The sequence below is a fragment of the Papaver somniferum genome, chromosome 6 (genome assembly GCF_003573695.1).
Source record: "Papaver somniferum cultivar HN1 chromosome 6, ASM357369v1, whole genome shotgun sequence".
Taxonomy (NCBI): Eukaryota; Viridiplantae; Streptophyta; class Magnoliopsida; order Ranunculales; family Papaveraceae; genus Papaver; species Papaver somniferum.
In genome coordinates this window covers 69,024,453-69,096,541 of record NC_039363.1, presented here as the reverse complement: position 1 = coordinate 69,096,541, position 72,089 = coordinate 69,024,453, and the positions used below count along the sequence as shown (strand labels likewise).

General features: G+C 37.7%; 1 protein-coding gene, 2 long non-coding RNA genes and 2 other non-coding genes across 14 annotated transcripts in view; 4 read left to right on the top strand and 1 right to left on the bottom strand.

Annotated features, from left to right (window-relative positions):
• Positions 1-23,027: 23,027 nt before the first annotated feature.
• Positions 23,028-23,131, top strand: LOC113292216. Its single transcript, XR_003331719.1, has one exon. It is a non-coding gene; the product is annotated as a small nucleolar RNA R71 (small nucleolar RNA).
• A 6,282-nt stretch (positions 23,132-29,413) lies between these two features.
• On the top strand, positions 29,414-29,517 carry LOC113292215. The gene has a single exon (XR_003331718.1). It is a non-coding gene; the product is annotated as a small nucleolar RNA R71 (small nucleolar RNA).
• Positions 29,518-45,405: 15,888 nt separating this feature from the next.
• LOC113285751 lies at positions 45,406-49,852 on the top strand. 4 transcript variants are annotated; one of them, XR_003328911.1, is made up of 5 exons: positions 45,406-45,564; positions 45,843-45,963; positions 47,174-48,319; positions 49,535-49,684; positions 49,827-49,849. XR_003328911.1 is itself a non-coding variant. In XM_026534526.1 (4 exons), exons 3-4 carry the CDS (start codon positions 47,354-47,356, stop codon positions 49,562-49,564), a joined length of 996 nt encoding a protein of 331 aa, XP_026390311.1. In that variant the 5' UTR covers positions 45,406-45,564; positions 45,843-45,963; positions 47,174-47,353; the 3' UTR covers positions 49,565-49,852. The 4 variants fall into 4 exon arrangements, 3 of the variants coding, with proteins under 3 accessions (XP_026390311.1, XP_026390310.1, XP_026390309.1); XM_026534526.1 differs by having other exon boundaries at positions 49,535-49,852; XM_026534525.1 differs by lacking the exons at positions 49,535-49,684; positions 49,827-49,849 and having other exon boundaries at positions 47,250-48,470.
• A 916-nt stretch (positions 49,853-50,768) lies between these two features.
• Positions 50,769-55,136, bottom strand: LOC113287885. Of its 7 annotated transcripts, none has more exons than XR_003330380.1 (11): positions 54,321-55,136; positions 53,992-54,111; positions 53,731-53,768; positions 53,396-53,446; positions 53,059-53,298; positions 52,883-52,967; positions 52,516-52,704; positions 51,941-52,017; positions 51,758-51,845; positions 51,150-51,291; positions 50,769-51,013 (listed from the first exon to the last, which is right to left on the bottom strand). It is a non-coding gene; the product is annotated as an uncharacterized LOC113287885 (long non-coding RNA). The 7 variants fall into 7 exon arrangements; XR_003330377.1 differs by lacking the exon at positions 53,731-53,768 and having other exon boundaries at positions 53,059-53,107; positions 53,184-53,298; XR_003330382.1 differs by lacking the exon at positions 53,731-53,768 and having other exon boundaries at positions 53,059-53,062; positions 53,184-53,298.
• A 14,215-nt stretch (positions 55,137-69,351) lies between these two features.
• LOC113287884 overlaps positions 69,352-72,089 on the top strand; it is a 3,067-nt gene continuing 329 nt past the window's right edge. Inside the window, exons 1-2 of the long non-coding RNA XR_003330375.1 lie at positions 69,352-69,485; positions 70,578-72,089. The exon at positions 70,578-72,089 is cut by the window's right edge and continues 329 nt beyond it. This is a non-coding gene — a long non-coding RNA (uncharacterized LOC113287884). The remainder of the gene's footprint in view (positions 69,486-70,577) is intronic.

The window sequence follows — 72,089 nt, the reverse complement described above, 5'->3', positions numbered from 1 at the left end:
GAACTTCCACAACAAACGGTTCCCATGATACAATAATCTTCTTAGTGTTTTTGCAGAGGATTTAGTACCAAAACCAAGAATCAAGACTCTTTTATTTATACTGTAATTCTATTGCAGAAAACACGGCAAACTTGGATTACTGGAGGATTAAGCGTAGTTAAGGTCTTCTGACTAAGCAAGTCTCTGTCATAGATAAAGAATGTAGAAAAGCAACAACTTGGGACTAAACAAGTCTTCCACTGATTGCAACTTAGCAACTACTAACAAGGGTATGGAAGCGTCCAATAAGCTGCTGGGACCAAATTTGAAATTCGCAACTAACAATGGCTCAAAAGCTGAAACTCGGTCATAAATGATAGGAATGTGTGACTAGTTTTTTTTGAAAAACATGTTTCCTGCTCAAAAGCTGAAACTCGGTTATGAAGGTTATGAAGATGACTATCGGATATCGGATATTAACCTAACGGAAAGGCCCATTCCAATATCGTTATCGTTAAGAGAAAATATCCGATAAAATATCCGATTCCGATATCCGATATGTCGGATAAAATCCTATAGGATGTCGGATTTCGGAAATGGATATCGGATATCGGTTATCCGTTGCCAGCCCTAGTGTTGCACCTTTTACTAGGATCGGTTACCCTTTAACCAGAGTCGGTCATACACAAATCACAAACTTGATCATACCATCTCAGGTGATTACTTAAGATCGGTTTCACTAATAAAAGTTATACCAATACATAAGTCAGGCCTTTGTGAATAGTTTTACCAAGAACATAAACAAGTCATGAGCGGTTATACTAAATCACACATATTGGTTATTCACAAGATATTCAATGAATAACAATACCAACGCCTGGCGATTTCCTTTTCGATTTATAAACAACTTTATGAACTTACTTCCTTAAAACACATGTTGAACATTGTTTCCTAGGATGAAATCCTCACCTCATACCCATACATAATCACAATATCATTTAAACGATTATGTCGATGTCTTATCTACAAAGTTTAATGGTTAAGCAATAAACCTCGTATTGTATTCCTTAATACTATGTCCATCTAGAGTGTTCATGCTTCACAGTTTTGTTTTCAATATGCACGACTTGAAATATACGTTAGGGAATGAAACAGTTTAAGTCAAATATCACTAACCTCAGGTGGAAGGATGATGTTGTCGTTGTAGCTTCTTACTTCTTCACTTCGTCAAGTATTCACAATACTTGTAATGTCTCATATCCTAATACTTTCAAGCTAACCTATACGAAGTTGACTCTAGTACATAATCAAGTGACTCTTAAAATTAGTTTTAATTCACTAAAGTATGACAATCAAACTTGACATACTAACGCTTGGTGGGTTCAACCGAGCAATGCTCTAACAATCTCCCCCTTTGTGAATTTTAGTGAAAAAACTCTTACAATCATATGGATAAACAAATTACAAGAATTCATTACACATACACTTGATTCCTGAATTCAACAACACAATAACCTGTATACATTCAATCCTTAAATGCCGATGTTGACATTATAATAACAAATCTAATACTCCCCCTAAAGGTAAGATAGGTAGATTTTATCAATCCGCACGTCTTTGTTATTCCCCTGGTAATGATATGTTACTCCCCCTAGTCTATGCTTCCACTCTTTCGTTAGATAAACGATTAAGCATCAGTGTCCTTTTCCTTTAGTGATACCAATCAATATAAAATCAATGCCAGTATCACTTGTTTACTCCATATATTTCTCCCCATTTTTGTCACAAAATGAGAAAGAAACGAAAAAATAAAGGACAAACCGAAAAGATTCTTACAAATCTCAAAATAGACTTGCAACCTATAAAGTTAAGCACGAGGGTTCCACACACCATTTCTGATAACCAATATCAAAACCGAAACTACAAAGTATTTTGTTTTGATATGTTATCAAGGAAACAATTTCCCGAACCAATTTTACCTAATAGTTTATCAAAGCAAAATTCAACTAAGCACCTTAGTTCCTTTGCTAAACCGATTGTACAAATACAACCGCTTCGTTCGGTAAGACCAAAATAAAGATAACTCTATTTTTCTCATCAAGCTATAATTATCCATATTACTTAGACCTTTTACTTTTAAACAAGACAAATACTAGGTTAGTTAACTAGTATTTCTTATTAAGGTATTCGATTAGACTTGAATAACCGAAACATCCACTTTGATAAGTCTAACTAAGATAAACTTAGTTTCTCTTATCCGGAATCGAATTGGACTAAACAATCCATCCCGTAAAAAATTTCTTTCGTCAAGACATAAACAATTCATACAAACCAAACAAATCAACTTGCAAAATTATTCACCTCAACCGGAAGCAATTGAAACAACATAGACATTATAGCACCGCAAGTGCACCAAAATTTTGTAAGCCTAAACAATTGATACCACACAATAAAGCAAGATAACAATAGTTTTTCTTAATCGAAACCAATTGAATCACACAAACATCCATACACACATCATGAAATAAAACATCAATTGTACCGAAATTTTGTTAAGCAAAAGAAATAAATATATGAAATAAAAATCAGGCTTTTCTTAAACAGAAAAACAATTAACTAACAAGATTGTTACCTCAAATTTCGCATTCACTTCTCCAATATGTTTGTATCTTCGTCCAGGGAGAATTGATATTGAAATATCATTATGTTGTCATCCTTATGCAAAACAAAAGAATAACAACAACCAACCTTTACCAGAGAAAGGTTGAAAACTGGTTTTTAACTATTGCAAGCAAAAGTTGAAAACCACCGAAACACATATGCTTTTATGCTAAACCAAAACCGATTCAACATATTATGACTTATTCACATATTTTTTCTATCAGAACCCCTCCTTATATTTTGATAAAGCCTACCAACATGGGCTAGAACTTAATCCTGCTAAATCAGAAAGTCATCCAAACCATAAGGTTTCACAACATTATGAGATCGAATATCAAGGTAATAAAACCGAAATCAAACATCCCATAAACATCCATAACAATAATAAAGCATTCAAGCACAGGCTATGTAAATCAAAAACCATCACAAGAAAAATTATAAATCAAATAATTTTATTCATAATAGACTAATACAATCATTGAAAGAAATCAAAAATTGATGTATATTTTTCCTAGATTAAGTATTACAGCATATATATTAATCTCTAGTGGTGCTCTCATTGTTTACTGAGGCTTTTTCAGTGTTCAAACTTTTGAAGCATGTCTCAAGAGATCTGTCAGCAACCACTTCTTGTTTCTCAAGCTTTTCAACTTGAATCTTCACATCAACAATATCAGCTTTTATTTCCTCAGTCTTATCTTTGAGCCAATCTTGATTTCGAACCGTTATTATGAGATTGGTTCTTAGTTCCTCAAAACCTTGGATATAATCAATCATACTATCAAAACGAATCCACTTGGTTTTGGTTGGATCTTGTAGGTTATAAGCCAACAGACATGACTCATCTTGTGATTCAACTGAATTATCAGAATCATAATCAGATATGATATTTGATATGTTTTTCTTCTTCCTCTATGTATTGATTCCTTGAAAATCTTTAACCTTTTAAGCTTCCTCCTTATTAGTATTTGAGATACTGCGAGTTATTTGGAGGCATGCTCGGTTATATATAAAAGGATTGATCAGGGTATCAAAATACAGGCAAGAGATAATTTCCCTTTAAAGAGACAGCCTTCGGACCGAAAGATATCAGGGGGAAACCGAAAATGTTAACAAATATATTTCGTTTCCTTTGTACGAACTTCTCAAGTTGGAAGGTTTATTAAAATTCTAAAATTCTAAATAAAATCTATTTTTGGAAGATCATGATAAACATGAACATTTTTAGTCAACTATGGATTCGCAGCTATCCATAAAGTTTCACAACTTTTCTGATAAACAACTACACAAACAAATGTGCTCCAGATTTATTGTGCCTTTCCCATCCATGAATAAGAGCACAAAAGAGGATGAGAGTGCACAATTTTGATACAACTAGGTTGCATCGGAGTAAGATTTTTCTAGCTTACAGTGAATATCAGAAACATAGTTCATGTTTCTCTTAGGAAATTTCTTCCCAAAATATTTTCTCCCAAGACAATGATCTTTTTTAACTCTAGAGATATGATCATGTGGAGAAACAGTGCTGGCGTAAAATTTTCGGAGATAGATAAATCTCTCTTAATTCTTTCAATGATATTTTCATAGGATTTTCTCATTCTAAGGACTTCCTTATGATTCATATCAGTGTGATTATCTGAAACAATTATCGGAAACTCCTGATTGTTCTTTTGGAAGAGATTCTCTCTTTCCCTTTCTTCTGGAGTCGTTCTTCATCAAAACTAGAATTGTTTCGATATGGATGAGGAGGAACCATTTCCCAGAAGCGATTATCAACTCTTTCCTCTGACTCTTTTGAGTTGATCTTATCGGGTAGTGGTATTATCTGTCTTTCTACCGAGGAATGATCTTTCAGTTTTTTAAGACAAGAAACTTCCTTCAAAAATTTTACCACTGTATGTTGAAGAAGTATAAGTTTCCTGTCAAGTGACTAAAAATTATATTCTTTAAGATTACCATCACGGAATCGGTTCAAAGTTTCCTTTGGACAAGATTTCATTTGATAATCAGTAGATCTAGAAGATGGTTTCTCATCGTCTTCTAACTTGATGTAGTTAGGAAAACTACCATCATCTTGATCTGTTTCAGATGTGAGTAAACCGGTTTTATCACAGTCTGTAAAAGTCAAGCAAGGACTTTTAGTTTCCTCATTATCAAAAGAAATCACAACAACATCATTAGTCAGAATCATAGGACGTGTCTCTTTATCTAAAGTAAGAGATTTACCAAGAGCTTCTAGTTTGACAGTGAGATCCATATTCTCTTTGGATAAGCAATTCAGTTGAATGTATTTATCTCTGATCTCTTGTTTAAGAAGATTTGTCTCTGTCTTTAATAACACCACTTTAGAAGACATATATTTTATAGACTTTAGGAGTTTTACCAACTCTTTATCAGCATCTTCTTTTCCATCAGAGATGAACACATATGTTTTCGCAACTCCTGGATCAAGAGTCAACGAAGTAGTAACATCTTCAACCTTTGAGTAGTCATACTCTTACATAATGTTAATTAAATCAGACATAGATTCAATTTCTTATAGGTTGGATCGCACCAAACATAGATTGTTAGATCTTTTCGTGTTTGCCTGCTCTGGTACCAATTGAAAAGGCGAGGGTACCCAAATATACCTCAATCTAAAACTTTTCCTGCCTATAAGTCCTTTCTCCTAAAGTGATTGTCTATGGACTGAGTCGAGACAATGCAACTAATAGGTTCACACTTAGTGTGATCGTCTATGGATACGAGATCGAGACAATACAACTGTAGATGGGTAAAGAAAATTTGATGGTTAATTGAGGAGACGAACGTACGGAGGAGACTCCTTGAACCGAGCAAATACTCAACCTCACACAGATGCATTGCAAGAAGGGAGTGCTTTAAGTTCGAGAGATCAATCTGTAAGAATCCTGCCTAAACTAAGACAATGGACGTTCCAGAGTCAATTCAGTCACAAGAAAGGATGGGTCGATCTATAGGAGGGAAGCTGAGAAATGTGTGAGATCAATGGTGATAAAAGATTGTAGGTGTGTTGGGTATTCTGCGTGAAGAAATAAAATAAGTTCTGATTGATTGAATTTGCTTTGTTGAGAGTAATTGCTTAGACGTTGAGTTGTTAATCTCGTGTTGTCTGCTTGACGAGAGATTGTCTTGTCCTTTCAATCATGATTCAGAGACTTATTTATATTGCCAGAATTGTAAACACCTTGATCCCATGAAGTGTGACAGTTGCTGGAGTCAAAGAGTGGGGAAGTGGGAAATCGTGTCAAAACCAGTTGCTCATCGTGCAAAGACTTGGTTAATTTTTCACCCACTACTTCGCTAACTCCTCCAAATGATTGCACGACTTTCTCACATTCTCATCGTGTGTATGAACACACGTGTCGTAGACCACCAGACCAAAACCCTAGTTAATATCCCCCATGTGATACGATTGACATCTCGTGATTGTGGAGTCAGTTGCCGACTTTATGAGACGATGAGTCCTTGTGTTGTTGAGTCGAACGTGATTTGCAAATGTTCAAATGTCTGCTGAGACAAAATTATATTGTCGAATAAATATTGATAACTTAAGGTGAGAAAATGTTGCTGAATTGTTGAACATTGATAGTTGAACCAATATTCCTTAGTCTGAGCAAATATTGCTCGTTTGAGCAAGTGTTGCTCGTCTGATGAATTGTTGATGTCAGGACCAGATAAAATAAAATATTAATTTAATATACTGGCAGCTAGGCAGAGCATAATAATAAAAGTGTTGATCTCGGGATCATCATCAAATTATTAGTATTTGAATCTGCTCAGAATTATGTTTTGCAGAGCTCTGGATTCGAAACCCTAATTTTTGATCAATTGATGATTTATTGAAAATCAATTGAATGAGGAACCGGCTACATCGGATGATGAATCGACCATGTATCTCCCAGATGCTCAGATGAGCAAAATACCAAAGTCTCCTGAAGACTAGTTGGTAGAAGGATGATTAAATGCTGGTTTAATCATTTAGAATCGACCATGTAACGCCCAGATGCTCAGATGAGCAAAATACCAAAGTCTCCTAAAGACCAGTTGGTAGAAGGATGATTAAATGCTGGTTTAATCATTTATTAAAATAATGCTCGTGTGAGCGTTTGGTAGTAAAACCTGATTATGGAGAGATGAGGGACCGATCAAGGGGTCATGGGACCGGCTCTTGGTGGTCGTGGGACCAGCTGATGGTCTTTTGAGAAAACTCCCATTTGTTTGAGAAGAGTTTGGACCCAATATGAGCAATTGAGCAAATTAGGTCAAAATTATTAAAACATGCGGGACCGGCTATTTGCAAGCCTTAGATCCAGCCTTGGTCAGACAAAGAGACATTCCCGTGTCACCATAATGTCTGTGTCTCAGTCCTGAGAGTTTCGATATTTTTTGATGCGCGTTTAAGCAACATTTTGAGAAAATATGAAGGATTCAGGGTTTTGCTGAAATTGGGGAATCTTCATGAGATGATGAAAAATAATTAATAAAACAGGGAATTTCAAGGTATGGGACCGGCCACGGCTAGGGCATGGACGAACAACTAGCAAGCTTGGTCGCGCAACACTTTTCCCAATTTTATGTATTTTCCCTGATGTGAAGGAAATACCATGAAACTGTGGAATTTCATGAAGTTAAGGAATTTCCATGAGATTACGTAAATAATAATAATAAAATAGGGAGTCATGAAGTGTGGGACCGGCTATGGCCAAGGCATGGCCGGCCGGCCAATGGGCACGGTCCCATGTCACTTTTCCTAATTTTATAATATTTTCATGATTTGAGGGAAATATCATGAAATCAAGGAGTTTGTTGAAACTAAGAATTTTCCTTGAAGTGAGGGAGTTTCCATGAGATGAGGGAAAAAAATAACATTAAAATAATGAGACAAGGGCGTGTGGGACCGACCACGGTTAGGGCATGGCCGTCCGGCCAATGAGCCCATCCCGGGAGCTTTTTCCTAATTTTATATTATTTTTCATGATTTGAAGAAAATATCATGAAATCATGGAATTTTCATGGGATGAGGGAAATAATAAAATAATAAGGAATCATAAGGTGTGAGTCCAGCCATGGATAGGGCATGGCCGTCCGGCTAGTGGGCCCGGTCACGCGACACCTTTCCTAAATTTTATTATTTCTTTAGTACGAGGAAACACCATGAGACTGGGGAGTTTCCTCGAGACGAAGGAGATTTGTTCAAATGAAGGGATTTTCATGAGATTAGGGAAAAATAATAAAATATGATAAAATATAAAATTGGGCGTGGGACTGGCCACGACCTGACTGGCCGGCCGGTGGGCCCAGTCCCCTAATGCCTTTGCTAATATTTTTTTATTATTATTTTTCTTCCTATTTTGCATAGGTTCACCATTCCTTCGTGTTTTGGAATGGTTGTTCGTGCATTCAGGTGCTCGTTTGCGCATTATTGCCGAGTACACTTGCACCATTTTGGTCGGGGCTTATTCGATAGCGGCTCAGATGCCCGCATGTTGAATATTTATCACTAACCCATGGAATCCTGCTGGGAAGAACCACAAATTGAAGTGACGAAATATTACGAAGAATCATAGAATATTGGTGAATATTCAGTTAACGATTAGAGATAATTAATTGATGGCTCTATACTAGCAGGCATGCTGTCTAGGGGCATTAATTATCTGAGAATTGAGAGATATGAGCTTGTTGAAACGTCATATCTCTTTTATATAGTCAGGGAAAACCTTGTTGCATCCTGAAGACGTTATTGCTCTATACTAGCAGGCAAGCTGTCTAGGAGCCGTCCAATCATTAAGATTCTATACACATGTCTTTTATATAGTCATGGAAAACATTGTTACATCCTGAAGACGTTATCGCTCTATACTAGCAGGCAAGCTGTCTAGGAGCCGTCCAATCGTTCAATTCTATATAAAAGTGATTACTGAAATTGCTCAGTATTCATGAAATATGTTATTGCCTCAGTTGAGAGACTACATATTCATGTATGTTCTGAGAGAAGTATACTCAGTCAGAGACTCTTGTGGCATGAGATTTCATGCTTCGATAATAAACATGAGCCTCAATATTCATTTGATTGCTGGATCAAGAATATGTAAAATTATGGTCTACGATTTTAGCCTTTGTCGAAAATCCACCATCTACAATAAGTCCCATGCTTAGTGAGGGACAGTCATGTTCCTCAGTCAGCACTGGATGGTGATTTTATAGTTACAGACGAAATAAGTAATTGAACTTAGTCGTAAGATAGAATGTTACCGGATTTTCGATTGCGCGAACGAACCATGGCTTGAATGAAGATCCCAGTAACATGATAGAGCATCGAGCGCAAATTGGTGTAGCACTGATGATTTGGTGATCGAACCTTGGTTGATTTATGATTCATAGGTCCGAGCCCAAGAAAATAAATCCTTGTTTTAGGAACAGACGCTCGTTCGTTTGTTAGTTTAAGGAACAAACGAAATAGACCTCAGTCTGATGATATAAAATTTTGTCTATGAGCTTTCACGAAAACCAAAATTATATTTTTTAAATATGTGAGATTTCACAAAGTGGAATAAACTCTCGTTTCAAAGATGAATGCTCGTACGAGAGAAAAGTTTTTTTTTAATAGACGTGCGTCTGTTAGTAATAAAAATTTTTTTATGAGCTTTCATGAAATTTTTTTATCTTCGAGCTTTCAGAAATCTTTGAAAATGTACCCTCGCTTCAAAGACAGATACTCGTGCAAGGGAGCAAAAAATATATAGATGTATTTTTCAAATTTACATGAGTTTCACGTTAAATATTTATATATTTTGTAAAATCATGTTTTGATTTTGAAAAACTGTTGAAAGCAGACCATTATACATGGTGAAATAATGTCTGTATGTGAGTTTTCATAATTGTAGAATGGACGTCTGTCTAGATTTTGAAAAACCATTGGATGTTAAAATTCACGTGGGTTGTTCACGGTTTTCTGAAAATCAAGTCATGATTTTGAATAATGAATTTTGCTCGTCTTTGCAGGTTTGAGGGAACGAGCAAGTTTTCGAAATTCTGACGTTAAAATCACTACATCTAGTGAAATTGTACATAGGTAAGAGTTGGAATGTTACCATTTTTTTACGCGTTTGTTATTGGTATATCCATGACTCCATCTCTTTCGCCTAAGATAGTGGTGACTTCTGGTTACAACTACTCTTCTGGCCCTTCCGGGGAACGCTCCAGAAATATCAAGTCAAAGATGAAGACTTCTGCAGATGTTCATGCCGAGGTGAGTTAACCTTTCAGAGACGCTGGAAAGCTGATGCATTGTATGTCTCTCTATCATCTGGGAGTCGTCCGTGGTGGAAACAACGCTTTCTTATCCTAAGCGGATGCAGAAGAGAAGCAGGGACGAGATGAGTTATTATTGAAAAGGAAAGTTGAAGATGAAAGGCTTGCAATTTATCAGCAAAGCGTCGCCGGCTTCAGCAAATGAGACTAACGGCTGAAGATGAAGTCGGATCTTGCACGGGAGGCATAGATTCTGATTCAGATGTAGATGAATGAATAATTTCGTCATAATTCGTCATCAGAAAATTCAGAAGTCGGGTCTTCATTGAAAATGCTGTAGAATCTTCGTCCGATGTCGGATTTTCGTAATCTACCCATGTTTCTTCATCCTCAGAAAATTTCCAAGATTTAGCAAAGAAGATTTTTGGCTTTTGAGCAAGTTTAAGGGCCGAAATTAAAGAAATAGTAAACTTCCAGGAGACTTCCTGTGACGTCCCGGAAAATTACGCCTTTGGCGCGTTGCCCCGCAGGCCGTAACTCCCCCGGCGCCATGATGAAGTTACGGTCCGGGCCTTAAAGATAGGAAAATGCACGTCCATCTGCCCTTGCAAGCATGCTCGTGGAGCATGATGTAGCTAATTTAGCTTCCACACCGTTCCAACTCACCCTTGATCCATAAACGGTTTATTAAGAAAATAAAAACTTTCTTAAAACGGGAAAAACTCCCTTTTGACTCCCTAAACAATGGAATTTGGCTATATTCTGGTGACCATGTGGATCTATAGATCCACATATCTTGATCTTTGGGCCGTTTCCCATCAAAATAGACTCCTCTTGAGCTAAATTACGACACTCGGGTTTTTAGCCTCCAAATAGGTTATAGCCTGCTCTTCGTAGTTTGGTAGGAAGTATGGGCATCCACTTGCTGGCATGCAACTAAGCCTCATCAAGCTTGACCACAATCATCTCTTGCATCGAGCTACCGAACTTATATGGTATGAGGGGCCAATCTGCCGCAATCATCTCATAATTAGATGATATGAGCGACAACGTGCTGGACCGGCAATGCTGCAACTCGTTGCGGGTGCCTAAGTACCCTTACCTACTCTAAAGGGGTCAAGCACAAACTGTAGTTCATCCACGAAGGTACAACAACTCAAATCAACTCATTTGCAAGGTCGTGGCCTAGCAAAAATGGTAATGACCTAGTCCGCATAGGCCATTCCGTCATGATGCACAATGATTATGCATCATCGGGTCCGCGACATGTCATAGTGATGCCTAAGCATTAAATGACCTATTCGCAAGGTTACACAACTATAAATGAGCCTTAGGCATCATTTTTACTCTTTCGGCTAAGCTGTGAAGCTTACTTGGTACATAGTCCGCATATGCACCTTCAACTCACCACCCCTCCCTATATATGTCTTATTGACATTTCTACAAATATGGAAAGGGGAGGAGATTGACATTCCTGCTTCACTATTCTTCGCAATTATTGCGTTACTTCGCAATGATTGTGTTCATTCGCAATGATTGTGTTACTTCGCAATGATTGCGCACAATGATTGAGCAACACTCCTTCTGCCAGCCCTCTCTGGCTGATGCACAATGATTGTGCACTTCTCGTTCTTCCATCCCTCTATGTCCTGATGCACAATGATTGTGCACTAGTCGTTCTGCCAGCCCACTATGTCCTGATGCACAATGATTGCGCTGCAACGCTCAAAGCCACCTACCCAAATGGCCTAATGCATCATGATGATGCAACATTGGACTTTTGCCAATATGCCTACGCAATGTGCCTTCCTTGGCACCAAATATGTCCCCGGGCCAAACGCATCTCACTACACAAAGGAATCTTTGGATGAAGCTTCAATCTCGGGCCATGGCGCATATTTTGCTTGCGCCATGCTAAAAACACGGGGTGTTACACTTCCAGAAAATTTTCAGCTGGTATGTAGTCCAATCTTTTGGCCGCATCTTTTTGCTAGTTTCTCCAATTGTTATGAATTTTGGATATGTTGTAGAGGACATCCATACGAAGAGAATGGTATATGACCCATTCCTAGATTCTTCACCAATTTCTCCCAGATCGCTGCTTCGTGAGTGACAGTGTAAAATCATCTCAGGCGAGCTTGTTGTAGAACACTCATGTTGTGTCTTTAGACCATTCGCTTGTGTCTGGAACGGTTGGTGAAGGATTTTAATGTCATTGATTCATTTGATATCAGGACCCCTTGATTTATACATGAGCATGGTGCTTGAAGTGCCATCTTGTTTCTGTCAGTCGTAGAAACATCACTTCTGAAACCCTGGTCACGGGACCATAACTGAGGTTGCTCTCAAGAGGGGGTGATGTAATGACCATGGTTGCATGTCCTGGTGGTATCATTCTTTTTATGATGAATGATTAGCACATGAGAGTTTGGTGTCACGGGTCTCGGACTGTGAAACTGATCATCATGATAAGTGGACTGTCAATCCCCAGTATATTGTTAAACCTCTCCTTTTCGTTTTATCTTCTTCTGGCAAGACTTGGGTAGAGGACCCAGGTAGAAAAATTGATGTAAAGACCTAGGTGGTCTAAGTTGAAGGTACCTTGATGAAGAACTTAGTGGAAAGACCTGGTGGACACCGATCGACTGTGGGAGTTATGAATCTCGTCTAAGAATTGCTGCTTGCATATTGTATGCTCTGGAAGCTGCAGGAACCTCATACGACGTCGGAATTTGATGCTTGACCCTAAATTTTGAATCTAAGAGACTGAGTTATCTCATGAGACAAGAATCACTCAATTTGGAGTTGTAGAGGTCAGCCAACAAAGCGTGCACATTTGTAATTTGTAATCCCGTATAAATTTCTCAGATCGTAGATCTGACGGTAAAAGCCATATCTTTCAGCTCGTATATCCAATTGATGCTCCCTTTTGGTATGTTGTAGAAGAGATATACACGAACATCTTTCGTTGAGGAAGAATTGTCCTATTCCTCACTCATTAGTACGTTTTTGTAAACCCATGGGCTGAAGTATGTTGTATCTCATTTGTAGAGGTGATGAGAACTTCTTGTAGAAGACTTGGGATTGTGCTCGCTTGTTGTGCAAGCTTCGTAAAGACTTTCATGTGAACATATTTCATGTCTACACACCTTGATTTGAATCATTAGTGCTTGGAGAAGTCCGATCTATCGAGTAACACTTCAGAGAACGGATGGTTGATGAAGCTGGTCATGAGGATGTTGCCCCTGAGACTGTCGTTGATGCTGGATCACGATAGAATTTTCTCCAAAAATGCTTGTTGATGCCGATACTATGGTCAGAGTTGCTCCAGAGACCGAAAAGGCTAGATCCATGATTATCGACATAGTCTTTACTCCTTCATCCAGTGAGCCGTTACATTCACGAACTAATTGATGAGTTGAGCGTCCCTAAGATGAGGGTGTAGGGTTAACCCAAATTCTCCCGAACCTTTATTGTGAAGTGCCTTATCAGGGAATCGATGTTGTTGCGGTAGATAGCAGCGGCAGTTTCCATTCTGGATATGATCGGTGAAGAGAGGAAGTTACTCAGTCGTGCAAGAGTCTGCAATGTAGAGAGACCCGTTGATGAAGTTTCATGGAATCACGTCAGGTCGCAATAACTTGTTATGTGGATAACATTTATTGAAATAGAATTGATTTCTCCAATAAGATCAAGTCCCCTGTGTATGTTGAAGGAGTTTGTGCCATCGATGGATGAATGATGTTGCATCTGCTTCAGAAGTTTTATCATGTGATAATGAAGACTTATCGATTGTAGTTCAGTTGCACTTCGATCGTGCTATTGTTGAATCAGTGTGTCATCGTCGAGATATTTGTGCTCAAGCCAGATGCGCCATTATTGAAGGTATACTCTTTGATCGGGAGTACAATTTCAAGGCTTCTTAGACACTTGAGCGTTGAAGCGTACATTCCTTAAGCATCGAATGTCTTAGGGGTTTGATCATTTTGGCCTTGGAATATCTTCTGTTGATTCAGCATCCCTTTCGTTGCGGTAGTGGGATTCGACACTTGTGCAGACATCAGAGCTTTCTGATTTTGTGGAACACATGGACCTGCAGGAGAAACGCCCAAAGTGTTCTTTGTCATGTTTGGACATCATCTCAGTAATTTTTCAGTTCTTGATACAGAGAAACGTCAGATTCAACCACTTGGTAAAATATTAATGCGTGAATCTACCATTCATACATCTTGCGGAGTTGCTAGCAGAATTGAGTCCCCATGGTAGGATAGCATGTGAGGAAATAAATGACATAGACATGGAATGAGACTTGCCTGAATGTGGAACCTCTTGATGAAGGTCTATGTATCTTTTGCGGGTTCTTGCTTCAACCTCGTCAAAGTTTGAAATTCCTCCAAGTACTCTGATGATGGAATGTCCGTCAAATCTTCTGGATCAGAACTTTCTTCGTTGGAGAGATGTGCAACCAAAGGCGCTTCATCAGTACCCATCTTTTCAGCGGGGATCCACGCTCTTCTGAAGGACATGTCATATCCTGGATCTTCCTGACTATGTGAAACTTGGTTTCTGTCCAGGTTGAACTTATGTTCACTTTGAGAGTGATGTAGCCATAAGTATTTCCGAGCGTTCCTTCAAGGTATCTGATTGAGATGGGAGCATGAGTAGCTTCTTGTCGATTGATGCCTGTGGATCCGATGGTTTTCAGTGGAATATTGTTGATGGAGGTGCCAGTATCGATCAACGTTCTTCCAAATTCGTTTCTTCTGAGATTGACTGTGGTAAGCAGTCCCCAGTCGTACATCTCTTGGTCTGTGGCTGGAGGCTCAAGAAATATTTTCGAAATAGACTTCTTGACACGATTTGGTTCAGTGTTGTGAACATGTATCTCCTTTGTGCCTTCGAAAGATAGAGCAATTCATGTTCGACCAAGGATTGAACTGCCTCTTTGATAGGTTGTTCAGAGAGTGTAAAGGTTCTGATTGGGAGAGGATTCTTGTGTACTCCTTCAGTCCTCAGTTGAAGCTATTGTGGATCAACCTTCTCTTTGAAAATGTGCTTTTAAAATATTGCAGTTGCTTGTTGGATGATTGATGAATCTATGAAGGTGACAGTACCTGGGATTCTCCATATCTTCTTCAGTTAGCTCTCTCCTGATGAACAAAAATTTGATTGCACCATCTTGAACCCAGACTTCCAGTAACTCGATCACTCCTTCATGAGAAGAGATAAGTTTGAGCATGTCCGATCATTACCCCGTTCGTTGATGTCGGGTCAAGGTTTGTGCATTTCAAGATTGGTTATCTTTCTTTGGTGCTTTCAGAGGAGCTGGAGAAGCGTGCTTGCGTTGTGACTCAGCTTTCCATTTGCTCCATTCTGCAATAACATTTGTGGAAGGTTGGAGGTTGTACTGTTTGTTGATAAAACGTATGTTACCTCGAGTTTCTCGTGGTTCCTCAATTTTTGTAGCTTGATCTTTTCAGTAAAGCAGGTGCGGTAGTTGCTTATCAATTAGCTGCTTCATGAAGTTCTGAAAAAGTCTGGAACCGGAGATTTTCCAGTAAAGCTCTGTAGACCGGGATCGTTTCGTTGATGCATAAGTCTATAAATTGCTGCTCTGTGACATCTGGGTCGTGGCAATCCAAGGCTTGAACTTTGAATCTTTTCACATAGTCATTGGGATGTCCATTGCTCCTATGAAACATTCTTCCCAGATCAGAGAGAGCAATTTGCTCTGACACGAAAAAGTATTTTCTGTAGAAGGCGTTAATCATTTCTCCCCAACTAGTGATGCTTCCTGGAGCGATGTTGTTGTACCAGGTATATGCCCTGCCTTTCAGGGATTTTGAAAATTCCTTCAGACGGACGATATGATTGTGCTCATGTTCGCCCAATCCTTCCATAAACCGAGAGACATGCTCTCGAGCATTTCCTGTTCCATCATACAAAGTGAAGGTTGGAGAGGTATAACCTTTTGGAAGAGGAATTTTTTGCGTAGCAATAGGGTATGGAGGATGGTGACGATGGACATGTGGTGTCTTGTCTTTTCCACGGTCCTACAAGAGGCGTTCCAAATCTTCCCGAGTAATGAAATTTGGTGATTCTTTCGCTGATGGATCGTCTGCAGCTTTTCGGACTTCATTGTCATCCACCTATGAACTGGAACGACTTCAGGATCAGCATCCGAAGACCTTTTCCCTTTTCTTGAGTTTTCTCTGACATCTTGTCAGTGAGCGCTTTGAGATAATTGCACAACTCCTTCTGTGTTGCATCCATATCCGTCTGATTCTTGTCAAGAGTCTCTTGCACCTTCATGAGATCGCCTATGGTAGGTGTATTTTCTCTGACTTCTTCGGGATGCCGGCCGAAGAGAGGATGACTTCCAGTGTTGGGATAAGGAGGCGTAATGTCACCACCATTGTTGGAAGCAGGAATGGTTTTTTGGGATACCATTATTGTCATTGTTGCTAGTGCTAGCGTCGTTTGTATTCGTAACTAACCCAAACCTAAGATCAACCATTTTGTGAAAGTTGAGATTGCAACCGAGAGAATGATCTCCCACTGTGGTCGCCAATCTGTAGATCGGGAAAAACGATTTGCTGGTTTTTACGGAATTGAGGAGACGACCGTGCGGAGGAGACTCCTTGAACCGAGCAAATGCTCAACCTCACACAGATGCACTGCAAGAAGGGAGTGCTTTAAGTTCGAGAGATCAATCTGTAAGACTCCGGCTTAAACCAAGACAATGGCCGTTCCAGAGTCAATTCGGTCACAAGAGAGGATGGGTCGATCTGTAGGAGGGAAGCTGATAAATGTGTGAGATCAATGGTGATCAAAGATTGTAGGTGTGTTGGGTATTCTGCGTGAAGAAATAAAATAAGTTCTGATTGATTGAATTTGCTCTGTTGAGAGTAATTTCTCAGACGTTGAGTTTTTAATCTCGTATTGTCTGCTTGACGAGAGATTGTCTTGTCCTTTCAATCATGATTTAGAGACTTATTTATATTGCCATAATTATAAACACCTTGATCCCATGAAGTGTGACAGTTGATGGAGTCAAAGAGTGGGGAAGTGGGAAATCGTGTCAAAACCAGTTTCCCATCGTGCAGAGACTTGGTTAATTTTCCACCCACTACTCTGCTAACTCCTCCAACTGATTGCACGACTTGCTCACATTCTCATCATGTGTATGAACACACGTGTCGTAGACCACCGGACCAAAACCCTAGTTAATATCCCCCATGTGACACGATTCACATCTCGTGATTGTGGAGTCAGTTGCTGACTTTATGAGACGATGAGTCCTTGTGTTGTTGAGTCGAACGTGATTTGAAAATGTTCAACATGTCTGCTGAGATAAAAGTATATTGTCGAATAAATGTTGATAACTTAAGGTGAGCAAATGTTGTTGAATTTTTGACTATTGATAGTTGAACCAATATTCCTTAGTCTGAGCAAATACTGCTCGTTTGAGCAAGTGTTGCTTGTCTGATGAATTGTTGGTGTCATGACCAGATAAAATAAAATATTAATTTAATATACTGGCATCTAGGCCAAGCATAATAATAAAAGTGTTGATCACGGGATCATCATCAAACTATTAGTATTTGAATCTGCTCAGAATTATGTTTTGCATGGCTCTGGATTCGAAACCCTAATTTTTGATCAATTGATGATTTATTGAAAATCAATTGAATGAGGAACCGGCTACATGGGATGACGAATCGACCATGTAACGCCCAGATGCTCAGATGAGCAAAATACCAAAGTCTCCTGAAGATCAGTTGGTGGAAGGATGATTAAATGCTGGTTTAATCATTTATTAAAATAATGCTCGTGTGAGCGTTAGGTAGTAAAACCTGATTATGGAGAGATGAGGGACCGATCAAGAGGTCATGGGACCGGCTCTTGGTGGTCGTGGGACCAGCTGATGGTCGTTTGAGCAAACTCCCTGTTGTTTGAGAAGAGTTTGGACCCAATTGGTGGGCCCGGGAAAGCGTATAAAATTGAAGCGAAATGAAACGCGGGCCTACAGTAATACCGCAAGTGCACGGTCGTCAGTTGTAGCTCGTGCAAGTACGGGTCGATCCACAGAGACTGGGTGTGTTTGGGAGTTTCTAGCTATTTGGGCTCTAAATTTGCTATTGGGCTTAGTGGGTTTGTTTGTAATGGTGAAGTGCTTTAGGCCTTGGGCCTTTGAATGATGTTGGAATGAACTGTGAACTTGGCTTTGGATTCAGTCAAGGATCTGGGCCTTTGGAAATGTAATGAATTTGGGTTCAAGTGAACTGAACTGAGCCTTGAACTCAGTTGGCTTGTAAACCAAACAGTGGATGGATTTGGGCTTTTGGGCTTTGTTCCTGGGCTTAGCTTTTTACCTGAGAGTAACTAGGCCTTTGGAGTTAACTGTGGACTGAACTGGGCTTGTGCTGTGAGCCAAGCTCAGTTGCAGCAGCAGCAGTGGAAACCAGGTTGCAGCAGCAGTGGTGGCTGGCACAGCAGGAGCAGGTGCACAGCAAGGGAAAGGAAAGAAAGCAGCAATGGTGACAGTGCAAGCCAAGTAATAACAAAACAGAGATAGTTGCAAACCAAGGCTACAAGCCAAGGGCAGGAGTGTGGAGATAAGCTGACAATGAAGTAAAAAAAGGAAAAAAAAAACAAAGCCAAGGCAATGGCTTTAGGCATTCATCTAGAGTGGGAAGAGAACCAGCTTGCTCACAGTCACTAGTGAGCACTAGTTTCTCCCCACTGCTCAATCAACTCAATGCTCTAAGTCTCTAACCTAGCATTGACACACAACAGTAAACTAATCCTAACATTTGAGAAGCTAACAGTTGACAAAACAAGAGATTCAAAACAGTGACAAAACAGGAAACAAAACCAAAGAAACCAAGGCTGTGAGCCAAGGGCAGGGAGGAGAAGAAGTAACAAAACAGTTAAGTTGCAAGTGACTGTGAAAACAAAATGTGGGTTAAGCTAAGGCTTTGAATCCACCCTTGTGTCCTAGCCAAACAATGTGATCCTAGGTTGAGTTGAAAATCCTATGCATACATCTAGAATGGGAGGAAAACTAATTTGCTCACTAGTTTGCCCCTAGCATTGACTGTCTTTTGACAGAACAATCAATCACAGGCACTATGAGCATCAATCTCTTCCCATTGCTCAATCAACACACTGCACTAAGGCTCTAACCTAGCATTCCACTATCTAACAGTCCACTAAAGCATCATCTGAGCCTCAGCAGTGAACTCAGAACATGAGAAAACAGATGGAACAACACATGATTAACAGGAACAACACAACATTTAAACTACTAAACAGTGAATGAAAATTGCAAATGAAGAACCCTAAAAATTAACAGTGAAATCAAATTGACATTGAGAATTAAATTAACCCAATTAGGGGGTTTCTCGGCTAACCAAGAACACCCTTTAACATCCTACATCACTTCCCTTTTATAGCTTACAAAAAAATACAAAACCCTAATTCGAAACCCTAATTTTTTGGGGAAAATCAAATTCGACATACCCATGTGTAAATTGGCTTCGACCCATGCTTCTTGATGTTTTACTGCTCCTCCTCTAGCTCTTGTTGCGCTGTTGGCCTAGCCCTAGACTTCTGTGAACCCTAGCTTCTCTCACTGTCGAGTTTGTAGCATCAGGACTCGATGCTACAGACGAGAAAGGAAGAGACAAGGGTGGTGATTGAATCCTGAGTTTGTCGGGGGAAGGTGGTAGTGGTGGTGTTCGAGGTGGAGATGGAAGAGATGGTGGTGATGGAGATGGCAGAGTTGCAGAGAATTTGGGAAGAAGAGAGGAAGAACCCGATGGAGAAGAAGGGTCCGTTTGGTTGGGTAATAGGGTTTGGTGACTAGGGTGTGAAGCGGGGATAGCGCGGTTTGATGATCTCGACAAGGAGCGATGGATGGGAAGATGGTAGGTGGATCCAACGGCGATACGGAGGTAAGCGTGGAGCGACCGTCGGATGAAGGGATGTAGCAAAACGGACGACCCAAGATGGAGATGGGCGTTGCGATGTAAAGCGGGGGCTTCGGAGTTTGATGTGCGATGATGGAGCGACCGTAGGATGCTGAAATGCTTCGATCTGACGGCTGAAATCCGAGACGGGCTTGGATAGTGGAAATGTGTTTGAGTAAGGGTTTTGGGCCTTGGGTATGCCAAGCCCATATCTTCTTTAAGGACAATTCTTCTTCTTCAAGCCCACTTCTAGCCTTTTGGTCTTGTGCACAACATTCTTCGCGGCTTCCTTGTGTAATTCCTCCCGGCTTTTCACTACTTTTCTGCTCTTTTCCGCTCTTCTATTCATCCAAACTTTATTTATTACCTAAAAATGCAAAATTAAGTAAGAAAAATATTTATTCTTGAAAACAATGAAAATACAGAATATGGGATAAAATGTAGAATTAATGCACAAAAGATGAGTTAAATGCCAAGAAAAATATATAGAAATATGCACTTTTTAGCACTCATCAAATACCCCCAAACCTGAATTTTACTTGTCCTCAAGTAAAACAAAACTAAGGAAATCCTACCTATACCACTGTCGCTGGTCTCTCGAATGCATTTAGCGTATGCACTAAGCCTTTTAAACCACTAAGTGTCCCTAGTGGACGAGTTGAAGTCTCGTGAAGGTTTGCTTAGAACGTACCTACAAAGTTCTAGGTCAAAATATAAGCTCAGATTCCATCAAATGTGACATGTGCAAGTCAGTTAAGCTCACAGCAAAATGGAGATGTCAATCTAGCTATCAAGGCACAATCCTAGCACTGATAACAAAAAAAGGACATGTGATAAGAGTGTAAAGTGTATCTACACATGTGTAAAGAAAGATCTGAAGTTATGACTACTAATCACCAAGAGATAGTTTCTCAGGCTAAGAACCAAGGTCGAAATCTAGCTAGCTGTCCGGACTTTACGAGAATTGTGAATGAGTTGGAGGTATTTCACAATTACTCGCGTTGTACATCAATGGCATACACCCTTCCTTGCTTATTACAATGAAACACAAAAGACTCTTTACATGACTCTTATTTACATTGACTACTCTCTTTTATTTTTGGAACAAGAGATGATGGAATTGATAAATACTTGATTTTTTTTTTTTTTTTTTTTTTTGTATTTTTCTGATAAATTTTTTTTCTGAATTATACATCGTTTTTTTTTTTTTTTTTTTTTTTTTTGGAAAATGAAACACTTTTGATACACATACAAAAGGAAACAAAAGATTACATGACACTTTGCAAGAGGTAGCCCTTTTTGATGCACCCAGTTAAATTCGATGGTTGTCTTTCTTAATGTAACCTCCACCTTCTATCCCAACCAACCAAAGAACAAGCTAGTCAAGTTTCGTTCAGTATTCTAAAGTGATTGGCAATCGTGACTTCCTATCAAACACCTTGAAGATCGAGGCTATACATGTATTGGTAGATCGTGCGCGTGCAAATTTCTTATCACTATGTGAATTGTGCTAGAATCAGGGTGCCTAAATATCTAGACTAAGACTCCTAATAATTACATATTTGCACAAGAGTCGACATTTCAAGGTAAATGAGCTCCATTTTTTATGTTTTTGTTTTTTTTCAATTTTTATTTTTTTATTTTCATTTTTCATTTTTTTCAAAAAGAAGGAGTTCTTGTTTTCAATTATGGCATATTATCCAAGTATCTACTTTTCACCCCCAAACCTAAACTAAACATTGTCCTCAATGTTTCAAAATATGAACAAAATTATAATACAACATATGAAGAGGATCATGTTGAGTAGAGAAAAAGGAAAGAGAATACCCGATTTCGGCGAAAGCAATATTAGAACTCCGTTATTCAAGGCAAGAATCCAACATATGTCAGCCGAGATCATATTGGATTAGCAAAATTTATACAAAAGGAACAAAAAGGTTTTTAAGAAATTTTATCTACTGGATTATATACAAAAATTCACCATACACTAACAATCTAAAGAGTTGAGGATCAACCCAAAAGACAAAGTGTAGAGGTTTCAACAGCTTCACACAATAATAATATGATAGGCATGCAAGTGAAGCTGTGAAACAAAATGAGCTACCCCCAAACCTGGATTTTACAGAAGATATAATTTTGAAAACAAAATCGCGCAGTTTCGGGGGTTCATCATGCACAAGGTCTAACTCAAAGTGAACTGTGCTAGGGACGGGTACACATGCTAATTCCAACTGTGGTTCCTCAAAGATATTATACTTAGATGCAAAATAGTCCAAGAGGACTTGAGAGCACACAGTTCCACCTAGATTAGGGACTCTCAGAAAAGTCGGTTTGACAATATGGGTACAAACCAAATCTAGGTTGGGTGGAAGGCCATCAGATTGTGACTTATGTAGGACGATAGGCACATCATTACTAATCGCATCAACATCTCCTAATCTTCTACACGTGTCACAATATGCTTACCATGCTCACACAAATCAGAATCATCAACATCATCAAGAATTATTCTCATGCATCAGCAAATCAGTGGAAACATCACAACGTGACCCAGGTAGAGAATCAGACACAACAATTATATTTTCATGCATATTAGTGTCAACAGAAGATTCTATATTACCTAAGTCATCTTCATAGGACAGATGCACATGCTCAAAATCAGTATCAACATCACATGTATATGGAATACTAGAAGAAACATCATTCATGAAGGTCGAGGCAGAGAAGCCTAATGTATTTGAACCCAAAGGTTCCATAACATTTTCAGCATAGACATGTTCTTCTAACATAACATCATCATCATCATCATAGTAATATGCATACTTGTCCCTATTAGCAGTTGTGGTGTCATTAGTCAACTCATGTTCCTCTAGATTAGGTTCATATTCAATATCATACACATGAGAAGGACTAGACATGCTATTTCCAAAGTTCAATTCATTACCACCAATATCATGTGACAGTGTCTCAGTTTCCCTAATGGACTCCCAGTGACGGGTTTTCTCTGCAATCTCAGCTAAAAATTTCCATGCATCATCCACAGTTTTATCAAGAAATTCACCATTACACATACACTCAACCATGGCTCGAGATTTAAAGTCTAGTCCCTCATAGAGGATAGCGACAAGTCTCCACTTCTCAAATCCATGGTGTGGACATTCGCTCAACAAATCATTAAAACGTTCAAAATAGTCAAAAACAGTTTCCTCATCCAACTGGACAAAACAATTGATATTTTGACGAATAGCGATGGTCCTATGATGTGGAAAAAATCTTTGGAAAAATTGATTAGTGAGTTGTTCCCAAGTGGTGATTGATTGTGGTCTCAAACCGTAAAACCATGTTTTGGCCCTTTCCTTTAGAGAAAATGTAAACAAACGCAATTTCAGAGAGTCTTCGGACATATGATCAGGTTGCATAGTCCGACAAATTTGTTCAAACTCTCTTACATGAGTATAGGGGTTCTCAGAATCGAACCCTCGAAATATAGGAAGTATTTGTATCATGCTTGCATTTATTTTAAAAGGGGTATTGGTTTGAGGTAATACAATACATGATAATGGAATTTTTATTGTGGGATACATGTAATCATGGAGAGCACTAGGTTGGCCCATATTGAAAAGACACAAAGCCCACTATTTGGTTTTAATGGGTTTGGACTTTTGGGAAAAATATTTGGTTTTAATGGGTTTGGATTTTTGGGAAAATTTTGGTTTTTGAAATAAGGAGCAAATTTTTTATTTTTTATTTTTTTATTTTTTTTTTTTTTTGAAAAGGAAAATAAAATTTGGTTTTTGAATGGGTGCAAGCCCACTGTTGGTTTTGTGTTTTCTTTGGCTCAGCTGGTTTGAAAATGTTTGGTGAAACTGAGTCCAAAATCTCGGCCTAGAATTTGGGTACTCGGCCCACTAACGAGTTAACCTAGCGTGATCGGTTACAAGCTCAGCTGGGTTTAAAAACCCAGAATACAAAATACCAGTCCAAATTAAACAAGCTCACAAAAATTAAATACAAGCCCACAAATTAAACAAACAAGCCCACAAAAATTAATTACAAACCCAACAGAAAAATAAAAAGCCCAAAAATTGGGTTAATTATTACAAGCCCACAATTAAAAATTGGAAGCCCACAATTCGGGTTCTCTTAAATGGGTTACCTTATAAGCACAGCCCAGCTGCTCTAATATTGTTGCAAAAACCCAGTTGGGCTTTGGTTCTTTTCCTTGGTGGCGTCCCAGCAGAGGAAAAACTAGTTCAGAACAGCAGGTCCAACAGCAAATGAAGTGAAGCAGATGCAGATGCAAATGCTATACAGTGAAATGCAAAAATAGCCAAGAAAACTACAAGAAAAACACAGCACCAATCCCCGGCAGCGGCGCCAAAAACTTGGTGGGCCCGGGAAAGCGTATAAAATTGAAGCGAAATGAAACGCGGGCCTACAGTAATACCGCAAGTGCACGGTCGTCAGTTGTAGCTCGTGCAAGTACGGGTCGATCCACAGAGACTGGGTGTGTTTGGGAGTTTCTAGCTATTTGGGCTCTAAATTTGCTATTGGGCTTAGTGGGTTTGTTTGTAATGGTGAAGTGCTTTAGGCCTTGGGCCTTTGAATGATGTTGGAATGAACTGTGAACTTGGCTTTGGATTCAGTCAAGGATCTGGGCCTTTGGAAATGTAATGAATTTGGGTTCAAGTGAACTGAACTGAGCCTTGAACTCAGTTGGCTTGTAAACCAAACAGTGGCTGGATTTGGGCTTTTGGGCTTTGTTCCTGGGCTTAGCTTTTGACCTGAGAGTAACTAGGCCTTTGGAGTTAACTGTGGACTGAACTGGGCTTGTGCTGTGAGCCAAGCTCAGTTGCAGCAGCAGCAGTGGAAACCAGGTTGCAGCAGCAGTGGTGGCTGGCACAGCAGGAGCAGGTGCACAGCAAGGGAAAGGAAAGAAAGCAGCAATGGTGACAGTGCAAGCCAAGTAATAACAAAACAGAGATAGTTGCAAACCAAGGCTACAAGCCAAGGGCAGGAGTGTGGAGATAAGCTGACAATGAAGTAAAAAAAGGAAAAAAAAAACAAGCCAAGGCAATGGCTTTAGGCATTCATCTAGAGTGGGAAGAGAACCAGCTTGCTCACAGTCACTAGTGAGCACTAGTTTCTCCCCACTGCTCAATCAACTCAATGCTCTAAGTCTCTAACCTAGCATTGACACACAACAGTAAACTAATCCTAACATTTGAGAAGCTAACAGTTGACAAAACAAGAGATTCAAAACAGTGACAAAACAGGAAACAAAACCAAAGAAACCAAGGCTGTGAGCCAAGGGCAGGGAGGAGAAGAAGTAACAAAAAGTTAAGTTGCAAGTGACTGTGAAAACAAAATGTGGGTTAAGCTAAGGCTTTGAATCCACCCTTGTGTCCTAGCCAAACAATGTGATCCTAGGTTGAGTTGAAAATCCTATGCATACATCTAGAATGGGAGGAAAACTAATTTGCTCACTAGTTTGCCCCTAGCATTGACTGTCTTTTGACAGAACAATCAATCACAGGCACTATGAGCATCAATCTCTTCCCATTGCTCAATCAACACACTGCACTAAGGCTCTAACCTAGCATTCCACTATCTAACAGTCCACTAAAGCATCATCTGAGCCTCAGCAGTGAACTCAGAACATGAGAAAACAGATGGAACAACACATGATTAACAGGAACAACACAACATTTAAACTACTAAACAGTGAATGAAAATTGCAAATGAAGAACCCTAAAAATTAACAGTGAAATCAAATTGACATTGAGAATTAAATTAACCCAATTAGGGGGTTTCTCGGCTAACCAAGAACACCCTTTAACATCCTACATCACTTCCCTTTTATAGCTTACAAAAAATACAAAACCCTAATTCGAAACCCTAATTTTTTTGGGGAAAATCAAATTCGACATACCCATGTGTAAATTGGCTTCGACCCATGCTTCTTGATGTTCTACTGCTCCTCCTCTCTAGCTCTTGTTGCGTGTTGGCCTAGCCCTAGACTGTCTGTGAACCCTAGCTTCTCTCACTGTCGAGTTTGTAGCATCAGGACTCGATGCTACAGACGAGAAAGGAAGAGACAAGGGTGGTGATTGAATCCTGAGTTTGTCGGGGGAAGGTGGTAGTGGTGGTGTTCGAGGTGGAGATGGAAGAGATGGTGGTGATGGAGATGGCAGAGTTGCAGAGAATTTGGGAAGAAGAGAGGAAGAACCCGATGGAGAAGAAGGGTCCGTTTGGTTGGGTAATAGGGTTTGGTGACTAGGGTGTGAAGCGGGGATAGCGCGGTTTGATGATCTCGACAAGGAGCGATGGATGGGAAGATGGTAGGTGGATCCAACGGCGATACGGAGGTAAGCGTGGAGCGACCGTCGGATGAAGGGATGTAGCAAAACAAAACGGACGACCCAAGATGGAGATGGGCGTTGCGATGTAAAGCGGGGGCTTCGGAGTTTGATGTGCGATGATGGAGCGACCGTAGGATGCTGAAATGCTTCGATCTGACGGCTGAAATCCGAGACGGGCTTGGATAGTGGAAATGTGTTTGAGTAAGGGTTTTGGGCCTTGGGTATGCCAAGCCCATATCTTCTTTAAGGACAATTCTTCTTCTTCAAGCCCACTTCTAGCCTTTTGGTCTTGTGCACAACATTCTTCGCGTCTTCCTTGTGTAATTCCTCCCGGCTTTTCACTACTTTTCTGCTCTTTTCCGCTCTTCTATTCATCCAAACTTTATTTATTACCTAAAAATGCAAAATTAAGTAAGAAAAATATTTATTCTTGAAAACAATGAAAATACAGAATATGGGATAAAATGTAGAATTAATGCACAAAAGATGAGTTAAATGCCAAGAAAAATATAGAAATATGCACTTTTTAGCACTCATCAAATACCCCCAAACCTGAATTTTACTTGTCCTCAAGTAAAACAAAACTAAGGAAATCCTACCTATACCACTGTCGCTGGTCTCTCGAATGCATTTAGCGTATGCACTAAGCCTTTTAAACCACTAAGTGTCCCTAGTGGACGAGTTGAAGTCTCGTGAAGGTTTGCTTAGAACGTACCTACAAAGTTCTAGGTCAAAATATAAGCTCAGATTCCATCAAATGTGACATGTGCAAGTCAGTTAAGCTCACAGCAAAATGGAGATGTCAATCTAGCTATCAAGGCACAATCCTAGCACTGATAACAAAAAAGGACATGTGATAAGAGTGTAAAGTGTATCTACACATGTGTAAAGAAAGATCTGAAGTTATGACTACTAATCACCAAGAGATAGTTTCTCAGGCTAAGAACCAAGGTCGAAATCTAGCTAGCTGTCCGGACTTTACGAGAATTGTGAATGAGTTGGAGGTATTTCACAATTACTCGCGTTGTACATCAATGGCATACACCCTTCCTTGCTTATTACAATGAAACACAAAAGACTCTTTACATGACTCTTATTTACATTGACTACTCTCTTTTATTTTTGGAACAAGAGATGATGGAATTGATAAATACTTGATTTTTTTTTTTTTTTTTTTTTTTTGTATTTTTTTTGATTTTTTTTTTCTGAATATAATCGTTTTTTTTTTTTTTTTTTTTTTTTTTTGAAAATGAAACACTTTTGATACAATACAAAAGGAAACAAAAGATTACATGACACTTTGCAAGAGGTAGCCCTTTTTGATGCACCCAGTTAAATTCGATGGTTGTCTTTCTTAATGTAACCTCCACCTTCTATCCCAACCAACCAAAGAACAAGCTAGTCAAGTTTCGTTCAGTATTCTAAAGTGATTGGCAATCGTGACTTCCTATCAAACACCTTGAAGATCGAGGCTATACATGTATTGGTAGATCGTGCGCGTGCAAATTTCTTATCACTATGTGAATTGTGCTAGAATCAGGGTGCCTAAATATCTAGACTAAGACTCCTAATAATTACATATTTGCACAAGAGTCACATTTCAAGGTAAATGAGCTCCATTTTTTATGTTTTTTTTTTTTTTTTTTCAATTTTTATTTTTTATTTTCATTTTTTTTTTTTTTCAAAAAGAAGGAGTTCTTGTTTTCAATTATGGCATATTATCAAAGTATCTACTTTTCACCCCCAAACCTAAACTAAACATTGTCCTCAATGTTTCAAATATGAACAAAATTATAATACAACATATGAAGAGGATCATGTTGAGTAGAGAAAAAGGAAAGAGAATACCCGATTTCGGCGAAAGCAATATTAGAACTTCTCGTTATTCAAGGCAAGAAATCCAATGTCAGCCGAGATCATATTGGATTAGCAAAATTATACAAAAGGAACAAAAAGGTTTTAAGAAATTTTATCTATTTTATGGATTATATACAAAAATTCACCATACACTAACAATCTAAAGAGTTGAGGATCAACCCAAAAGACAAAGTGTAGAGGTTTCAACAGCTTCACACAATAATATATGATAGGCATGCAAGTGAAGCTGTGAAACAAAATGAGCTACCCCCAAACCTGGATTTTACAGAAGATATAATTTTGAAAACAAATCGCGCAGTTTCGGGGGTTCATCATGCACAAGGTCTAACTCAAAGTGAACTGTGCTAGGGACGGGTACACATGCTAATTCCAACTGTGGTTCCTCAAAGATATTATACTTAGATGCAAAATAGTCCAAGAGGACTTGAGAGGCACACAGTTCCAGGCCTAGATTAGGGACTCTCAGAAAAGTCGGTTTGACAATATGGGTACAAACCAAATCTAGGTTGGGTGGAAGGCCATCAGATTGTGACTTATGTAGGACGATAGGCACATCATTACTAATCGCATCAACATATCCTAACTCTTCTAACGTGTCACATATGCTACCATGCTCACACAAATCAGAATCATCAACATCATCAGAAGAATTATTCTCATGCATCAGCAAATCAGTGGAAACATCACAACGTGACCCAGGTAGAGAATCAGACACAACAATTATATTTTCATGCATATTAGTGTCAACAGAAGATTCTATATTACCTAAGTCATCTTCATAGGACAGATGCACATGCTCAAAATCAGTATCAACATCACATGTATATGGAATACTAGAAGAAACATCATTCATGAAGGTCGAGGCAGAGAAGCCTAATGTATTTGAACCCAAAGGTTCCAAACATTTCAGCATAGACATTTTCTTCTAACATAACATCATCATCATCATCATCATAGTAATATGCATACTTGTCCCTATTAGCAGTTGTGGTGTCATTAGTCAACTCATGTTCCTCTAGATTAGGTTCATATTCAATATCATACACATGAGAAGGACTAGACATGCTATTTCCAAAGTTCAATTCATTACCACCAATATCATGTGACAGTGTCTCAGTTTCCCTAATGGACTCCCAGTGACGGGTTTTCTCTGCAATCTCAGCTAAAAATTTCCATGCATCATCCACAGTTTTATCAAGAAATTCACCATTACACATACACTCAACCATGGCTCGAGATTTAAAGTCTAGTCCCTCATAGAGGATAGCGACAAGTCTCCACTTCTCAAATCCATGGTGTGGACATTCGCTCAACAAATCATTAAAACGTTCAAAATAGTCAAAAACAGTTTCCTCATCCAACTGGACAAAACAATTGATATTTTGACGAATAGCGATGGTCCTATGATGTGGAAAAAATCTTTGGAAAATTGATTAGTGAGTTGTTCCCAAGTGGTGATTGATTGTGGTCTCAAACCGTAAAACCATGTTTTGGCCCTTTCCTTTAGAGAAAATGTAAACAAACGCAATTTCAGAGAGTCTTCGGACATATGATCAGGTTGCATAGTCCGACAAATTTGTTCAAACTCTCTTACATGAGTATAGGGGTTCTCAGAATCGAACCCTCGAAATATAGGAAGTATTTGTATCATGCTTGCATTTATTTTAAAAGGGGTATTGGTTTGAGGTAATACAATACATGATAATGGAATTTTTATTGTGGGATACATGTATCATGGAGAGCACTAGGTTGGCCCATATTGAAAAGACACAAAGCCCACTATTTGGTTTTAATGGGTTTGGATTTTGGGAAAAATATTTGGTTTTAATGGGTTTGGATTTTTGGGAAAATTTTGGTTTTTGAAATAAGGAGCAAATTTTTTTTTTTTTTTTTTTTTTTTTTTTTGAAAAGGAAAATAAAATTTGGTTTTTGAATGGGTGCAAGCCCACTGTTGGTTTTGTGTTTTCTTTGGCTCAGCTGGTTTGAAAATGTTTGGTGAAACTGAGTCCAAAATCTCGGCCTAGAATTTGGGTACTCGGCCCACTAACGAGTTAACCTAGCGTGATCGGTTACAAGCTCAGCTGGGTTTAAAAACCCAGAATACAAAATACCAGTCCAAATTAAACAAGCTCACAAAAATTAAATACAAGCCCACAAATTAAACAAACAAGCCCACAAAAATTAATTACAAACCCAACAGAAAATAAAAAGCCCAAAAATTGGGTTAATTATTACAAGCCCACAATTAAAAATTGGAAGCCCACAATTCGGGTTCTCTTAAATGGGTTACCTTATAAGCACAGCCCAGCTGCTCTAATATTGTTGCAAAAACCCAGTTGGGCTTTGGTTCTTTTCCTTGGTGGCGTCCCAGCAGAGGAAAAACTAGTTCAGAACAGCAGGTCCAACAGCAAATGAAGTGAAGCAGATGCAGATGCAAATGCTATACAGTGAAATGCAAAAATAGCCAAGAAAACTACAAGAAAAACACAGCACCAATCCCCGGCAGCGGCGCCAAAAACTTGGTGGGCCCGGGAAAGCGTATAAAATTGAAGCGAAATGAAACGCGGGCCTACAGTAATACCGCAAGTGCACGGTCGTCAGTTGTAGCTCGTGCAAGTACGGGTCGATCCACAGAGACTGGGTGTGTTTGGGAGTTTCTAGCTATTTGGGATCTAAATTTGCTATTGGGCTTAGTGGGTTTGTTTGTAATGGTGAAGTGCTTTAGGCCTTGGGCCTTTGAATGATGTTGGAATGAACTGTGAACTTGGCTTTGGATTCAGTCAAGGATCTGGGCCTTTGGAAATGTAATGAATTTGGGTTCAAGTGAACTGAACTGAGCCTTGAACTCAGTTGGCTTGTCAACCAAACAGTGGCTGGATTTGGGCTTTTGGGCTTTGTTCCTGGGCTTAGCTTTTGACCTGAGAGTAACTAGGCCTTTGGAGTTAACTGTGGACTGAACTGGGCTTGTGTTGTGAGCCAAGCTCAGTTGCAGCAGCAGTGGAAACCAGGTTGCAGCAGCAGTGGTGGCTGGCACAGCAGGAGCAGGTGCACAGCAAGGGAAAGGAAAGAAAGCAGCAATGGTGACAGTGCAAGCCAAGTAATAACAAAACAGAGATAGTTGCAAACCAAGGCTACAAGCCAAGGGCAGGAGTGTGGAGATAAGCTGACAATGAAGTAAAAAAAGGAAAAAAAAAACAAAGCCAAGGCAATGGCTTTAGGCATTCATCTAGAGTGGGAAGAGAACCAGCTTGCTCACAGTCACTAGTGAGCACTAGTTTCTCCCCACTGCTCAATCAACTCAATGCTCTAAGTCTCTAACCTAGCATTGACACACAACAGTAAACTAATCCTAACATTTGAGAAGCTAACAGTTGACAAAACAAGAGATTCAAAACAGTGACAAAACAGGAAACAAAACCAAAGAAACCAAGGCTGTGAGCCAAGGGCAGGGAGGAGAAGAAGTAACAAAACAGTTAAGTTGCAAGTGACTGTGAAAACAAAATGTGGGTTAAGCTAAGGCTTTGAATCCACCCTTGTGTCCTAGCCAAACAATGTGATCCTAGGTTGAGTTGAAAATCCTATGCATACATCTAGAATGGGAGGAAAACTAATTTGCTCACTAGTTTGCCCCTAGCATTGACTGTCTTTTGACAGAACAATCAATCACAGCAGCACTATGAGCATCAATCTCTTCCCATTGCTCAATCAACACACTGCACTAAGGCTCTAACCTAGCATTCCACTATCTAACAGTCCACTAAAGCATCATCTGAGCCTCAGCAGTGAACTCAGAACATGAGAAAACAGATGGAACAACACATGATTAACAGGAACAACACAACATTTAAACTACTAAACAGTGAATGAAAATTGCAAATGAAGAACCCTAAAAATTAACAGTGAAATCAAATTGACATTGAGAATTAAATTAACCCAATTAGGGGGTTTATCGGCTAACCAAGAACACCCTTTAACATCCTACATCACTTCCCTTTTATAGCTTACAACAAAATACAAAACCCTAATTCGAAACCCTAATTTTTTGGGGAAAATCAAATTCGACATACCCATGTGTAAATTGGCTTCGACCCATGCTTCTTGATGTTCTACTGCTCCTCCTCTAGCTCTTGTTGCGCTGTTGGCCTAGCCCTAGACTTCTGTGAACCCTAGCTTCTCTCACTGTCGAGTTTGTAGCATCAGGACTCGATGCTACAGACGAGAAAGGAAGAAACAAGGGTGGTGATTGAATCCTGAGTTTGTCGGGGGAAGGTGGTAGTGGTGGTGTTCGAGGTGGAGATGGAAGAGATGGTGGTGATGGAGATGGCAGAGTTGCAGAGAATTTGGGAAGAAGAGAGGAAGAACCCGATTGAGAAGAAGGGTCCGTTTGGTTGGGTAATAGGGTTTGGTGACTAGGGTGTGAAGCGGGGATAGCGCGGTTTGATGATCTCGACAAGGAGCGATGGATGGGAAGATGGTAGGTGGATCCAACGGCGATACGGAGGTAAGCGTGGAGCGACCGTCGGATGAAGGGATGTAGCAAAACGGACGACCCAAGATGGAGATGGGCGTTGCGATGTAAAGCGGGGGCTTCGGAGTTTGATGTGCGATGATGGAGCGACCGTAGGATGCTGAAATGCTTCGATCTGACGGCTGAAATCCGAGACGGGCTTGGATAGTGGAAATGTGTTTGAGTAAGGGTTTTGGGCCTTGGGTATGCCAAGCCCATATCTTCTTTAAGGACAATTCTTCTTCTTCAAGCCCACTTCTAGCCTTTTGGTCTTGTGCACAACATTCTTCGCGGCTTCCTTGTGTAATTCCTCCCGGATTTTCACTACTTTTCTGCTCTTTTCCGCTCTTCTATTCATCCAAACTTTATTTATTACCTAAAAATGCAAAATTAAGTAAGAAAAATATTTATTCTTGAAAACAATGAAAATACAGAATATGGGATAAAATGTAGAATTAATGCACAAAAGATGAGTTAAATGCCAAGAAAAATATATAGAAATATGCACTTTTTAGCACTCATCACCAATATGAGCAATTGAGCAAATTAGGTCAAAATTATTAAATCATGCAGGACTGGCTATTTGCAAGCCTTAGGGCCGGCCTTGGTCGGTCAAGAGACATGCTCGTGTCACTATAATGTTCGTGTCTCAGTCCTGGGAGTTTCGATATTTTCTGATGCGCGTTTGAGCAACATTTTGAGAAAATATGAAGGATTCAGGGTTTTGCTGAAACTGGGGAATCTTCATGAGATGATGAAAAATAATTAATAAAATAGGGAATTGCAATGTGTGGGACCGGCCACGGCTAGGGCATGGCCGGCCAGCTAGCAAGCTCGGTCCCATAGCACCTTTCCCAATTTTATGTATTTTCCCTGATGTGAAGGAAATACCATGAAACTGAGGAATTTCATGAAACTGAGGAATTTCATGAAGTTAAGGAATTTCATGAAGTTAAGGAATTTCCATGAGATTATGTAAATAATAATAATAAAATAGGGAGTCATGAAGTGTGGGACCGGCTATGGCCAAGGCATGGACGGCCGACCAATGGGCACGGTCCCATGTCATTTTCCCTAATTTTATAATATTTTCATGATTTTAAAGAAATATCATGAAATCAAGGAGTTTGTTGAAACTAAGGATTTTCCTTGAAGTGAGGGAGTTTCCATGAGATGAGGGAAACAGATAATATTAAAATAATGAGACAAGAGCTTGTGGGACCGGCCACAGCTAGGGCATGTTTGGCCGGCCAATGAGCCTGTCCCGTGAGCTTTTCCCTAATTTTTCATGAGTTGAGGGAAATATCTTGAAATCAGGGAATTTTCATGGGATGAGGGAAATAATAAAATAATAAGGAATCATGAGGTGCGGGTCCAGCCACGGCTAGGGAATGGCCGGCCGGCTAGTTGGTCCGGTCCCGTGACACCTTTCCTAAATTTTATTATTTCTTTGATATGAGGAAACACCATGAGACTGGGGAGTTTCCTTGAGACGGAGGAGATTTGTTCAAATGAAGGGATTTTCATGAGATCAGGGAAAAATAATAAAATATGATAAAATATAAAATTGGGCGTGGGACTGGCCATGACGTGACTGGACGGTCGGTGGGCCCAGTCCCTTGATGCCTTTGATAATATTTTATTATTATTATTTTTTTCATATTTTGCATAGGTTCACCGTTCCTTCGTGTTTTGGAATGCTCGTTCGTGCATTCAGGTGCTCGTTTGCACATTATTGCTGAGTACACTTGCACCATTTTGGTCGGGGCTTACTCGATAGCGGCTCAGATGCCCGCATGTTGAATATTTATCACTAACCCGTGGAATTCTGTTGGGAAGAACCACAAATTGATGAGACGAAATATTACGAAGAATCATAGAATATTGCTGAATATTCAGTTAACGATTAGAGATAATTAATTGATGGCTCTATACTAGCAGACATGCTGTCTTGTAGCATTAGTTATCTGAGAATTGAGAGATATGAGGTTGTTGAAACGTCATATCTCTTTTATATAGTCAGGGAAAACCTTGTTGCATCCTGAAGACGTTATTGCTCTATACTAGAAGGCAGGCTGTCTAGGAGCCGTCCAATCATTAAGATTCTATACACATGTCTTTTATATAGTCAGGGAAAATATTGTTACATCCTGAAGACGTTATCGCTCTATACTAGCAGGAAAGCTGTCTAAGAGCCGTCCAATCGTTCGATTCTATATAAAAGTGATTACTGAAATTGCTCAGTATTCATGAAATATGTCGTTGCCTCAGTTGAGAGACTGCATATTCATGTATGCTCTGAGAGAAGTATACTCAGTCGGAGACTCTTGTGGCATGAGTTTTCATGCTTCGATAATAGACATGAGCCTCAATACTCATCTGATTGCTGGATCAGGAATATGTATAATTATGGTTTTACGATTTTAGCCTTTGTCAAAAATCCACCATCTACAACAACAACGAAGTATGTTTACTTGATAAAAAGGTTCGGACTTAACCAAACATAATAGGATTGCTTATCAAGTAAATAGGAATTAACTTTTGTGTAATTTACTTTAATTATAATAAAACAATTATAATGCGGAAAATAAAGGTAAATGACATAGAAAAATTTTGTTAACGGGGAAACCGCAAATGCAGAAAAACTCCGGGACCTTGTCCAGAATTGAATACTCTCAGGATTAAGCCGCTACACAAAATTAAACCAACTTCATATAGTTGAGACCAAGCAACTAAACCTATAGTTCACCTAGTTCCGTCTGTATTCCCACGCATCCAACTTATGAATAAGTCACGTACTTGGAACAATTTCTTTGGTTCGTATTCCAAACAATAAAGGAACAACAAATCTGTTTGGTATCAACTCTCTTCAACCAAGTGATGTGAGTTCGACAAAGGCTCTTCTGTTTATCTCATATAAACTCCTTCGTCAGGTTTTTAGATCTATCTTATTCTCAACTACCGAAGTAATTGTTAAGATTTTGCAATCAATACTTTTAATCACAAAGAATTGTATTGATGTCGATCTACACAACTAATCAATCCAATCTACCACAAGGATAAACTGATTATAGTTGGATCCTCTTAAGATGAAACAAGTATTGTGCACACCAAAGATTACGAACCCCAAATCATAAATCTTCAATATCTTCTTTGTATTCAAATATTCTTAGATCTTCAATAAACACTTGCACACAACAACTTGAATCTCTTGTGATCAATCATGCACATAAAAGAGTCTGTTAACAATGGATTATCATAAGATCGTCTTTATAACTACAAACAGTCTAAAGATCCCTGTCGAAACTTCGATCTAGTTTGGGTGAATCTTATATCAAAAGAGAAGATTCTCAAGCATAAACAAACTTGGTGCAATCAAAGTTTAACCAGCTTTAGTCAATCAAATCAATCGAAAACATAAGATAAACATCAATTATCTAGTTTCCCACCAAAGGTACTAATAGATATTCTCAATCCCAAAGAAGACTTTAAAATGAGCGGTCGTAAGAGATTTCGCCTAATTAGGTTACTCTCCTCTCCGAATAGGCGGCTAATCACGAAGGATTAGTGTTAGAGCATTTCTCGGTCGAACTCGCATGCGTTTCTATCTCAAGCATGTTTGTCAATGTTAGTAATCAAAACTATAATTATTGATTTCTAGTATATTATAGCTAAGTCTCGGACTAGGATAGAAAGTGTAGTTGAGCTCAAGGACTTCATGTAGATTCATCATACAAGTAGAAGAACTACTCAAGGAACCGATGGAACTTCTCGAAAAAAAGGTATGTGAAGACTTGAACTTATTTATCACTCAAAAGTCTATCTACTTTATCTCCTACTCTTTGAGACAAGAAGTCGTATGCTATATATAGACTTTGATTATACACATTTGGTATTTCGAGCCGAGTATACCTCGCCTATCTATATCTCGAAATATGAGTTGGTAAGCTTTTCGCTTTAACCAAGTTTATCTTTACCATGTGACGAAAGTCATGATATGTTTCAATCATCTTGAAAGTTTCTTTGACGAGAAATGGTGTAACAATTATATAATGTCCTCTAAGAATGTTTCAATGATTGAAATGAGAGTTTAGATTACATAACCAACGGAGGACATAAGCATTGTTGTGGAAACACATTTATGTATAAGTCCTATTCCTTGAACCAAAGTTTACGAACTTTGTTGATCTAGAGAACCGGAAGAATGGCGTGAGCCAAGTCCGCAAACTCAGTCCGCGAACTGCCGAAGTTCTCAAACCCGAGAATTTCTGCTGGAGTTGACAAATTATTTGCGTGAAACTAAGTCCGTGAACTCAATCCGCGAACCGACGAAGTTCTCATACCCGAGAATTTCTGCTGGAGTTTGTAAACTTTGCCCGGTAACTTAAGTCCGCGAACCTAGTCTGCGAACTTGAGAAGGTTATATATCTGAAGATGATTTCTGAACTTAAACTTAAAAAATACTAAGGAATGTAGTTTGAAAACTGTGGCTATAAAAGTTCATGAACTGATTCAAGTGAATCAAATCATCTTTTTTTTTATTGTGTCTTGTGTAATACATGATATTTCCTTGCAATTGAACAACTCTCTAACTAGTTCATTTGAACTAGTTATGGTGAAGAAGAACGTGGTTGATATGGAATTCTCATATGGCTAACCATTTGGTTAACTATTGTTGAGCCAACAAGTGCATACGTTTGGGTACGGTTAACAAACCTAGAAGCATGCATTGTCAAGTGTGTGTAACAAGCTAAGTTTTCGATATAACGGTTGAGAAATATTAGCTTGAATCTAAATAAGGTTTTCATTTAACGGTGGATATTGATTGCTTTATTACCAAGGTAACCTAATTGCAAACCCTGATTTGAAAGACTATATAAGGGGAACACTAGTATCTGTGCAAAACGAATCCCCACACCTCACGTGTGATACTAGTTTGCATACTAGAGTCGGTTCTCCTTTAACCTTTGGTTTTCTTCTTCTAAAACAAGGTTAACGACTTAAAGACTTCATTGGGATTGTGAAGCCAGACCGATACTACTTTTATCGTAGTTGTGTGATCTGATCTTGCATCTTCTATCGTACGAGTACAATCAGATTGATTGGCTTGAGATTAATATCTCCGATAGGAAAGATATAAAAAGTAATCACAAACATCTTCGTCTCATTTTTTGTGATTCCGTAACTTCTTGTTTCGCTACCATACGATTAAGATTGTTGTGAGGTGATTGATAACTCTATTGTCTGTTCTTAGAGAATATAAAACCGAATTATCAATTGGTTCCTGTTCACCTTGATTATTATCAAAAGACGGAACAAAACCTTTTAGGGTTTATCTGTGGGAGACATATTGATCTTTTGATAGACTTGTCTATGTGAGACAGATTTGTTTATTTTTAAGTCTTCGACTTTGGGTCGTAGAAACTCTTAATTGTGGGTGAGATCATCTAAGGGAATCCAGTGCGCAGTATTCTGCTGGGATCAGAGACGTAGGGAGTATAATTGTACCTTGGATCATTGGGAGACTGATTGGGGTTCAACTACAGTCCAGTCCGAAGTTAGCTTGGAGTAGGCTAGTGTCTGTAGCTGCTTAATACAGTGTGTGTTCAATATGGACTAGGTCCCAGGGTTTTTTTGTGTTTGCGGTTTCCTCGTTAACAAAATTTCCGGTGTCTGTTTTATTTCAATTTCCGCATTATATTGTTTTATCTTTATAATTGAAATAATACAGGTTGTGCGTTAGATCATCAATTAGAGTAATCCAACCTTTGGTTGTTGATTATCATTGATTGATCCTTGGATATTGGTCTTTTGTACCATCCAAGTTATTCCTTGTGTTTGATTAAGGACTCGCTGATTTCTGTTAGCTCGAGTAAATCAAAACAAGAGAGAGATATTAACTCCTCGATATACTTTAATCTAGATCGAGTCTGACTATCTAGTTGATTCTCTAGCAAAGTATATTGGAGTTTTTCCATACAGATTGCTAAGCGAAATATTGGGTGGTGTTATTAGACTCCCACTTTTCAATTAGTTTGCTAGTAACTTCAAGTATTTATATACAAGGAAGTTTGGACACCAAGGAATTTCCAAAACCGAAAATATTCTCAAGTTATTCATTAAAGCACAAATTCGGTTTCCATAATTCGTGGAAATGTTCTGTACAAAATATTGACCGAAAATCTATTTAAAAAATCTTTAACTAGTAAATGCACATTACTAATTCTCGTTCTCCTAAAATAAAATTAACAACCTTAAATAAAAGATTATTAACTTATTTATATTTCGATCTTGGGATTTTCTTCCTTTAGCTATTAAGGAATAACTTTGAACAATAAACGATAAACATTACAACACATGTTCAAAGTATGTCGACATCCTTACTTTGTAAGGCCTCTTTCATACTTACAACCTTGAAACCGATTTTCCACACTTCCAAACAAGTTTAGAATTGGTTCATCTGAATTTCAAGAACACTCAATCACAAATCATGGGTTTAACGGTTCTACCAAAACAAGTTTCGGTTCTACCTCCATGTGAGTATTGTGCATAGTCACACTAGCTTTCCAAAATTAGGTTGACTAGGTACTAGGATCGGTTCCCTACATATATATGGTATCTAACTTGAATGTGTTTCACATGTCCATAATATCGGTTCCCCTTTACCTAAAAATGTGTTGCACATGTCCATAGGATCGGTTCCCATTTCTTCTATAAACCTGCTGCACCTCATACAAGGATCGGTTCCCCTTTGTGATGTACTGCACCTCTTACTAGGATCGGTTCCCCTTTTCCCAGTTTTGGTCAGACATAAAATTACAAACCCGATCGTACCATCTCAGGTGATTATTTAAGATCGGTTTCACTAATAAAAGTCATACCAATACATAAGTCAAACCTTTGTGAATAGTTTTACCAAGAACAAAAACAAGTCATGAACGGTTCTACCACATATTGGATGTTCACAAGATATGCAATGAATAACAATCCCAATAACGCCTGACGATTTCCTTTTCGATTCACAAACAAGTTTATGAACTGACTTCCTTAGAACACATGTAAACATTGTTCCGTAGGATGAAATCCTCACCTCATACCCATACATAATCACAATATCATTCAAATGATTATGGCGACGTCTTATCTACAAAGTTTAATGGTTAAGCAATAAACCTCGTATTATATTCCTTAATACTATGTCTATCTAGAGTTCAAATATGCTTCGCAGTTTTGTTTTCAATATGCACGACTTGAAAGATACGTTAGGGAATGAAACAGTTCAATTCAAATATCACTAACCTCAAGTGGAAGAATGATGTTTGTCGTTGTAACTTCTTACTTCTTCACTTCTTCAAGTCTTCGCAATACATGTAATGTCTCATACCCTAATACTTTCAAGCTAACCTATACGAAGTTGACTCTAGTACATAATCAAGTGACTCTTAAAATTAGTTTTGATTCACTAAAATATGACAACCAAACTTGACATACCAACGCTTGTTGGGTTCAACCGAGCAATGCTCTAACATTTATAAATAATTTTTCCCTTAAATGATTGAAAATATAATTCGACTTTGCAGTTATTTATTTTTGCTAAATCATATCATTTATTACCAAATCATTTCCAAAGAATACAAAAAAAAAAATCTCAGCTACTAAACAAGGAACCAATAACAGGAACAACTAAAACTCAGAAAACAAAAAAAAAGAAACGAACATACTAGACAAATCTCAAATACATGGCTTGTTCAGACTTCATTGCCCCCAAGAAAGATGGTTTCATATCTATCTCTCCCCTATCCAGATGTGTCCCCTTATTGGCCATCTTATCAGCCGAGAAGTTTATTTCCCTGAATGAGTGTCTGAAAGCAACAAGGAGAAGTGATTCCTTAATCCTTGCCATACATTCTCAACTATCCAGGGATTTTTCCCCTCATAAAAGACACTAGAAAAACTTTTAAATCCAGACTAAAGCAAACATTTCATTTTTTTATGCCTAACAGCCCATTTTCCAACACAAATAAGACCCATAATCTCTACTAGATAATTTATGGCAATACCCAGTCCTCCAGCTGTAACACCAATACAACCACCATCAAGACTTCTAACAACAAAACCAAAACCATCCTGTCCTGGATTACCATTTAATGCCCCATCACAACATAACAGAGTCTGATTTAGGCTTGGGAGAATAAATAAATATTTCTTAACCTTAACAGTAGATACTTTAATGCCCTTAATTCTAAATGACATAAGAATATGTAGGTCATAAATACATCCCACCTACTTCCTTTCATTCTGACACTATATTCTCTTGTGAAATTTAGGACTCTGTATTATCTTCTCAAAACATGGACTGTCCTCCTCATATCTAGTACTATTTCTGGCGAATAAAATCTCCACCATCACTATAAAAGCACTAATATACCAGACCTCTTTCACTGCATCACTTTTATTCAGCCAATGCCAGACCTTCTCAATAAACTCACACTGCCATAATATATGTTCTAGGGTATCATTTTCATTTCCACACAAATAACATTTACACACAGTATTAAATCCTTTTTTCCTGACTGCTTCTTCAGTGGCACATGCATCCTCTCAAAATTTTCCACACGTTAGAAGATGTATAAGGATGAATAGATGGATTAATCCATACCTTTTTTTCCCAATGAATTATTGGATGTTTCTTTCTTATCAGCTGCATTAGCAACAGTGAATTTACCAGTAAGATCAACTTCCCAAATCTTCCTGTCCTGTCCATTCCCCAAAGATGGTAATTCATTTAAATTTAAGAACTTAGACATAGCCTCAGGAATATGTCATTCACCATCCACAATGAGCTTGTCCACTTTCCAATCAATATGTTGTACTATGTATGGATTATCTATATGTCTTTATAGGAGAGTATACTCCTTTAGCCATTTATATCTCCAGACAGAGATATTCTTTCCATCACCATATAATCCCTTATGCAACATCTTGCATCACCCATTTAATCCCTGACCAGATGGATGATTGTTATAAAAAGTGATGTATTCCCCTTTCTTTTTCTGATATTTAGCTTTCATGTAATTTGTCCATTCCTCATTCTCAATTTTAATATTCCAAAGTAGATTCATTAAAAGGGATGTGTTCACATTCTTCAATCTTCTAATACCTTGCCACCTTCAGATACAGGTGCACATACCTCATCCCACTTTACTGTGATCAATTTCTTTACTGATGGGTCACCAAGCCACAAAAATTTCCTAATTATACGTTTACATTCCTTGATCACAGCCTTTGGCCACTTGTATACTGACATATTATAAATGGGAATGCTATTTAACACATTTTTAACCAAAGTTAGTCTTTCAGAAAAGGCTAGTAGTTTACCCATCCATCCAGCTAGCATTTGTTGCATCATTTCTACCATCCCCCATACTTGATAAGTTTTAACTCTTTCAGGGTTAAGTATTACTTCCAAATATTTATCTGGAAATTCTGATAAATCCATTTGTAAAATGTCAGCAGTTCATCTTCTTCTTGATTCAGTAACTCCACCAACAGAGCATTTTCTCTTTAGTGTATTCATCACTTGTCCAGAAGATCTTGATACTGCATGAGTAATTTTATCAAGTTTCCCAAAGATTTTCTGTGCCCGTTATAAAATATGAATACATCATCTGCAAATAGTAGATGAGTTGGTTGACAAACCTTCTATATTGACCGTTGGATGAATTATTCCTCCATGTACCATATTTTTTATGTTTCTACTCAACACTTCCTCATCTAGAACAAACAAAACTGGTGATAAGGGGTCGCCATGTCTAAGGCCCCTTCCCCCGCCAAAGAAACCACTAGGCCCTCCATTTAGCAGCATAAATATTTTAGCAGACTCAAATATTTTCCTTAACCAATTACTACCAATTTCAGAAAATCCAAAATGTCTAAGCACTTCAAAGAGGAAATCCCGGCTTAAAGAATCATAAGCTTGAGTAATGTCCAGTTTAAGCCACACATTTCCACCCCTTCTCTTATGCTCAACTCATTAACCAGATGCTAGCACAATCTTCTGTTGTATGTTTCTCCCTTTAGTAAAAGCACCCTAGTGAGGTGACACCATATTACCAATCACATAACCAATTCTAATAGTAATGATTCTAGTAATAATTTTAATGTTAAAATTAGCCAACCCTATAGGTCTAAATTGATCTAATTTCTTAGTACATTTAACTTTTGGAAGTAAGAAAATAAAATTTGAGTTGAAGCCTTTGGGAATGAATGTACAACTCCATCAATATTATAAAGCAGTTACCAAATCCTCTTCAACCACTTCCCATGCAAATCTGTAAAAACTACTAGGAAAACCATCTGGCCTTAGAAAGTTGTTTGCATCCATACAAAATACAACATTTTTGATTTTCATAAAAGAAGGAATGGCATCCAAAAAATCATTGTCCTCTGCAGTTAATAATTTTGGTATTGCATCCAATAATCCTTCTGCAATTTCCACTTCTTGAACTTCAAACTTCTTCTGGTAATGTAAAACTAGGACTTCATCTATTTCACTCTGATTAGAAATCAAGTTTCCCTTATTATTTTATAACTTAGAAATTGTATTCTGAACTTTTCTAATTCGCATAATAGCATGAAAGAAAGATGTATTAGCTTCACTTTCTTTTACCCACTTAGAGCTTCTCCAATGGTCATTGAGTGTGTTTCCTATGTGGCAACACAAATAAGACATCCTCAATCTATTTTTCCTTAAAAATAGGGAGAGAAAAAATCCATCTCCAACGGTATTGCATATAACCTCTTCTTTTAATTAGTATAAATTTTATTTTCCATAATTAAGATGTTATTAGAGCTAAAAATGGTTAGTTAATATATTAAAATCAATTCAATTAAGTAAAAGCTGACTAGGATGGTAGACAATGTCAAGGGAAATGTCTAAAACTAGACATCCACCTTGACAATGTCTACCCAAAGTCATATATACATTGGTTTAATACATCAGGTTTGGAGAATGATTTTAGAGAAAATGGATGTGTATCCTAGGTGGATTTTGACACTTATCTCCACACATATGCCATTGGAGAAGCTCTTAACTCCGGATTTTTTCCGCATTAACTCATTAAACTGTTGAGACGCCACTTCATGTTTGCCTCTAGCTGTGACCAAAATATTTAGTAGCTCCATATTCTCAGGTTTAGCATCTGAAAGTAAAGAAGAAGCCAACCCATCCTCTTTTGTTTGTTCCACTCCATTTTAACCTTTAAATCTCCAAACACTTCCCAATTCCATTTCCTAACACAATTTTTAAATATCTTTAGATTTCTCATGAATTTAAAAGTAGGATCACCTTCACATTCCTCCTCCTAAGAATTATTAACTTCAAAAAGTCTGGATGAGAAGTCCACACTGGATGATACACAAAAGACACATTATTTGGTATAGGAATTTCCATCACTGAACCATAAGGGGACCATGATCAGATGTACCTCTGACCCCAACTTTATAATTCCATCCCTCATACATCTCTATCCATTGAAGATTAAAAAAAACCTTATCCAAGTCGCAAAGAATTCTTTTAACGCCAACTCTATTATTATACCAAGAAAGTTGAGTACCTGATTTAGGAGATTTTCAGAGATGACAAGAATTTAAAAAATGTCTGGAGTCTTGTGTAGAAACTCTCAGAGGTCTCCTTCCTCCCATTTTCTCTTCACTACTCAACACAACACTACAATCCGCTATCACCAACCAAGGTAAATTTGGCTCACTTATTTCCATCAACTCTTCCCCCAAAGACCTCCTATCAATTGTGAGACAAGCTGCATGCCTGTTACCGAAACATCACCTACTTGTACTGATAAGCCTATATAGTAATTCACACTACAAATGCTTAATTAAATATGAATGCCAAAATATCAAAATATTATCTTTTAAACTATCACTTGATTTATGAATCAACATTTGACTCATCCAAATTGTTATTTAATTATCAGAAACTTTTATTTTTGGTTCTGCCACACAAGATAAGGATGGATTGAATTGATTAACTAAACTTTTTAGTTTGTCTTTAGCTTGTATCCTCCTAAAACCTTTGACATTCCATAAAAGAATTCTCATTGAGAAGAAGTATGTTGAGAAGTTGCAGAACTCCTCCCTCCTTTATTTGTTTTATCTAAATTGAATGCTTGTTTTCTTGTTTGTAATAATTGATATACCCTTACTCCGTTTACCTTTTACTGGTTTATCTATATCTTTAAAAGGACCACTAGGCGCATTAAAGAGAATCAATTATCTGTCACCCCACCATCCAAATGATCTTTTTCTTCAACCACATTAGTTAACACTTGAAATTTACTTGGGGATGCAATAGTTCTCAATTCACTAAATTGCATTTCATGAATACTGCTTCCTCCATTATTAGCTTTATTAAATGCCTCAACAGGTACATCCTTCCACACTTCACTACTACTGGATCCAACTTCCCTTAACATTAATGATTCCACATACACCCACTTAGTTAAAGTAGGATTACTTGAACTCACCTCGAGTAATTTATCCACAGATAAAGTTGGTAAGTCTCCATGAGATTCTAAAGTACCTATGAAATAAGTTTGGGCTTATCATTTTAGTGTGGTGTTGCCTGTATAGTGATGCATATTTTTCTAATTTCCAGATTAGTCCCTACGCGACACTTGGGTTCTCGTAGTTCTAATTATGTAGTTAAACCATAGACACTTGAACAATCTAGTCCCACCCACTTACACTACTCAGATTTGGTTGGGGTGCAAATAACCTTGAACAATCTAGTCTCACCCACTTGAATAAGCGCATCTTATATGTAACTCTTTTCGACTCTTCTCTGAGGCGATAAGTCAGGAGACGCTGACTTAGTCAAACTAAAAATTTCTCTTCGATTCCTCTCTTAATTTAGGTAATTATTTCTGATTGATCCCTTAAATTCATGTTCTTCATTTGATTCTCTACTGTTTTCATACTTTTAATTTGGTTTTTGGTGTTGGATTTTTTATTATTGGAGATTCTTTTTTATGACCTAATTTAGGGTTCTTGCGTTTTCCCTTTTTTTCCTGATTAAATTTAATTTGGTATTATGATTGGAAAGTTTAACTAGATAACTGTATTGCTTCTTTCATCTCTAATCATATTTCTTGAGTTGTTTCTAATTTAGTTCTTTCTCTCGTTTTATTTTAGGTCATGAGCTAATAGAGGTGCAGCCATAGAGTTTCAAGAAATCATCATTAGATTCGTCAAGCAATAGTGATCTTTGGATTGTCAGGCTAATATTAGCGTATGGGTGTGGTTCACTGATATGGTATTTATTACAGTTCTTCGTTTTAGAGTCTTTGAATGGTATATTCAGAAAGATTAAAGGGTTTTGATGAATTTATTAGTTGAAGCTCTATCAGGATGTTTTGAGACCCTGTCTAGAGTATGGATTTGATGATTTTATTAGATAAGAGAAATACTTTGTGTATATCAGTTTCTTGTATTGGGAATGAAATTATCTTATCAGAGTGCTGCTTTTGAGTCTCATTATGTTCAGTTCAGTATCAAGATTAATAAGAATATGAAGTTTTATCTCTCATGATGGTTGCTTGTTGAAGTTAATTACTCTTCACAAGGCATTAAAAGTTGTGTTACTCTTTTTTAATTATAATTAGTTGGAATTTAAAACTCAAAGATGTCTGCAACTGTTATAGTTTAACTAATGGAATCTTAGATGAGGGTGGCTCTCTCAGATTTTTTTCTACACTTGGCATTCTTTCTGGTGTTAGGCTCAGTCATTTGATAAGTTGAACTTGAAGAATAAGAATATTGCTATGATTTTGTTCTGTCATTAACTTCCTTTTCTTAAAGGAAGAGTTATCAAATCTTAACTGCAAGCATGCAGCTCTATTGCTCTTATCCATCAATTGAGTTACTTAGAGATGAAATTAGACCCTTAGGTCTGCTCATTAGCCTGCATTTAATTGTCATCTCAGTATTAAAGTTATGTCTGTATCATTACTGCTGTATTTCATGCTTATTATTCTTTCAAATTGCATTGAGTCTGGTGTGGAATTTATATTTATATCTCAAGAGCTCTCTCAACTACATCACAACTCTCATTCAGTTTCAATTCCTTATCTGTTAGTTTCATTCAACTTCTGTGTCTTGAAATGGCATTATTAGCTGCTTAAGTAAGAGTTTTAGACCTAGATGAAGATGTAGAAGAATTCCTACATAGGTTTGCATCCCTGCTATGTGATGATACCAAAATCTATCATAAAACTTCAGTCAAGCATCATCTTAATAGGATCTGGCCTATTGTTGCAGCTGATTTTAAGCTAGCCAAGCGTTATATTCAAGGAATGGGTAATCAAAATTTGTTTGTTGTAATGTTTAAGAAGAGTCAAGACAGGGACATTGCTTTTCTTGCTAGGCCTACTTTAGTCTTTGGTCAACTTTTCGCAGTACAACCTCTTAATGCACTAGAGTCTATTTTTGGTCTAGTTTGGGAAGTCACTCTTATGTCAATGCAGATACCTATCCACTCTGATCTGATCAACAAAGGAAAGGTGCGAGAGGTGTTTGATCAAATTGGGAAATTTGTTGCAGCTGACACTCCAGCAGGAAATTGGCATGAAGCCAGGTTGATGGCGCCACTGGGGTAACCACTTACAAGGAGAGTAGTCTTTAATTCTAGTAAGAGGCCTTATATAATGACTGCTTTCTACCCTAAGCTTCCTTTTCGTGCTTGCAAGAAGTGTTTTGTGCTGTATCATGATGAGGCCAAGTGTAAGGAGATTCAGTTAAGAATTTTTGTCAGGGCTCTTCCAGCTCCCACTCCTCGTGCTACGCATGTTACTGTTACTAATGTAAAGTCGCAGGCTGAAAGGGGAGAAAGCTCAAAGACAAAGATCTCTGCAAGTGAGCCATTAATCAGGGATCATTCAAGGCCTTCTGCCTTCTCTGTCAGTCTCCAGCCTTTGGGTAGCATTGGTAACAGGAACTCAACCTTCTCTCCTCTATTTTTTCCATCTGCTTTACCTGCTGTGTCTGCCTTAACGATAAGAGAACCTTTGAACCCTCATATTCCTGCTAATTCTTCCCGAGTATCTTCATGTTTTGTGTCGCCTTTTGATAATTTTAGTTCGGGAGATAATGGTAATGTGCATGACCGCAAAGGTAAACGACCAAGAATTGTTTTTGAATCTGTCTATTTGGAGGCTAGCTCTTTTTCTTCGTCCTCTGCAATGATGCCGACTCCATGTTGGCCTCCTCTTTCATCTGCTCCTGCATTTTCTCCTCCAGCGGACTCTTCATTCAATATTGGAAGCTTAGGTTCTCAATCAAGTATGAGTTATGTGGTTAGTAATGTTTGTTGGGCTACTTCTTGTTCAACATTCTCTCAGACTGTTGTACCATCATCAAGTTATGCCTGCAGTTCAGTTTCTGAAATGAACTTATTCACTGATGGTTTCATCCCACCTAGCTTTGAACATGAACTTTTGAGTGTACCTTCTCAGACTGAAGATTTCAAGGATGCTATTATTCTAGAACCATTACCATTAGCCTCTCTACCACCGGAACCGGTTATCACTGATGAGGAATTTGAAAGAGAAGTTGATCTCATGATGATGGATGATGACTCTATGGCTGAGGATCCCTCCACAGCTCATGACCCTGTAAGTTCATATTTCCTTACTAGTCTTACTTGCTTCCTTTGATATTAACTATTGTTTTCTGCTATTTCTTTTATCTTCTGATTTGGAGTGCCTTGTTATAGTAATTATGAAGTTCTTATGTTGGAAAATTAATGGATGCTGCTCTGATAAAAAATGGAGGCATTTATTTAGTCTGTTTAGGAAATATAGATTGGATGGTATATGCGTATTAGAAACAATGGTAAATGAGGAAACTGTTAACAAATACACACATCATTTGCCATATGATGCCTGGACTATCATCCCATCAATTGGAAAATCTGGAGGCCTAGCTTTTGGTTATTTTGAGAATTCTTCCATGGAGATTCTGGGGAGCTCCCTAAATATGATACATATTCTGTGTGATGTTACTCCTACAATCAAAAACTGTGTTGTCTCCTTTGGTTATGGCTCTTTAAACCTTTGTTGGCATGAGAAATCAGTGGAACTTCCTTAGTGACATGAATGATAATAATAACAATCCGTGGCTTCTACTAGGTGACTTTAATTTTATCTTGCATGATTCGGACAAAATGGGGGTAATTCTATGAGTTCTTTCCCACCTAATTTTGATAAAGAAAAGCTGTTTGATATGAATATGAATGAAGTAGTCTCTTTTGGAAACCCCTATACTTGGTGCAATAGAAGATTTAAGAATCCAAAAGATTTGATCTTAGAAAAATTAGACAGGGCTTTCATGAATGACAAGTGGGTCACAGTTCTTCCACAAACTCGTGCTACTAACTTAGGGAGGATTATTTCAGATCATTGTCCTGTTTTGGTTAAATGCTTTCATTGGGTGAAGAACATGAATGTTCCTTATAAATTCTTTAAATGCTGGCAACTTAATACTGAGTTTAAAGATGTTTTATCTAATTCTTGGTCTAAAAGAGTGGCTGGTTCTCCTACTTATGTTGTTGTGAATAAGCTCAAGAATGTGAAATTTGACTTCTATAATTGGAACATTAACTCCTTTGTTCATATTAAAACAACTATAGGTAAACTTAATTCTGAGTTAGAAAGTTTACAATCTCTTCCTTATTCTGTTCAAGTAGGTTAGTTCATCTTGAATTATTCAAAACAGTTAGATTATTGGTATGAAGTTGAACATAGTTTCTATAAACAGAAATCAAAGATAAATTACTTCACTCAATATGATAGGAATACTCATTTCTTCTATAATACGGTGAATCTTAGGAAAATGTACAACACAAATCATACAGTTAGAGATGATCAAGGAAGTTGGCTTGAGGACAGAGATCAAATAGTTCAGCTGCTCTCTATGCATTTCAAGAAAATTTCTTCTACTTCCAGTCCTAGAATTGATGATATTGAGGAAGCCTTACGGTATGTTAACCCCATTATTAATGATGAAATTAATGCTATTTTGATTGCCATCCCCACCCCTAAAGAAATTCGAGATTCTGTTAATAACCTTGCTTCATGGAGCTCGCCGGGGCCTGATGGTTTTCAGGCTGGTTTCTTTCAGGATAACTGGGAGATAGTGCAAGATGAGGTTGTTTCGCATGTTCAATTTTTTTTTTAATAATCGATATATGCTAAAGCAAATTAGTTTCTCTTTCATTGCCTTGATACCTAAAATCAAAAATGCATCTTCACCTCATGAATTTAGGCCTATTAGTTTATGAAATTCAGTTTATTAAATAATTTCAAAAATCTTAACTAATCGCTTGAAACCTTTTATGGATAAATTGATTTCCCTTTTCAGTCTGCTTTTGTTGCCAATCGCCAGATTCATGATAATGTAGTTATTACTCAAGAAATTCTTCACACCTTCAAAAGACGAAAGAAATCCAATAAAAATGACTATTTAGCTATTGAGCTTGACCTTTCTAAAGCCTTTGATAGACTGGAATGGTCCTTCATCATTGCTGTCTTCAAAAAATCGTGGTTTTGTGATGAATGGTGTCAAATGATAGGGCAGTGTACAAGTACTGTATCATATCACTACACCAAATTTAACGTTTAGCAAGAGCTTAGATCTGTTGCTGACTGGGATTGCAACAGATTTCAGCCGTTGCTAAACACCATGTTGCAGTTTTTAGCAACAGCTCTATCTCTGTTGCTAATTTCAGTCAACAACGGTAGTAGCAACAAAAACAAGCTGTTGAACGAAATATATAGAAACAGAAACAAGCTGTTTCTACTCTGTTGCTAATTTTGCAGTTATTCCGGGATATATTTTAGTAGATCAGGATACAGGTGTTCTGGTTCAGATTTAGCAACACAGTTTTCCGTTACTAAATATTTGCAACAGCAAAAGAAAGGGTCAAGTCTTCGCTACCTAGTCAAAATCGACCTCCAAATTTATCCTGCAGTACCCTGATTCTTTCTATTCTGGTGATTCAATTCCTCACATTCAATTATAATTAATTCTCAATTGTAATTATGCAATCTAATAACCCACAGATTTATCAAAGAATTTTATATATATATATAAAAAAATCTCAATGTGAACTTTAAGTATCACAGTTAGAGACATACAATGTTCTATCTTGAGATTTATACATGGATAGTGGACCTAGTTTATCATAACCCGAAGAAGTTAACCTGAATCCATTTTTTAAGACCAAGCGCATCGAAGGCAAAGCCGGAACTTAACAGACTGCTTCTCATCACTGGTAGGACAAGCATCGTCTTATGTTGTTCGACAAACTGCAAATTACACAAACATGAAAAACATTAAAAACCATTGACGATCTAAAATGAATGAAGTATAGAAAACAGAGAATAGTTGTGATTATTGATTGTGGCCATTGACGATCTAAAATGAAATTCCGTACTAGGTTACCTGATTCAATATCTAACTTCCATTGACGATTATTGATTGTAGCCATTCAACAATTTCAACTGCAGCTTCTACTGCAACATTCCATCGTCGAAGCAAGAAGCCAACAAAGAACTAGAGGCATCCCATTAGCATTAAACTCTCCCTGGAATAGCACGGAGGGAAAATTAGTTCAATACCAACATCAAATAAAACCTACCAACAACCATTTCAGATCAAAGAATAACTACAAGTGTTGGTATCTTTTTTTCCAACTTAATAGCATAAGATGAGTTGAGTGTCTGAGTTGTGAAGCTATGCAGGTTAACTACAAAGAATGAGTAGAGTGTCTTGAGTTATGAAGTGAGTGCATTATCTTCACAGAATGTAAGTGCAGGTTTCAAAGAATTAAGTTAGAACATAAAGAATTCAATAACTGAAATTGAAGGACGCACACAAGGAAAAAACTCTACATATATGTGTGCTATGATGTACATGATGATCAGGTACATGTCCTAAATGACCAGGTTTTCAGATCATAAACGTATGGAAAATACGATTACAATGTAGACTCTAACAGATGGCTAGTTATGTGAATTTAATTGCATGTCAAGTGGCAGCGAAAAACTTACTGGTCCAAGATAATCGATGCATTGATGTTAAAGTGTGCTCCTTGGGTACCTTTCAAGACTTGCTTCTTCGCCATCTCCAACATCCAACCTTTACATAACAACCAACAAGTATTGAAATATAAGAAAACTGCATAAGCTTGTGCTGTAGTCAAACAAAATATAACAACACGAAACGTGCTTAACTGAGATATCTGGGAATATGCTTTCAACCCAGTGAGGAAACGAACGTAAGTGGGCTTCATAACAAGATATTCTGTAACCTGCAGGGAGGCCAATAAAGAACATAACAAAAATTACTTACATTGATGATCACATACATACATAAGGAGAGACATGTTTGCAAGCTTGTATATATATACTATCTATGCACAGGATTTGTTCCCCACTAGAATTTGAAACCTAAATCGAAGGATCTTGCATGGATAACAATAACATATATGACACAGTATGTTTATTATGGATTCAAAACGGGAAGGCCGGAGTCATAAAATAATTTTTAAGAGAAAATGAGTCATTTAAAGGTGACAAGTGCCTAGTGTCACCCGCCACCAGACTATCCGACAAGCTTGTGTATCTGTTATCCCTAAGCCAACTAAATGAAATAAATGTACACAACATCCAATTATCAGAATTTGAATGGATGACTAAATGAATTTGAATTTGAATTTGAATGGTATGTACACTGCATTCTAGAAAGAAGAACCAAAAATATCTTAAAGACAAAACCTATTTATAGAGAGGTGGTGCTAAAATCCTACCACTTCAGCTGGTTCTTCCATGATGTTAATGAAAAACTTAGCATGCAATTAAGGATATGGGCCAGTCTCAAGATTAAGATCCTCTGAGAAAGATCATGCCCCTGCATCAGATCAAGTGGAGAAAGTTCTGTATTCGACCTGCTTCATCATGGCCCCAGACATACGAAGATCAGTTGTAACCATCCCCAGCTGGAAAATGACAAAATGAAGTGATCTAGGTGAGAATACATACAGGTATTAGAAGGCAAGGTATGAAAAACCTTGAAGGATGAAAGTTAAATGAGTACTGCACATACTTCAGGGATAATGCAACCAAGCTAAGTAGTGCCACCAAAGGATGCACAACCATACTTTGAAAATATAGTACCTTGGAGTTGGCATTCCATCTGAACCAGCTCCATCAATGTTAAACATATGACCTCTCGAGGCTGATTGAGCATCAACTTCATTGCCTACATAATCTCATCCATTAACACGATTCATTGTAGGTCTAGTAAGAGATATTTTAGGACATTATACATGTGAATTACTTTCATTTTTTACCTCTCTACAATATATCAATAAACCAAGAGTATTCATCGCTATGACTTCACTGCAAAAGGAAATTGTCTCGTCTTATATGACACATCGCATGCTTAGTTACGAAACATCAGTCTCAAAAAGCTTACATAAGGTCTTCATCTGACATTTCTGCTAATGGCTTAGAGCTATAAGCATTTGATCATGTACTTAAAACATACTTCATGTCATCATAGTTTGTATAATGCACAATCCCTGTTGTGCCTATAAACATCCAAAAGACGACATAAGAATGTACCATTGTTACCAACAGGAGAACAAATCCAAATTAGCTCTAGCAGCAATAGTAGTATAAGATCACCTCTGTAAATTGACTTAAAAGAGCAGGTCATCCACCAACAACACCAGCCACCTACATCCAACAACTTTGTATTCAATTTACATCAAGCTTAAAACCTGATTTAACACCACCAACAAGTTGAACTTATTATTAGATTAAGATGAAATTTGACTATCATTGGTATCCCCATAAATCTCTTCTTTTGTATCACTTACTTGAGTAATCAATGATGGATGATTCATTTAAATGGGATGTTCCGTATATAATAATCTAAAGAATAAATAAATTTCCAAACAGTGTGATCCAAAATCTAAAAGGAACTAAGATGTGGGGAGAGGAAGAGGCTACTCAAATACCTCTCAAGAATGAATTTTCCTGCTTTATATCTCTGACTCTTCTTAGAAGTAATGGATAATGTTAACAAAGAAAATGGATAATGAATCACTTATTAACAAAGAAAATGGATACATGAATTAAATGATAATGTTAATAGTTAGGGATGCAAAAATGTAAATAAATTATTGGTTACTTTCTTAGAAGTAATGTCACCAGTAATGCATCACATTCTACTACAAAGGAAAATTAAAGACAAGAATGGAAAAATACATCATACGTACATATTTTCATCCCTTAATCCACAGCGAACACATAATATATCGCAAGCAGAATCACAAACCATTGGCAAATCAAAACCACCTCCAACAGCAGCAACTGTTGCTTTTTTGTTCTCTTTTCAACTGAACATACATTGAAGACTGTTACCCATTTTCCCCTTTGGCATTAATAGATAATAACTTGTAAATGATATAACATGTCTTCAATTGTGTCGAACAAAGACTGTTGATCATGACTGCCAGAATTATCCTCTACTAACCTAATCAAAACACTAATAATTACAATATAGACCTTTAAATCTTGTTGAAAGCCAAGGAATATAACCACATACCGGTCTTTTTGGTCGTTCCCAGACGCATCATTTATATTCATTTCCTCAACATATCTCCTTCAACTCTTCTATAACTGCACAAATATAAGTAACAATGGGCAAGTCCTCATCTCCATTCTCTTTATCCCCCATTTTCTACACACACTAAAGAAAAAACCAATCTCATCAACACCCACACTGAACAAATCAACGGTTCAACCCCTAAAGCAAGAATTAGTTATGGGAACTCAAATTGAAGTATTACAGCTCCATTAAAACAATTTAACAAATAGTTTGAGCTCATAATTATTTTCTTTTCTTTTTGCTGAAATTACTACTGGAACAATGTTATATGATAATTTCTAAACGGTGGGTTATTTTCGAAACTAAAAACAATATGAAACTGACTAAGAAATTCCCAAATTTCTAAACAAGTAATAAAATTTGAGGTTCTAAAAAATTTGAGCAGTTGAAAACCCTAATTACCAGATGAAACCAATCAAAAAAATAAAATAATGAAATTCATACTACATTCAACAGAATACTATGAGTAACAGAGTACAATCGTAACAACAACTTCTTCAAGATTAAAGATAAATCCCTGAAATTCCCATTTGATAAATCCCTAGAATTCACATTTCTTCGTCGATTCAGAACAAATCATCAAGGAAAGATGTTGTTGACATAATTTTTGATGAATCTTCATTTTTAGTTGGTGTTGATGAAGAGAGTAGAGAAGATTTGATGTTTTTCATGGATTTTGTTGATGAATCTTCGTGTTTTTTTTTAAGAAGAAAGAGAAGCAGTAGAGAAAGAAGCAGCAGCGGCAGCGATTGAGAGAGGTAGAAGAATAGAAAGAGAAAGAAAAGGGTAAGTTAGATTAGAACTAGGGTTAAAGGATCCTCACACACATATCTCACACACGTCGAGTCAAGTCAAAGTGTCAAACTAGGTGTTACCAGCCACACGGTCTGACTGCACGCGTAAATACTCCGCTGCTGCTAGTAGCAACAGAACCGTCGCGGTTGTAAAATTAGCAACAACAATATGCAATTGCGAAAACTTAGCAACAGAAAATTAGCAACGGCCCAAGTGCTGTTTCTAATATGAGTTGCTAATCCTTTAAAAGGGTGTAGTGTATTCTGTCTTGGTTAATGGTTCACCAGGTGAAATTTTTTATCCATCTCGTGGTATTAGACAAGGTTATTGTCTGTCACCTTACATTTTTATTTTATGCATGAAAGTGTTGTCTCAACTGTTACTGAAAGCGGAGGCTGAGAAGTTGATACAAGGCTCCAAGTTTAAAAAGAATAGCCCTTCGATCTCTCATCTCTTCTTTGCTGACGATTGTATATTGTTTTGCAAGGCTTCTGTCTCTTATGCTAGGAATCTCCTCAAGATTGTAAATATATTTGCTCAGGCATCAGGTCAGGCAATTAACTTTGAAAAGTCTGGATTTATTACTAGTAGTAAAATTCATTATAAGCATATTAAGATGTTGGATAGAATTCTTAAAATGAAGTTCCTTAGTAACTCTGAAAAGTACTTAGGAACACCTCTGTTTGTTACTAAACATAAAACCAATTCTTTTAACTTTCTTATTGAAAACCTTTACACTAGATTAGGTAACACAAAAAAGACCAACCTCAATGTGGTAGGGAGAACCATTGTTACTAAACATGTCTTATCTAGTTTAGAAGTCTACCAAATGGCTTGTTTCCCTCTTCCGAAGACTATTACTTCAAAACTGGTCTCTATTCAAAGAGCATTTTGGTGGTCTAAAAAAATCCCAAGAGAGTTGCATATTTTCGGTCTTGGGGGATATAGGTAAGTCCAAATTAAATGGTGGTTTTGGAATTAGAAACTCTTATGCTACGAATAGAGTATTCATTTGTAAGCTAGGTTGGAGGATATTGAAGTAACCAAATTTACTACTTTCTCATTTTATGAAAGACAAATACTTTCCTAATCAGAATCTGCTGGAAATTGATAAAGCCGCCGATTCCTCTTCTTGGATATGGAAAGGTATTGTTAAGGGTCTGAAATTATTAAAGATAACTCTGTAGTTAAAATTAATAATGGGGTCTCTACTCGTATTTGAGTACATAACTGGATTCCAGGGAATTTGCATTCCCCGGTGCCCAAAATTACTACTCATGGTAACTATGAATATGTTCATGAACTTTTGGATGCTCAGAATGGTAGTTGGAATGACAATTTGATCTCAACTTTATTCACAGATGAGGAGGTTACTAAAATTAAGTCTATTAGAATATCTTTTACAAGATGATTTGTTAATGTGGGCTCACACCAACAATGATTAATTTACCATTAAGTCTGCTTATAAAGTATATATGAAAGACTTTCCGTCACCTGAAGACTCTGCTTTCTGGAGGAAAGTATGGACAATTGATTGCTTGCCTAAAATTAAGTTTTTCTTATGGAAAATCTTTGCTTATATGTTATCTGTTAATTCCATGCTTCAGTCTTATAACCCTGCAATATATTCTCTCTGTCCTCTCTGTCATCAATATGAAGAAACAGTTATGCACCTTTTTATTGAGTGTTCTGTGGTGAAACACTTATGGTTTTCTCTGTCCTTACAACACTTGATTCACTTAGATTTCGACTGGATTGATGACTACTTTCTGTACTGGCATGACTCTGATTTAGGAGTCTCCCCTTATAATGTTCCTTGGTCTAGTATTGGGTCTATTGTCTTATGGTGTATCTGGAAGTTCAGATGTGAAGTTATTTTCAAGAATGTTGTTTTGGATCTTAACAAGATCATTCTGGGTACTAAAAGAATGATTAGTTCTTATGTTTTTCCTCAGTCTCATCCAGTTTGTTTGCCTGTTGAGAAATTCAAGTTCCCTGCTGCTGAAGTGGAACATTTTATGTTTATTGATGGCTCCTTTAAAGATTATAATATGGGTTTGGGAGTAATTTGGTGTGATCCTGCAGGAAATGTAAAAATCTCAAGAGCGGAGTTTGGTTTGATGTCAGATGCAGTAGGAGATGAAGCTGCTGCTCTAATTTTGGCCATATCTTGGGCAGAAGAGATGCATCTTTCCAAGGTTGTCTTTGTCAGTGTTTTTTTGCAGCTTGTTCAGTTCAGCAACGGTGCCAATATTACATTGCTTGGAGAAGTGATGATCTTGTCGAGCATTGTCGGAATTTAATTACAAGTTTTGTGTCTTTTAAAATTATGTACATTAAGCGTGTGAAAAATAAACTAGCAGATCGGCTTGAACGCCGATCTAGAAAACTGAGTCTTAAGGATCTTTGGGTCTCTTTTCCCCCTTTTTTGAACTCTCTTATTAGGGAGGAGAACCTAAAAGAAATATGTAAAGAATCTTTTTTAATCTATCGGATGTGGTTCTTTAGCAAAAAAAAAAAAAAAAGAGAAATATAGAGAGGGTCCTGTAATAGGAACTAGAAAGGAAACCTAAGAGTTGGGGATTGTAACGTATTGCGCATCATATATAAATCATATTTTAGGAATTCAAGCCAAGGGATGAAAATAATTCTAAGGGAAAAAAAACTACTAGGAGCAAGCTAATTCGAGGTAGGTTTACTACTCATTTTCTTTGAGATTTTTTTTTTTTTTTTACTTTGATGTTATTTCTTCCCAATTACGATTTGAATTCCATGATTGTCTTTGAGTTGTTACTGAATTGATCCATACGAATCGAATTACTTGTTTGTTTATCATGAATTATGAAATTGGATTGTTTGGTTTTTGCAACGAAAATACCTAGTTTCAAATGATTGTTCTCACTAATTTCTTTTGGAACATAAGATGTTTGTAAAAATACTTATTAGAACCTTAATTCTATAACCACGAATTTGAGGAGTTCATTGTTAATATATCCATTTTGCTTGTCATTTTACCTTAATGAATAACTAGCTTTCTTCATATCCAGAAATGTTAATTTCAAAGATGTATGTTTGCTGATTTTTGGAGTGACAGTGAACTCCATGTGAATATTCCATTGTCTTTGTACTTGAGTTTTTGTTGATGTGGCTCTTGATTAGAGAAATCAGTAGTGAATGAATATCATTCTCTTAATGGCAAAACAAGTTGTTTATGTAAAATTTTATTGAGTTCATGTCTTCCGTTGGTTGGAACATAGTTCCATCTTGCGCCTGGTAATGATCCCCGATATAGAGAAATGGGTAATGCTCCCCATGGGAACGTAGTTTCCCGACCATTGATGGCGACTGTCCGTGCCGAGAAATGATAAGTGGGTGTTCGAACCAAGATTTTCGTGCCGTGGACTCAATGTACCGAAATCTAAATGAATTGATTTGTCGGAGACTTCATTGTTTTTTTGTGAATTTGTTTGTTGAATGCGTTGTTTACAATTTGAAGTCCTATCATTGCTTATTTATATTTTCCTTAATGTTTTTGAGATTTTTCCGCATCTCTTTGAGATTGAGAACGTAAGCCTATTGAGCCTTCATCTCACCCCAATTGACGATTTTGCAGATTTTATCGAAAGGTGAAGCAAGTGAAAAGTTGTTAGTTTAAGCGTGCATTGCTTCTGTTTCATATCCATGTATTTTGGTGTTTTTCTTTGAGGGAATAAAGTGTAAGACTTAGAGCAACTTCAGTGGACGACTAAAGCCAAATTTTTAGTCGAGTGGGCTGGCGTAGTGGGACGGACCATCGATCAAAATTTGATCAAAGAGTAAAATCCAGACCAAATTTGGTCGGCGATCAAGACCAAACCCAAATATAGTCGGGCGTTTATATAATGTCCGCCTACACTACGGGCGTTGATATAATCTCCGCCTTTCATCGCGTGTTGGTATACATAACGCCTCTCTTTAGGCGTTCATATAATGTACGCCTGTTTAAAAGTTTTTCAAATCTTTCTTTGGGGCGTTATCTTTATCAACGCCCCACTTCTATTTTTTTTTTTTTTTAATCTCCCCGCCCAAACTCAGGTGGGATCTTTACAAACGCCCCATTTTAGGCATTATCTTAATCAACGCCTGATTCCAGGCATAAGCTTTATCAACGCGCGACCAAATTTACTCTTTCCCACTGCGTCACACGACGGACTAAATCCAAATTTGGTCTCTTTTTTTAGTCTTTGGTCTTTGGTTATACTCGCACCACTGTGGACGCTCTTAGACATGTGAATTACTATCCTAGAAGTTTATTTTATACATTTTAAAGGATTTGTTGAATGGTGAGTTGGATGTAAAATGAATGTTGAAAACCATGCTTTTATATCACCTGTTTTCTGTGCTCTGTTATGCGAAACTTCCGCCAATAGGAATGGATTTAGATAGTACTTCCTTGACATGAAATGTTCATAAATATCTCCGCTATAATGAGTTAAAAGATCTGAGCATTTGGAATTATCGTTTAGGAGATCTGTCCCCTGAAACACAGCTTGCCAGAACTGAAATCTGTAGCTTCACAGTTCTGTGACCTACTTTGCACATACTTTTCACATAACAAATGAACTCCGAATCTGGATTTTTAAAATGAAATTGAAAGGTGGTTCTTTCTACTTTCTAATTTGGGGTTAATATCATAGTTCCGACTTCTAACGAAGTCTGTGGAACCTCGACAACGCAGGTGGTCAGAAACGTTTATTTCTGCGACATTTTCTCTCTTTTTGCCGTCTACTTTTTGGCATTCATCCCATTTTGTTTTCTTTTGTTATGCCCAAATGTTAGGTTGATAAGAACTCTTAAAAAAAACACGCTTAGTGGTCCCAGTTATTGAATTGAAAGCCTGGAATTTAAGCTTGGTTATCCAAGTATTTGGTAAAAATGTAAGCCAAGAAATAGGTTTGGCTTCCATACCCTCCCATAACACCTATAATTTGGATTAAACACGTGATCCTAATTTGGTGTTACACTTGGTGTTTTTATGGATACTTGCTTTAATGTACCTTTTGATTGAAATAGATTGAAAATCTATTATACAAGTCATAGTTGAACATACACTGATCTCATAGGAAGTGGATATAGTTGAGTGGTGGAGAAATGGAGATAGTGTAAAAATGGTGATAACCATGTACCTGTCATGAAGGGGAGACTGGTTGATTTTACATCCACTACGCCTTACTGCCATCAACTGCCCGCCTTTCCTGACACTTTCTCATAATGGACGTGTTGCATGCTGTTAACCGCCAAACCAATACCCTAATGAGTATCTCCTAGTTTCTGGCATGTTTGATGTCTTGAATATTTTCGTAGCAAATATGGAGCAAGTAACATGAAGAGTTGAACAAGTCCTTCATAGTAGTTGCTGAGTGGGTCTTGCTGGCAAGACCTGATAATTTCGACCAATCACACAAAGGCTAGGTGGTAGGTGGTCATATATGATAAGACAAGTCGTGCAAATGAGACTTGGTGTGAGTTAGTACTCAAAAATAGCATATGGTGCTCTTAGGTTAAATAAATAGTTGAATAAGTAAATTATTTATTAAATTGATATTTATGATGTATCGTTTATAATTGATGCATGCAAAGCATCGCTTTAAAGCAAGCAGCTCAAATTAAATCGATAAATAAGAAGTGCCGTTGTTAGGAGCCTAACCATCCTTCTTTGGTCGAACGGTTGGCAGCCAAGTAAGTCGAGTGGAGACAGCGTGACCGACTCATGAAGAAGGGGAGCAGCTGTGAGCAATCATAGCGTCCCATTGGTCGCCTAAGATTGGATCTAAGCCGTTCAAATCATCTAGCAAAGTTGGATGGTTGAGATGATTTGCGGCAGTTGTTGATTATCGCTAACTTATTTAAGACCCTTATGAGTAGCGTGGCCAACCAACTTTGAGCAGCCGCCAGGAGCCATTTGGGTAGGTTGATGACAAGCCGATCAGTCCTCATGTAAGAGGGGCGACCGGCGATCACAGCGACATCTTATTGGCTCCCTGAAATCAGATCTAGGCCTATCGATTTGGATGGCCAAGTTGGATGGCCGAGATCATTTTGCGGCAGTTACATAATGTCGTTGGTCGAATTCAAGGTTTTTAAAGCCGTGTGACCGACATACTTTGGATAATTGGTTTGCCGCATTGCTGCCAGGTTTGAAGCAATGCGATTGGTTGGAGATAAAGTTGAGACGCCGATGAACATGTTCATGCCTTGCCTTGCTGGTCGCTTAAAGTAAAATCTAGGCCGGTCGATTCGACTAGCGAAGTTGGACGACCACGATTGATTTGAGACTGCCATGTGCGGTCTTAATTTGGTTAGAACCTTTTTTTATCCGCGCGAGTAGCCTACTTTGGCTAGTGATCCTGGACGCTTCCTACAGGCTAGGGGAGTTCCGATTGGTTGGAATAGAAGTGGGCCCGTCGTTGAGTACCATAGGACTTTTTCGGTCATGTTTGCAAGACTCTGGGGTTATCTAACGGAGCTTACCAATTTTTGTGGTCACGATCAATTTGCGATCGTTTTGGACGGCCAAGATCCAATTTTCTTAAGGATTGTAAGCACATCGACCAACCTACTTCCAATTTTAATTAAAAGCGTTGCTTACATCTTTGGATCAATCTGATTAGTCGATGGAAAAGAGGGACCGACGGTCAGTAACATGGGGCGTGACCGGTCGGCAAGGAGGGGCGCCGGCTAGGGAAAACCGACCGGCCAAGTTGCACGGTCGCGCCTCCCTTGCTGCTTTCCAATTTTGTCGCATATTCTCTTTTCCTTCTTTATTTCCGATTTTGGTAGGATTCTACTCGTACTATCTATGATAGCTTAGTTTCCTAGCTTACCTAGGTTTAGCCTCGACCAATAAGGATCAAGAATTTGTGTAGGCTCCGTTTTAGGGCGAAAACCTAATTTTTGTAAGCTGACATAAAATTATGTAAAAATTGATTTTTTGCGAGCTGACACAAAATTAACCAATTTTAGTGAATTTTGCACGTTGACAGAAAATTATTAATTTTTGGTTGCTCTTGCGAGTAGCACATTTCTCGGCCTCATGCTTTCAGCTAAGAACGAACTCAAATTTAATATCAGTATTTAAGAGTTATGTCGGGAACACATCATAAGATAGACGCTCAGCAAATTCTGCATTGTAGATGGGGAAAAACGATTTGCTGGTTTTTACGGAATCGAGGAGACGACCGTGTGGAGGAGACTCCTTGAACCGAGCGAAATGTTTAACCTCACATAGATGCACTGCAAGAAGGGAGTGCTTTAAGTTCAAGGGATCAATCTGTAGGACTCCGACCTAAACCAATACAATGGTCGTTCTAGAGTCAATTAGGTCACAAGAGAGGATGAGTCGATCTGTAGGAGGGAAGCTGAGAAATGTGTGAGATTCAAGGATTGTTAGTGTGTTGTGTATTTTGCGTGAAAATAGTTTCTGAATGATTGGGTTTACTCAGTTGAGAGTAATTGCTAAGAAGATGAGTTCGTGTAGACGAAAGACTGTCTATCAAGAATTGTCTGTTTGAACGTTGTCTTGTTGTTCAATCATGATTCAGAGACTTATTTATATTGCTAGAATTGTAAACACCTTGATCCCATGAAGTGTGACAGTTGCTGGAGTCAAAGAGTGGGGAAGTGGAAATCGTGTTAAAACCAGTTGCTCATCGTGCAGATACTTGGTTGATTTTCAACCCACTACTTTGCTAACTCCTTCAACTGATTGCAAGACTTGCTCACATTCTCATCGTGGGTGGACACATGTGCCGTAGGCCGCCAGACCAAAACCCTAGTTAATATCCCCCCATGTGACACGATTGATGTCTCGTGATTGTGGAGTCTGCGAGGCAGACGTGTATTTAGCTAGTTAGTTGCTGACTTTATGGGACGATGAGTCCTCGTATTGCTGAGTCGAACGTGATTTTCAAATGTTCTGAGACTCACGAATTGAACGTGTCTGTTGAGACAAAGGTATAATACGTTGATAGTTAAGGTGATCAAATATTGCTCATTCTATGGATTATTGAATATTGATAGTTGAACCAATATTCCTTAGTCTGAGTAAATATTGCTCATCTGAGCAAATGTTGCTCGTTTGATGAATTATTGGTATCATGACCAAATAAAATATTAATTTAGAATATTGGCAACCGAATCGAGTATAATTAATTAGAATGTTGATCACGGGATCAACGTAAAATTATTAGAGTTTGAACCTGGGATTATGAACCTTGGATTCGAAAACCCTAATTTCGATCATTTGCTGATCAATTGATGATTTATTGAAAATCAACCACGGAATGAAGGAGGGACCGGCTACATGGGATGATGAATCGACCGTGTAATGCCCAGATGCTCAAGTGAGCAAAATATCAAAGTCTCTTGAAGACCAGTTGGTGAAAAGATGATTAAATGCTGGTTTAATCCTTCATTAAAATAATGTTCGTCTGAATCTTAGGTGATAAAACCTAATAAATTATGAAGAGATGAAGGACCGACCAAGGGGTCATGAAATCGGCCCTGGTTGGTCACGGGATCGACTGACGATCATTTGATGAAATTCCAAGTTGTTTGGAAGAGTTCTGGACCTAATGTATGCAATTGCGCAAATTATGTCAAATTGTGAAAATGCGTGGGACCGGCTTCTTGCAAGCCAAAGAGCCAATCTTGGTCAGTCAAGGTAATATGCTCACGTCGCCAAAGTTTCCGTGTCCCAGCCTGAGAATTTTGATATTTTCTGATGTGCGTTTGAGCAACATTTTGAGAAAATATGAAGAAATCAAGAATTTTGCTGAAACTGAGGAAACTTCATAAGATGAAGGAATCATGAAGTGTGGGACCGGATATGGCCAAGGCATGGCCGGCCGGCCAATGAGCCCTGTCCCATGGCACTTTTCCTAATTTTTATATTATTTTCATGATTTTAGGGAAATATCATTGTTGAAATCAAGGAGTTTCCATGAGATGAGGGAAACAAATAATATTAATAATAATAAAATAAGGGCGTGTGGGACCAGCTTGGGCATAGTCGGCTGGTTAGGGCCCGGTCCTGTGAGTCTCCCCTAATTTTATAATATTTTCATGATTTGAAGGTAATATCATGAATTTAAGGGATTTCCATGAGATGATGGAAATAATTAATAAAATAAGGAATTACAAGGTGTGGGACCGGTCACGGCTAGGGCATGGCCGGTTGTCTAGTGACCACGGTCCCATACACCTTTCCTAATTTTATGTAATTTTTGTATATTTTCCTTGATGTGAAGGAAATACCATGAAACTGAGGAGTTTCATAAGATTAGGGAATTTCCATGAGACGATGGAAATAATAATTAATAAAATTAAGAATTACAAGGTGTGGGACCGGTCATGGTTAGGGCATGGCCGGCTGGCTATTGACCACGGTCCCGTGACACCTTTCCTAATTTTATGTAATTTTTGTATCATTTCCTTGATGTGAAAGAAATACCATGAAACTGAGGAGTTTCATAAGATTAGGGAATTTCCATGAGACGATGGAAATAATAATTATAAAATAAAGAATTACAAGGTGTGGGACCGGTCATGGTTAGGGCATGGATGGCTTGCTAATGACCACGGTCCCGTGACGCCTTTCCTAATTTTATGTAATTTTTGTATAATTTCCTTGATGTGAAGGAAATACCATGAAACTGAGGAGTTTCATAAGATTAGGGAATTTCCATGAGACGATGGAAATAATAATTATAAAATAAGGAATTACAAGGTGTGGACCGGTCATATTAAGGCATGGCCGGCCGGCTAGTGACCACGGTCCCATGACACCTTTCTTAAATTTATGTAATTTTTGTATAATTTCCTTGATGTGAAGGAAACACCATGAAACCGAGGAGTTTCATAAGATTAGGGAATTTCCATGAGACGATGGAAATAATAATTAGTAAAATAAGGAATTACAAGGTGTGGGACCGGTCACACTAGGGCATGGCCGGTCGGCTAGTGACCACGGTCCCGTGACACCTTTCCTAATTTTATGTAATTTTTGTATAATTTCCTTGAAGTGAAGGAAATACCACGAATTGAAGGGATTTGCTCAAACGAAAGGATTTTCATGGGATCAAGGAAAATAATAAAATATGATAAAATAAAGGAAGGGGAGTGGGACCGGCCACGACGGCATTACCGGCCGGCTGGTGGGCTTGGTCCCCTTAAACGCCTCTTTTAAATATTTTATTATTATTATTTTCTCCATGGTTTCATCGTTCCTTCGTGTAATTGAATGTTCGTTCGTGCATTTAGGTGCTCATTAGTGCATTTATTTCCAAATACACTTGCACCATTCCCTCGGGGCTTACTCGATGGTGGCTCAGATGCCCGTATGTTGAATATTTATTACTAACCCATGTAATTCTGCTGGGAAAAGCCATGAATTGAAGTAATGAAATATTATGAAGAACGTAGAATATTTTCTAGAGATTCAGTTAATGAATCTAATGACTAGAAATAATAAATTGATGGCTCTATACTAGCACGTCGTCTAGGAGCATTAATTATTCGAGAATTGAGCGATATGAGCTAGTTGAAGCATCATATTTATTATGTATAGTCAGGGAAAACGTTGTTGCATCCTGAAGACGTTATCGCTCTATACTAGCAGGCAAGCTGTCTAGGATCCTTCCAATCATTAAGATTCTATACACATGTCTTTTATATAGTCAGGGAAAACATTGTTACATCCTGAAGACGTTATCGCTCTATACTAGCAGGCAAGTTGTCTAGGATCCGTCCAATTGTTCGATTCTATATAAAAGTGATTACTGAAATTGCTCAGTATTCATGAAATATGACGTTGCATCAGTTGAGAGACTGCATATTCATGTATGCTCTGAGAGAAGTATACTCAGTCAGAGACTCTTGTGACATGAGCTTTCATACTTCGATAAGAGACATGAGCCTCAATACTCATCTGATTGCTGGATCAGGAATATGTAAGATTATGATTTTACGATTTTAGCTTTTGTCGAAAATCCACCATCTACATGCATTAATGAATAATGCAAGCAGGAGCTCAACAAAATCTACATAATACACTATTCTAATTGGTTTTTATATATAAATATATCGAGTTGCTCGATACATATTGTAAGCAGAGTGGCGTAAGCGCTCGTTAGCTTTAAATAGCTCTTACTTCTTTGCAGAATAAGAGTACATAAATTTAAGGTTTTACAATTTTAGCCCTGAACTCAAAACCACCATTAACACTAACAGGGGGTTAGTCCTCGAGTGATTTCTGGGGAGTTGAGTGTATTTTAAATCTCAGGGATTTTGAGAGAGTTTGAGAGAGTGTAGGGAGTTTGAGAGAGTTTTGTGTTTTTGAGTTCAGGGAGTTTGGGGGAGTGTAGGGAGTTTGAGAGAGTTTATTAGAGGGAGTTTGGGGGAGTTTGAGAGAGTTCACTCCTAACTCATTATCTTTTAAGAAACAATAAACCCTTATTTGCAAATAACATTGATCTTTAATCAAAAGAAAAAAATAAATGAAAATGATCATATCTCTGTATCAATAGTATGTTATTTTGTGCAACAAGATAAAAAATTTTCCCTTCAATTTAACGGTCTCCATACAATTCTAACTCCCTTTGTTCACGAACATCCACTAGTGTCTTTCTTCTTCTCAAGTGTAGCTTCTACCAACAGTTCCAATAATTTCTCAGTCTCTCGAGTTGTCCATTGTTTGTAATTCGTAGTCACTTCCGTTTCCGTTTCCGTATTCTTATTCTTCCTAACATTCTTTTTCTTCTTGTTGTTTTCAGCAGGTTGGCTGGATTTTTCCATTCTATGGTGTGACATGTTAGCTACATTAGTACTTAGACTAATACTAGAACTTAACAAAGCAAGGATAGTAATAACACCAAACAGTCTTATGTAAACATGATAAAAAAATGTGATACTAGATTACACAGTACTAACACGCAGAGCTACTTAGCCAAATTGTTAATCAAAGAAAATCCCTTAGCAACTCCTTGCAACAAAAGCACCGTATGAATTGGCTAAAACACGCCAATACGGAATAAAGTACGCCACTGTATTGAACTTTGGCATATAGAATAGACGAAAAGTATGTGTCTAAATAAGATGGCTTAACAAGTGATAGTGATTCTCAATGACACCCATGCAAAGTAGCAATCCAATTAATGCATGATGACATAACAAATTATGAAGATAGCTGTGAAGGAATTCTGTTTCACCGAAACACAGTTTCAGATTGTCCAATCTTTGCAGTACTAATACTTACCTGATCCTCTTTAAATTTTTATGGTACACTTAAAACTCAATATTCCACAACACACTCAAAAATCATACCATTCCAACGGTTCATTAAAAAGATACATTACTCAGAACCCGACTACTTTCAATACGTGCATACAGAATTTAGTTCCGGATTTCTCACACTTTGGTGTACCTAAAGTGATCAGAACTTCATGAAATTTCTACAGTAGGTAACCTTCATATATATAAACATCATACTAAAATTTCAGCTTTGTCCGATAAGCGGAGAATGAGATAAATAGGAATCAGTCCCCTATTCGGGATTTAAACTCAGCAGACCATAGTCATATATTGTGCAAGCTTTGCAGTAGCAAACGTGACCTGATCCGCGTAAAAATTTTCCTGTACTTCTATAACAAGGTAAACTACGAGATACACAAATTTCGTAATATTACAACGGTTGAATTTAAAGATATCATTATAACAAAAGCACCGTATGAATTGGCTAAAACACGCCAATACGGAATGAAGTACGTCACTGTATTGAACTTTGGCATATAGAATATACGATAAGTATGTGTCTAAATAAGATGACTTAACAAGTGATAGTGATTCTCAATGACACCCATGCAAAGTAGCAAGCCAATTAATGCATGATGACATAACAAATTATGAAGATAGCTGTAAAGGAATTCTGTTTCACCGAAACACAGTTTTAAGATTATCCAATCTTTGCAGTACTAATACTTACCTGATCCTCTTTAAATTTTTATGGTACACTTACAACTCAATATTCCACAACACACTCAAAAATCATACCATTCCAACGATTCATTAAAAAGATACATTACTCAGAACCCGACTACTTTCAATACGTGCATACAGAATTTAGTTCCGGATTTCTCACACTTTGGTGTACCTAAAGTGATCAGAACTTCATGAAATTTCTACAGTAGGTAACCTTCATATATACAAACATCATACTAAAATTTCAGCTTTGTCCGATAAGCGGAGAATGAGATAAATAGGAATCAGTCCCCTATTCGGGATTTAAACTCAGCAGACCATAGTAATATATTGTGCAAGCTTTGCAGTAGCAAACGTGACATGATCCGCGTGAAAATTTTAATGTACTTCTATAACAAGGTAAACTACGACATAATCAAATTTCATCATATTTCAACGGTTGAATTTAAAGATATCATCATAATCAAATCATGCAATTTCTTACCAAGATCTTTTGAACCACAAATTAAGGTTTTGACAGAGAGAGAGTACCCACAAAAAAAAACTATACACACAATAAAAGTAAACAATCATGGAGATCAAAGATATGAAAAACAATCAAAATAGTACACAAATCAAACTATTATAAACAATCATGGAGATCAAAGAAGAAAAAAAACATACCTGGAAAAAAATGTTTCCTCTTCTTTCTCCTATGGTTTTCTACGCACCAAACTCCTTCCCAAATCTCTACTCTTTTGAGAGATTTGTTGTGAGACCAAAATACACTAAAAACTCCTTCGAACTCCCAAAAGCAACCAACTCCTAGTATTGTAGGGTTTTATGACTAACATGAAGTTCAAGAGCTTTTTTTAAACTCCCCAACGACTAACAGGTGTTTCTAGAGAGTTTAGGAGACTCCTCTAAACTCCCCCACGACTAACGGAGATTTGGAGAGACTCCCTCAAACTCCCTCACGACTAACAGGAGAAAACCTAAATACATTAAAATCTCTCGAACTCTCCCACAACTAACCCCTGTAATATAAGGGAAAAAGTAGATTTTAGACAGCGGCCACCTTTAATTACTAAAATGCCATCACTTATTTCACTATCACAACTATGCAACAACATGTGATATTATAACTCCACAACCTAATTACAAAAACACTTACTTGGATCTTCATTTCACAATCGCTTCCCTCTTTTTCCCAAGAGTACAACCATCGCCCCTGGCGCCACCATCACCACCACTGTTACTAGCACCACCGCAATCAACACTTCTGCCAACTTTCATGAAAACCAAAATTAAAAGGTAAGATCATAATTAAGACTTCATATTTGAGTTCTCCCAAATGCCCTAATCTTATGAATGATTAATATTCACCCATTTTAGAAATTTTCAACGAATTAGATCGACCTCAAGTTCAACTTATTTCAAATTCGAAAAATGAATTTTTCATTCCTTGTGAAAATCAAAAAATTAATTCACTTATTATCGCAAATTAGTGCACACTTATGTCCTATTATTTTGGGTGTTAGTTGATATCAGTGTAAATGGTGTATTTTAGTGGTCAGAGTGGCAGTAGTTGCAAGAACTAGTCTTAGTGGTCGAGTAGGCTAGTTGAGAATTATTAGGAGTTTTAACAGGTCTTCTTTATTTGTTACGTAACGTTCGCAAGTGGTTGTTTCAGGAACAAGTCAAGCACCATGTGTTGTCATCGTGTAGTATAAATAGAGTCATTTGTAATGGAAAGTAAATGTATTCCAAGATTAATGAAAATGTAACCATTAAGGTTCTATCAGAGCTAGAGTAGAGAGAGGGTCGAGAGGGTTTTAGAGAATGTAGAAAATTTTGAGTGATTTTTAGTATTATTATTTCGGAGAAAATGTTTTCTTTCATTAAACGAGAGAACCGTGAAGTATTTAATTGTGAGAATAAAAATCAGTTTTTGTAGTTCATTTGAGAAGATAAAATCATTTTTCATTCGTTCTCTCTGTGTTAACACTCTATCTCGATCCTCTTTTTTCGTGAGATGGTATGCGAGAGCTATTTTGATGTAGTGAAAGAGTGTCTTTTCAATTATTGCTCACAGAGTGTTTGATTTTATTACTCATATGTTACCCTCTGTGTTTATATCTCTGTCTCTCTATCTCGTTCTTCATTTATGAGATTGTATACGAGAGTTAGGTTAGTGATAGAGTATGTTTTCTTTTATCGTTCACATAGTGTTTGATTTTATTATTCACTTAAATGTATTAAGGTTGTTTAGCATTTGGATCTACTTTTCTGGAGGAAGTTTGTAAGCTGCTGATGGAAGTGGTTGTTTTAATTCTTCAAAGAAGCTGTTCATAAAAGGTTAAGTTTTCACTATACTGATCTTCTTCCAATTGCTTTTGATTTAAGGTGTGAAGTAGTCAGATGTCAAAGAAAATGACTTGAATATTTTGAGTCGGAATTTGAGGCTTGGTTACATGGAGGGCGTGTATCATTTGTGGTGGTGGATAGTAACCTGTTGCATTTCTAGTCTGGATTTGTTGCACTTATTAGTGGCGTTCAAGCAACTAGACAAATGTATTTATCTGTTTATATTACACAATAAGCATATGTCTCATGACATGATTGTGGTTTCATGGAGATAATATTATCTTCAGGTTATTGTTGCTATTGGTTTTGCTGCTGTGAGGTTGTGTAATATGGTGTTTGAGGTGCGCAGGTTTTACATCAAATTTTTGTCCACGGTGAGGTTGTCTTTATGTCTCACAGAGATTGGCGAAGTATACTTGCAAGGCATTAATTATTTTGACTCCTGAAGTCGCATGTGTTCAGTTTTGTTTCTTCACCATGTTTAAAGTGAAGGTGTGGATGGTTTTCTAGTCTTGTGTTTGGGGTGGTCTGTGCAAGGTAACGAACCTGTTGGCGCTTAAGTTCTTCCATGGTCTTTGTTCCTTATAAGGTGTTACAAGAAGATACTAGTGTTAGTTTGTGTTACTGTCATGTGATGGCTAAAGCTTGATTCATTAGTTTCTTTGAAGCTCAAAATGTTAGTGCTCAGTTAAGGTTGTTTGAATTGCTTGCCAAAGAATTATTGGTTTCTGTTGCTTGCGGTGTTTTTTTGTTTTCCGGACTTAGTGATTGTTTTGAAGGTGAAGTTTTGGGTGATTTGGGAAGTCTCAGAACTGTTTGATATGTCTGAGAAGACATTTATTTGTTGCTTCACAGCAAGTTCATTTCTTAAATTAATGAATATATGAGAAGAAGCAGTCGAGTTGTGACGATTGGTCTAGTATTTTCGATGTTGGTATGGTGATTTTTCCTCCAAGTGTTTGCAGGGATCCTACCCAAGTTAGTAAGACGTCACAGAAGTGATAGAGGTGCTTTTGAGTGTATGTTTGTTTTGCTGGGAATCGGGTATTCACCTGATGGGAAGGAACAATTTTGTGAATGTCGGTCTTTTATCATTCCATTTCTGTTCAATTTGTTCCGAGGGAGCAACAGTACTATGCATAAGGTTAAACTGGCCTGATATATGTTGAGGATGGCAACAACATGATGCAATTGAAACTAAAATTGAAAAAGCGTCTTCCAAATATGCACAGAGTGCTCTTGAATTGCTTGGAGGTGTCAGTGTTTTCTGGAGATGCACGAAGTACTCTTAAACCGTTGGAAAAATGTCTATGAAGACATAGGCGTGCCTTTGAAGAAATGACTTAAAGGTCGGGTGATAGCTACTTGAATTCTGTGAAGGCTTCAATGCTAGGATTTAAGATGACTTAATTGTCAGAGTCAGTGGCATCTCAGATGTCACATCAATGCAATGGCTGGAATGTCGGAACTGCAATTATCAATAGTTCCGGGACATGTATCCGATGAATATCACAGAGGTGAGCAGTAAACATTTTTTTTTTTTCTGTAATG

Excerpts from the sequence above, each read along its gene's own strand:
- LOC113285751 (XM_026534525.1), top strand. The coding sequence starts at position 47,354 with ATGACTGCTTTCTACCCTAAGCTTCCTTTTCGTGCTTGCAAGAAGTGT.